Source organism: Ceratosolen solmsi, unplaced genomic scaffold (assembly GCF_000503995.2).
Source record: "Ceratosolen solmsi marchali unplaced genomic scaffold, CerSol_1.0 scaffold35, whole genome shotgun sequence".
In the NCBI taxonomy this organism is placed as follows: Eukaryota; Metazoa; Arthropoda; class Insecta; order Hymenoptera; family Agaonidae; genus Ceratosolen; species Ceratosolen solmsi.
Genome location: NW_011948423.1, coordinates 2,844,694 through 2,916,782, shown reverse-complemented (window position 1 = coordinate 2,916,782; position 72,089 = coordinate 2,844,694). Strand labels below are relative to the sequence as shown.

General features: G+C 33.3%; 8 protein-coding genes across 9 annotated transcripts in view; 4 read left to right on the top strand and 4 right to left on the bottom strand.

The window, feature by feature from the left end:
* Positions 1-14,915: 14,915 nt before the first annotated feature.
* On the bottom strand, positions 14,916-20,754 carry LOC105362149 (uncharacterized; the record flags this gene model as incomplete). The annotated part of the gene is made up of 3 exons (XM_011499502.1): positions 14,916-15,787; positions 20,162-20,324; positions 20,484-20,754. Coding segments are annotated over 3 exons (849 nt in total), but the record flags the coding sequence as incomplete, so codon positions are not given.
* A 6,315-nt stretch (positions 20,755-27,069) lies between these two features.
* Positions 27,070-31,374, top strand: fabp (fatty acid binding protein). Of its 2 annotated transcripts, none has more exons than XM_011499501.1 (3): positions 27,070-27,342; positions 30,247-30,518; positions 31,158-31,374. In XM_011499501.1, the coding sequence occupies exons 1-3, from the start codon at positions 27,270-27,272 to the stop codon at positions 31,209-31,211; spliced, it is 399 nt and encodes a 132-aa protein (XP_011497803.1). In that variant the 5' UTR covers positions 27,070-27,269; the 3' UTR covers positions 31,212-31,374. The 2 variants fall into 2 exon arrangements, with proteins under 2 accessions (XP_011497803.1, XP_011497802.1); XM_011499500.1 differs by lacking the exon at positions 27,070-27,342 and adding an exon at positions 29,640-29,806.
* Positions 31,375-31,952: 578 nt separating this feature from the next.
* Positions 31,953-35,084, top strand: emei (transmembrane protein 161-like emei). Its single transcript, XM_011499499.1, has 11 exons — positions 31,953-32,108; positions 32,332-32,435; positions 32,515-32,770; positions 33,120-33,199; positions 33,276-33,491; positions 33,564-33,680; positions 33,772-33,912; positions 33,989-34,163; positions 34,237-34,333; positions 34,412-34,566; positions 34,910-35,084. The coding sequence occupies exons 1-11, from the start codon at positions 32,106-32,108 to the stop codon at positions 35,027-35,029; spliced, it is 1,464 nt and encodes a 487-aa protein (XP_011497801.1). The 5' UTR covers positions 31,953-32,105; the 3' UTR covers positions 35,030-35,084.
* A 1,581-nt stretch (positions 35,085-36,665) lies between these two features.
* On the top strand, positions 36,666-37,445 carry LOC105362390 (heat shock 70 kDa protein cognate 1-like; the record flags this gene model as incomplete). The annotated part of the gene is given in 3 exon segments (XM_011499830.1): positions 36,666-36,719; positions 36,722-36,875; positions 37,402-37,445. Coding segments are annotated over 3 exon segments (252 nt in total), but the record flags the coding sequence as incomplete, so codon positions are not given.
* Position 37,446: 1 nt separating this feature from the next.
* Positions 37,447-38,983, top strand: LOC105362389 (heat shock 70 kDa protein cognate 4-like; the record flags this gene model as incomplete). The annotated part of the gene is given in 3 exon segments (XM_011499829.1): positions 37,447-37,881; positions 37,883-38,497; positions 38,499-38,983. Coding segments are annotated over 3 exon segments (1,461 nt in total), but the record flags the coding sequence as incomplete, so codon positions are not given.
* A 1,731-nt stretch (positions 38,984-40,714) lies between these two features.
* Positions 40,715-57,428, bottom strand: LOC105362146 (uncharacterized). The gene is made up of 7 exons (XM_011499498.1): positions 57,140-57,428; positions 52,454-52,597; positions 52,090-52,251; positions 49,577-49,756; positions 47,116-47,391; positions 43,452-43,774; positions 40,715-41,268 (listed from the first exon to the last, which is right to left on the bottom strand). The coding sequence occupies exons 1-7, from the start codon at positions 57,372-57,374 to the stop codon at positions 41,122-41,124; spliced, it is 1,467 nt and encodes a 488-aa protein (XP_011497800.1). The 5' UTR covers positions 57,375-57,428; the 3' UTR covers positions 40,715-41,121.
* A 3,087-nt stretch (positions 57,429-60,515) lies between these two features.
* Positions 60,516-68,634, bottom strand: LOC105362388 (multiple epidermal growth factor-like domains protein 10). Its single transcript, XM_011499828.1, has 10 exons — positions 68,490-68,634; positions 67,952-68,033; positions 67,380-67,816; positions 64,067-65,518; positions 62,455-62,571; positions 62,273-62,372; positions 61,542-62,189; positions 61,255-61,464; positions 60,893-61,141; positions 60,516-60,830 (listed from the first exon to the last, which is right to left on the bottom strand). The coding sequence occupies exons 1-10, from the start codon at positions 68,618-68,620 to the stop codon at positions 60,516-60,518; spliced, it is 3,741 nt and encodes a 1,246-aa protein (XP_011498130.1). The 5' UTR covers positions 68,621-68,634.
* Positions 68,635-70,414: 1,780 nt separating this feature from the next.
* The window catches only part of LOC105362145 (uncharacterized), a 4,342-nt gene continuing 2,667 nt past the window's right edge, over positions 70,415-72,089 (bottom strand). Inside the window, exons 2-4 of the mRNA XM_011499497.1 lie at positions 71,702-71,938; positions 71,353-71,490; positions 70,415-70,602 (exon numbers count right to left, since the gene is read on the bottom strand). Of these exons, the coding sequence (XP_011497799.1) occupies positions 70,469-70,602; positions 71,353-71,490; positions 71,702-71,938 (509 nt within the window). The 3' untranslated portion in view covers positions 70,415-70,468. The remainder of the gene's footprint in view (positions 70,603-71,352; positions 71,491-71,701; positions 71,939-72,089) is intronic.

The following is a 72,089-nucleotide window of genomic DNA, read 5'->3' as shown; positions in this document are numbered from 1 at the left end:
GCAGGGCTCATCAACCAGATTGACGAGAAAAATAATGTTCGTCGCTATCTTAAAATATTTCTTTTATTGTATAGTTAAAGAGCGTGTGTACGTTTTCTGCTTAAATATAGTCACAGCTTAGTTATAAAAATCTTTTATTCAGGTCGTAGTCGATGTTGTCCGCAACTGCACAGTTAGTGATTGAGGAAACAGCAAATAGCTAGCGGCGAGTACGTGTAACTAACTGTCTTACGAGAAATGAAAAAAGACAACCCAATCTTGACTAGTTACTAGTTCTGTAAATATGCTTTCAAAAGATTCTATAATAGAAAGACAGAGATCTTGGTGTAACACTTAACTAATAACAAGATAAAAATAGTTTATATACTAATAAAGAACTCGTGTTCTCTTCTGGCACATTGCCGAATCGACGTATTTTATATTTCTTATGCCGTGTAATATATTTGTAAAGTCAAATTCAGATATTCGAGAAATTATTTTATTTACTTTTTGAATGACTTTATTACTTCGTTAACAATAAAATATACCTTCGGTTATAAAGTCCTTAGTAGATATTGTTATTAATATGAAGTCATAGCTTATCCAAATATAAAATTATTACAAATTTATGGAAATTTTAATCAAAAGTCTAATGGTTAAGTAGACATTTTTTATTGTCTTTATATCTCTTAATTCATTATATTTCTTCAAACTCGGACAATTTAAATGTTAATAAATAAATAGTTATTTGTATTTAAAAAAAAAAAATAGAAACAAGTGGGAGCTATTAGATAATTTCAATTTTTGTTTTTAGAATAAAATAAAATAATAGTTCAAATAATTAATGTTAGTATAATGGAATAGAAATACATTTTGTCGCATAGTAAAATAATAATCCAATCGATTGGATTTCAAATTATTATCCAACCTATATATGTATATATATATATATATATATATATATATATATTTATTATTATTTTATTAAATGCTCTATCTCTTTACATTTATTCTTTATTTTTAATTTATATAATTAATATAAATTTTATTCAAATATAGATATATTTGAATAAAAAATGACAAATTTCATGAAAATATATGTATTAATATATAGTTCGATTATACTTTATTATGACTCTGTATTCTATTCTTTCAAATATTATTTCAGATGTCCTTTATAGTTATTTCCATATGACTTTGAAATAGCAACATAAAACGAGCCGATACATTGAATAATTCAACTGACACACGATGTATATTAAAAGTATTTTTAAACCTACTAAAAACTTTATTGCTAAAATTTTATTACAACTGTACAATTTTTAATTCTTAATATTAAAATATGTCTCACATCTGCATAAAAGCTAAAATTATTTCATTAAACTTCTATGAAATTATTTCATTAAACTAATGTGATTATGAGGCCGTATTCGTTATTATTAGACTTTTACTATCCACGTATTAAGACATGCTTGGACATTCGTCAAATAAGAGGCAAATTGAGACTGAAATCGCAACATAATTATTTATTTGATAAAAATTTAATATTTCATATTGATTAATTTTATTATAAGTCGAGATGCTTTGAAACTCAAGTGTACATACGTACGTAATACAAATACGAGTTTGTATATATGTATATATATATATATATATATATATAGAGCAGCACCCATACACGCATAAGCGCATGCACGCATACATATAGCAGTATAATAATTTCAACAAATAATAATCTAAATCCGTTCATAAGACTAACGATAAATATTTTAAATCGATATTTTTAATGAAATGAATGAATATAGAAAATATAAGTTTCGTTTTAAAAGTTATCGTGAATCGATACTTTCATTGTTAAAACTTTTCGAATGATTAAACCCGACCCAATATTGTACTTAAAGGTGTGAAGAATAATTTCACACCATATTTAAATATTATAGGAACTGCTATTTTTATAAGGATATTTAAACAAATTGTTTCGAGAGTGATGAAAAATTAAAAATTCAAACATCGTGTAATAAAGTTATGATTTTTTTCAACAAGTTCATTTGATAAATACGCTTATCCAAACATACACGCACGCACGCACGCACGCACGCACGCACATATATGCACACAACAACAACATTCGTCGTACTATTTGAAATAATATAAATTCAAAAGACAAATAGCAATTCGAAATTTCTTATCTCGCTCGAAATTTATGTAAGGCGCTTTAATTAAATAACTTTTCACGGATTATTAATCATCCAATTAACATTATCATCCCACAATGTTGCGCAACACCCCCCGCCCCCCCCCCCCCCCCCCCCCCCCCCCCCACAACCCGCCCGCCACTGCTCAAATCGAAAGCATTTGTTAATAATTACACTACGGCGATACTTAATAATGTAGAGACATTTCTTAATTGTATTATCCGGTTAAAAAAGGCGCATAATTGTAGGAAGTGGGAACGCGCTTTGGAGGGAAAAGAGATGATTGCGCTCGAGTTGCCGACGTCGGAAATGCCTCTCGCTTTAATTTGCGTTTATGGCTGTAACAATCGACGCGCATACCTCGCCTACTAACCCTTGCGAGGCCATAACACTGTACAAAAGTAAAATGCCCCGACGCATATTTCACTTCCCTCGCACTCGCACTCGGACGTAGGCACGGAAAATTTGAGCTGGCCAGTGGCGCGCCAAAATGTCCTTCCTGCTCTCTTCTTTATTCAAGCTTCCATATTCCTCATGGCGTCGCACCATTGAATGGAAGGGGATTAGATAGGTGCCGAGTCTTTCCCGTTACGTTATGATCCTCGTTCGTTATGCGCTTGTTATGGCGTTGCTTATCTCGCATGGAAAGATGAATATTGTTTAATGCTCGAGGAGGGAGTGTGACCGTAACGTAACGTATCATCCTGAAATCAATAAGAACGAGGAACTTGGTAGGTGAGTCGGAAGATGCGACATTATAAAAATATCCTCGTGGATGAAGCTATGGCATTGATCGAAGATCAAAGGTGCTCTATTATCTTGGATGATCACGTCCTTCCGACGAGTTTGTACTCTTGTCAAATTAACTCATGACTTTCACTATTCAAACGCGCACTTTGTACATTCAATTTTACAAGCATGAGCAGAATCAAGTAAAATATAAGTAACTACTGAATTGTTAAGTTGGCGCGGTATGACGATGAGCAGACGACCCGTTCGTTATACCTTACTCATCTGTCTTATACTAAGATGAGAACAATCGACTCTTTAGCCGATAGATCATAGTATTAGGAGTATTGCTCCTTCGCTATAACTTGTGATTTATTTCTATTTATTTGTAGATTTACAAAAGTTTGGCCATCGAGCATCGAGCCAATTTTGCAAAGTTTTGCACTTTGGATGGAAACAAAAAATATGTAAGTATGCATCATCGTTCGTAATAGTAGAATGAAAAGGAATAGAAATAAATGTAACTGACGGACTCTACGGAATACAAAGGTGAATTGTAATTTGAGCGCAAATTTGTAAAACGTGAATTTTTATTAATCAACCGAGACAAGTCCTGGCTACCATATATATTCCAGTGCGATTGCAGTGTGCGTCGGCTCTATATCAATTAAAATGTGATCGGTCGAGAGAATATGTCGATACTTCGTGCTTAAGACAAATTCAATGCCGCAAGTTCTGCTATCAGCTGAAGCAAATAAAATTCTGAATTCATTATGATAGTCACTTAAATGTACTTTTACTTACTTACATACACTTGCATACACGATTTCTCATTTTTATAAACTTAATCAATTTATTTCTGTTCATTTAAATAAGTTATTTGTCGAATTCTTATGAAATGAGCGATTAAAATGACAATTGACAATTTTGGCAAAGAGCACTTCACGCAGTGTTAAATAATCGGCATTGAAGTCATGAAAATATAATATTCAAACTGTCATAATCCTTACCATCACTTTTATTCAATTTAGAATTGAACTTTATAGCAAAAAGTCTATTTTGTTAAACGACTTTCGTATCGACTCAATTCTGTCTTGTCTACAGTTTATGTTTAAAATTGATTTATATAAAGTACGTAAGAATTAGCAGGTAATATGTTATGTGCCTATTTAGGGCAACGGGAACTTCATAAAGCGAAACTTGTATTGGAGATGCAGAAAGTTTCAGTAAGTTGGCATCCTACAGAAGAGACATGACGGACAAATGAAGGAGGACGATTTTAAAGTTGAATTAAAGACGTTGTGCTCGATATAGCTTCTCTCTCTCACACTCTCTCTCTCTCTCTCTCTCTCTCTCTCTCATACTTCATAAGATAAGTATCTAAAATGAAATTACAAGTTGCAAAAATAATCAACTAGCATTTCCGAATCTTTAAAACACTTTTAAGTATGTTTATATTAATATATATGTCTTAGGAACCAATATAATATAATATTTTTTTCCTGTAAATAATTTATCCTGTAAATAGTTGTGTTTTTATCATTAAAAACTATTTTAATACGGTTGAGTCATTTTTTCCTATATATAATTTTTATATATAAGATTAATAATTAATTCATTTAATAAATTATATGGTAATGATTTCATCCATAATTGTTCGTGTGAAAATTTATAAATGATTAATATTAACATATATTAAGAGATTTATATTGCCAATTTATCATTGAAATGTCAGTACAAATGCATTTCAATATAAATTTTTTAATCCGTAACATCTCAATGTATTACAATAATATTAAAATCAATTATCATTTAAAAATGAAGATATAAAAGTAAAACATATTTATCAAACAATTACAAAGGTATTCCTAGCCTTATGTGTAGTGAGTTTTTTGTATATTAATGCACTTATTAAAATCAAATTCGCATACAATATCATTATGAAATGAAAGGATAGGAAATGTCTGGGGAGAAATATTAGTGTGTAGATACACTCGTAGCAGATGAAATGATTATTTGATGCACGTATCAGTGCAGAAATTAATGAAATCAGAAATGAGTGATACGATACAAGATCCATTAGCCGAATTTCTAATTTCAAATACAACACAAATAGTCTCTTTGGTAAATTGTCAAGTTACATAAAAATTTGTTACATTTTATGTCGATAAATATTCATAATTTACAGATATTCAAATATAATAATGTTCTAATCAAATTATCATTATCAAACTAATCGAATTTAAAATTATAGAATATATGAAGGTATACGTAGAGTTATACATTCAAAATTATCGAATAAATTATCTCTTAATATATATATATATATATATATATATATATATATATATAGATATATATATATATATATAAGCAGATTAATCTTTATAAGATTTTAAAATATTATTAGTTATTAAAATTTACTTTAATCTATATACTTATTGTAATTTTTATTTATATAATAATATCACAAAATTTCCTAATTGAATTAATTATACAAAGTGATTGTTATAATATGAAAATGTTATGTTAAAACGAAAAATTTTATAAACAGAAATAACTTTTATTATGAAGTGAAATTTATTTTCATCATAACAAATATATATTCAATATTTAAAATTATTCATTTATGCTCAACCATAAATCCATGTATTTTGCATAAGCAAAAATTCATTAATATAAATACAAATATTGATCACGGCAATATTCTAATCAAACAAAATAATATTTAATAAGGATAAAAGTATAATTCGTCTTTTGAAACTATTATTTGTAATATTTGACAAGCGTTTGTATATCACAGTTCCGCGATATCGACTGAACATAAAGCTTTAAACGAAGTTTAAAGTGAACTCACTAGTAGCTTCCTGTTACATTTCATGCATGTTTTTCATTCTACCATCGTTTTATCTATGGCAATACAAATTCCTGACTTGCACAAAAGTCTTATTGTGTATGAAATAGTTAACAAACATATAATGTTCGCGGATCTGCACTTCGTTCGTATTCAACGGTTATTCATATTTTATTATCACTTTATCCAATATCAACAAACCATTTTTGTACAAAGAAATATCAATTTAGTTTTAATCGATATATCACCCATCATGCGTCATAAATAAAAATTTAAGGATATAAACGAAGGAAATAAAGAGCATCTATAATATCATTAATAATATTTACTGTATTCGAAAGAATAAATTATAAAAATCAATTAAGTACAATGGAAAATTTATTAATCACCATGGCGATAATTTTTAATAAATACAATGCACACATTGGTTTTAACGTTCTTTAACGTTCAATTAGGATTTAGTAAGTGATAAGTAATGGTAATAACAAAGTTAGTTAATAATTTTATTAATAATCTAAAAAATCAGTAGTGGCATAGAAGAAATATCGCAATATATAAAGCAGAAAAAGGATACTAATTTATGCATAGTATACTTAATAAATAATATTTTATTATAATTTTTACATATTTTACGTACACAAATACAATGATAATATCAATCATAATATTACTACTATTCATAACATTAATACAATACAATAATTAATTTATATGTCTATATAAATGTATATATAATTAATGTATATATTAATTTATAATTAATCATAATTAATACAATCAATTTTTTTTTAAATATTATATGCAATAAAAATATTTTACTGCAAAACTGTATTACAAAACAATCTACGTATGGAGCTGAAAGAATGAAAAAGGCCACATAAATAAGATTAGTTAAAGAAAAGTAACATATTTTTATCATCTTTTTTTTATCTTTCTTTTTTGTTTTTTTTTTCCGAAAAATTTTCCGATAAAAATATTTTAATATGAATTAGTATGAAATCAACGAACATAACAAATATTTTCATATAGCTTATATAACTTTCAATTAAAGCACTATAATATTAATAATAATTCCATTAATTTAATAAATATATAAAAGTAATTATTTTTAATTTGTCAAAAATGTTTCTAACGAGATATTCAAGACACCATTGTGTTAAAGACTTTCATTAAAAAGAATACGACGAATTGTAATTAAAACACTATTATGATTTAAAAATGTAAATAAAGCTTTCCTATTTAATCAATAAAAAATATTCAAAACACATTCTGAAATATAATATTATTCGATAACATATTTCACTGTAATTTCCTATGCTATTTTATATTTGATGGGAATGTGTTAATAAAATTTGTAAGTGCCAAGCAAATGTGCCATAGCGACATCTAGTGGAATTTCGTTCATACGTAGTCTCGAATAAAATGCTTTCCAACTGATAGTAACAGCAATGATAGTAAAAATTTTTTCAACAATTTGTACTTACATTATAAATATAAAATGTGAAAGTATAATATTACGTAAATATAATAAAAGACAGATAAAATAGTATCAACGTCTACGAAATAATTAAAAATTATTACGTTCATGTTGGAAATACACGTTATACTACGAGCCTCAAAGAAATTTCATTCAAAACTTAAGAGATAATTCAGAATATGTCATATTTTAAATACGCCAAAGGATTTCAACTAATTGCTAATCTCTCAAATTTATGATTAAAAACTTATTTTTTTAGAACTTAAAAGAATCGATTTATAAAATTTTATAAATTTAAATTGAAATTACTTTAAATACATATCAAAGGATTTTCGTTATATTAAATATTTAATTAATTAGAAAGATTAAATCTATCTATCTACATCTTAATTACATATTAGAGATATTATGCAAAAAACGTAAATTTCAATAATAAACAGTACTGTCCGTAGAAAAAAATCCATTATAAGATTTCAGCGAAATGAATTTAGAAAAATAACTGCAATCTTAAATTTATTAATTTCCTTTATTAGTTAGATTATTTTGTTGAAAATGCTTGAGATATATTCTATACTTGAGTTAATTAATTAGTCATCGTCAAGGAATGAAGAAAATTGAAATATTGTGTTAATAGTTGCTCAAGTTGATTTACATTAAAATTTTAGTCGAAAGTCCAACTTAAACGATCTAGAAATAATCTATTTAATAATCAATAATAAACTGTTTGAAGACTTATAAGTCTAATTTTTCATCTTATCGTTAAAAAATATTTTAAAAATTTTATATTATAAAAATTTATTTAATATTCTATGTAAATTGCAGTTGGTAAAAGTGTTAGATGCTACTGCAATTCTATCAATAAAAATCAATGATCAAGTTGACATTCATCAACATTTAATGATGAAAAAGAACGTATGTAATCCGCACACTGAATCAGAAATTACGAGCATGTCAGCTAAACGTAAACATCGGCAATAATATATTGAATCTAGGAAATACAAACCTTCGCGTAATCGAATCTATGTTAATGACAATTTGTATTCAAACTCTTAAATCCAACGAATACATCACTACTGATTACCTGAGCAAGCACACAAGTATTTGAACAAAGAACAAAAATTATCAGCCATTGCTAGAGAATATGATGCAACAAAAATATATCAACACGAGTATGTACGTGTTTATTCTCGATTCTTCCCTGCAAATTTCAAGTCGAAGCACGCGTTAATTAGCGATAAGCGCCAATACTTTCACCTTAATATTAACTTTACTATTTATATCTAATAAAATACATACCAAAATAAAATCAACTATATTTTGAAGAAGTCTTATCAAAACTGCTGAAAAGCTTTTTGTTCTAGATTAATTGAACGATTCTATTAATCATCTGAAATGTGAAAAGCAAGTGCCGAACACTCATAATTATATAACTTATATAATACGCAAAGAATTTAAAACAAGCATTTAATAACAATATCATGGACAATTATCCATTGTCATGGATATATCATCATGGACAATATCAGACCATATCCATAAAAATATGTTAACAAATTTCTATATTAATTAAATATTAAATCATATGAGATTCGGATTATTGAAATGATTGACTAAATGCTATTAACTGCTATTATTAATTAATTGCTATTGACAGATTCTTGATGCGACATCTCTCGATTCGCCAATAATAAAACCAACGAAAACGAACCCTCTGTTAAATGGAATGTCATCCACACATTTTTGAAGGATGTTTTCCGTGGACGAACAAAACAAGCCCTTGCGAAGGATCAAAAACTCTCTCGTGTACTTTATCTTACAACTTGCAACTTCCAAAAGTATCGCCAATCAACGAAGCTCTGATTCCGATATTTTTTAAACCAAGAAGTGGTGCGGATCGAGGACTGTGGCAGCTCCAAAATTCCAACAAGAATCTCGTTAAGACAAACATGCTCTACGATCTACGATTTCATTTCGTTTTTTGCCTTAGAACTACCAGTGGTATTACAAATAAACGATAGAAGACAAAGAAGAAGTTGTATCCTTCCAAATGCCAATTTCATCTTTACAATAGAGTTACGATAACTTCGCTTTCTTCAACGATTTATCCTTGCTGAGTACATGAAAATAAATCTCTTACTTACAACTCGAAATATACTTTAATTTATAATCATTTTTCGATATCCGTACATTCGCCATTTTACCAGAAAATATTTAATAACAAATAATAAATGTAATGGGCACAATGACTTGATAATTTGTTCATGAATATAAAACTTACATACATATATAAATCTTTATGATTTATTTTCATAAATAATATTGGAATGAAATTGTATTTATGAAATATAAATATTGACTCTCTTTACGACAAGTCAAATAAGATGTTTTATAAAAAAAAAGAATTCTAATTGACATTTTCTGACAAAATGCAATTGGTAAATGTGCAAGGAATTTTATTAATTATGATTGCTCAAAAAAAAGTTTCCATGTAGTTTCCACAATATTAAAAAAAAAAAAAAAAATATGTTCAAAAAAATATTTTCAATTTAGACAAAAAACTCTATTATTAAATGTAATTTATGGGTTATAATAAGAATAATGTCAACTATTTACTTATTCGCAATACAATAAAGTATGCAAAATATATAATAACAAATAATTAATAGATAAATAATTAATTTTAGCAAATTGAAGTTTACTTAATCGTATAATATCAGGAAAGTCGAACATTTCAAGAAAAATGATAACTACGTATATTTCATACTCTTTAAAACTTTTTATACACTTTATTTTATAATATTTATTATATAATTATTATTTTATAAATTCTTGATACACATGCTTAAATGGCAACTATAAATCAATTTTGCATATATTTATAATTCATAATTTAAATATGCTAATATACATATATAACTTAAAAATACATTGTTACTGCTCGTAGTAACTTTTATAGTATCGAATAAAGGTAAATTACAGAGGTAATAATGCTATTTCTAGTTTTTACATATCTAAAGGAACAGTGAGAGAATGAGAGAGAAGGGGACAGCGATAAATTGAGAAAAACGGAGCGTTGGAGTATCTGTCGTATACGTATCGCGTGTTCCTCATCGTGATACGTAATTTCTTTCTATTCCTCTGGAACTTTCGTCTACACAATTCCTTAAAATGGAGTGGAACTGCCTAGTCTTTCCAAATACTAAAGATAGCTATGTTCAAAATTTCATTTTCCATTGCTTTTCTGTAAAGATCTTTTGAGTAATGCTTTTTATTTAATTTGTACAGTAAAAGCTTTGGAAATACACTAGATAGACCAATTTCTCATATCGTTTTCTGTTTATTTATTAACAGTGTTTTTCATATTCGCATATTCTTGTTTAACTTTTCTTTTCACATGTTTGTGGCCGTTGCAAATTCAGAACAATTTGTTGTAATATTAAATATGATTAATACCATTTTTTTGTTCAACAATGCATCAAATTTGCAATCTTTTATCTAATACCTATAATGCATTTACTAATACCTTTTTTTAAGTTGTTACTAACGAATTTTTAATACATTGAATTTGTAAAGTATATAAGCTTTTATTTGAAACTTTTATAGTTACCACAATAAAAAATAAGTAGAAGATAAGAAAGATAAGTAGAAGTATAAGAAATAAGTAGCTGGTTTAATCATGATGAATACATCTCTCTCTCTCTCTCTCTCTCTCTCTCTCTCTCACTCACTCACTGTACACTTTCTTATTTCCATACCGTCTATTCATATTCGGCCACTAGTTCTATTCATTTTTTGTTTTTCATTACGCTAAGATTTTGAACACTTTTCCTAACTATTTAGACATCCTGATCGAAAGCACCTAAAAAATTCAATTTATAAAAGCCCTTTACATTTATATTGTGAGTAATATTGTGGAAACGTATTACTCTATATTCTGATGAATTGGCACATTCAAAATCTATTTACCTTATCTATTTATCTTATGACGAATATTATTGATTGTTTATAATATTTATATATTACATGTATTACGATATAATCATTTACAACCATACATTATCATTGTTGTAGATCTATTTATATATTCAACGTCTATTATAGATGTAAAAATTTGAAATAACGAAATACTTGAAAGTTTTTAAAACCATCAACTGCTATTGGCATATTTCTGCTATTTAATAATATACTAATAGATCCCAAAAGTTGTTAATACGATCAACTGCGATCACTCAATTCCTTTTTTTAGGTTATTCATTATATATGAAATATTTTATCGATACGAAATCTATGAAATCTATTTATCAACGATTCTGCTAATTATTAGCACAAAACATTTCTATAACTCAAAAGTCCGTCTATCTAAGAAGTTTCAGTGCTCTTTGTTTATGAACAAAGCCTTTATATTAATTCAAGTTAAAAATATTGGGTACATATATTTTCACACAGTATCTTAATTGATTATTTTTATATACTTGAAAATTTGATTATTTCAACTAGAATTACGTATAAAATATTACTCATATGCAGATATTATATAATACTGATAATTTAAATTTCTTTCTTGATAACTTCGATTAAATATTTTTATATATAAGTAAATATCAAAGAGTGATCTCATGCTGCCATCAATGACAATCATAAATGATGTAGTCAAAATACACAACTACAACAATATCTTAATATTTGTAAATTTTAATGTTGAATATCTGTATCAATGCCTATCAATGATTACAGCGAATGCTGATAAATTCAATTTATCCATGAATCTTCAAAAAAATTCCACTCTAAAATGTATATTTGTGTACATATACATATACATACATTAATTAAATACATAAACATTCATTATACTTAGAGTTTATTATTTAAGTTAGTTATGACTATATTCAGTATTTCTAATATTTAATATAATACTTGTTATTTAAATTATTCTAATTATATCATTTTTAGTCACTACAAACCGTAGTAATATTAATTATTTAAAAAATATTATATATTGATATAATCATTTATAAACCGTATTTGAAAATTTCAGATTAAGTTTATTTATCACTTTTTTCTAATTGTTCGTGTACACTTTGCAATATAATTTGTTTCTCTATTACTTCTAAAAAAAATTCCAATACAAATAAGTCCTAACAAAATTACATAATTTATTATCTTATTTGTGATGATGCATTTAAACTACGACTTTAGTTAATAAATTATTCCGTAAAATAACTACACATACATATAGTAACATCGAAGATTATTTAATTATTACATCATTAACTTTAGTATTATATTTCTGATTTTGCTTGATAGTAAATCACAATTATCTATTGACATTATTGACAATAGATAATTGACAATTATCACAATTATCTATTATATTGTAAATTTTTTTAATTAATAAAAAATAATTGTAATATTTTCTTTAACTGAAACGATTAAAAAAAATGTAAACATTAATTTAGCTGAAATATTTCAGAAAATATTATTTTAAATATTCAATTATATGTACTAATTCGTGTGGTAGTCCTATCAATTAATTGTGCATGAATACTATCAGAAGTGCATTAAGTCAACAATAATATCTATTTAATTATTATTGACTATTAAGGAATATCTATTACAAATTAATTTATTTAGAATTTATAAAATTTTAATAAGCAATAGCAAGAGCTATAGTTTCTCTAGAATAATTTATTTATAATCAACTGCTTTTTAAATGAGCGAATTCCTTTGTAACTAATATGGATATGGATGACATGGATATGGAAAATGTATGATAGAAACGTCGGTATCGGAGTAAATATTCAATATTTGTATATAAAATGTTGTTAATTAAAAATAAAAACTAAAAGTGTATTTCTCAATAAAATTCATTGAATAGTGAATAGCAAATTTTTAAAGTAATTGTAAAACGGTATATATTTAAAAACTTTTGACATTTATTACATTAAATATCTAAACATTATAAATGTGTTAATCATCTAAAAAGTCATTTTTTAAAGTTGTAAAATGTAGAATGTAACTTATAAAATAAATATAATTAAAGGTATGTCTTTAATGGCATTAAGAATGCTTTATGTTGATTATAATTAACTTAATTGTCGTTAAGAAATTTGTCAAAACTAAAAATATTTTAACTTTAAATAATAGAAATGAATTTAAAATCTATTCTGGATAATAACAAGATGATTAAATAATAAAAATGAATTATTTTATAAAAATTTAAATATTAACTTTTACGACGTACAAATTACAGTTAACATTACATATTACATTTCATTAACAATAACTAATAAAAAAAAAAAAATTTTTAAACTTTAGGCAATTATCTTAAAGTAACATATATATAAATTTCTAAAATGAAAAATATTTTTATTAATATTCTTATAAAATATACAATATAATAAATACACTTCTCTGTTTCTTTATCTGTTAAAAGTGTTTTAACTTTGTTTAAAATAAAATTTACAATATTTACAATGTGAAATAATTATGTCAAATTTTAGATCAAATCTGTGATAAAATATATATGTATTATTACGATTAATATCAACAAATTTATAGCTTATAGTAACAAATTAGTTATAAATTTTTTGATAATAATTTTTACTTCGTATAATACTTATAGAAATATAAATAGAACTTTATATATAATTTTTCCCTCTTATATTCGTAATAAATAAAAGAAAAAATGCACAATAACGTAAGAAATAATGTATTATGCACCATAAATATTAAAATTTTAATGTTTAGTCTATACAAATTTTCTTCATCTTACAAACCATACATACAAACATATATCTAACTGCTACATAATGTATGTTCCAATAAAATTTATTTATTATTTTGTTTATTAATCGAAAATAAAAGTATATATACAAATATATTAATTATGTAAAGTAAAAATACTTCAACATTTATAAAATATTAATAATAATATATTATATGAATGACTATATATACAAAATTTTAAGGTCATAATGAAGCTTAATAAAAATGGCTACACATAAACATAATGCATAATTTACATTCAACTTATGTACAACATTTAGCCAAAGTATAATTATAAAACAATGAAATAGAATCATTAAATAATTTAATGTTAAAAGGAAAAGTAAGGGGCAAACATAAGAGTACAAAAATAAATGCAATGTGCGTGCGTGCGTGTGTGTGTCTCTGTGTTATATTTTTAATAACAAACTTTTCAAGGGAAATAATAACAATAAATTGACATTATAATGAACATTAACATTATATTCCATATAATATTCAGTGAACACTTACCATCAAAAATATAAATATTTAATTAATTACATAAATTTTTAAACACAAATAACAAATCTTAAACTACTGTAGTTTACCTAAAGATATTATGCAACTTTGATTAAAATATTTATATTTTTAAATTAAAACTATTAATATAAATATTCCAAAAGATTATTGAAATAGTTTCTATAGATATTTTGTTGAAAAATCATGATATAATAGTCATTATTTCTCAATATGTAAATAGACCGATTGTTTTATCTTTTATGAAATTGAAGTTAAAGTACCTTAGTTTCATAATTCTTACAATTACATTTAATGATAAACTTAAAAGGAATACATTAGGTTAAGAACAAAGACAAAAATGACGTAAACTGTAATTATAATGTATTTATGTTAAAATTTAATACGAGATTTTCATCTTCATTAAATGCATTTTATCATTATTTTCATAAACATAAAATTGATTATCTATTTACATTGTTATCAACTTAATCGAGTAGTACTTGTACAAACAATTAGCGATATGGTAGCCGGCATAAAATGAACATTATATAAAAACTTGTTTTGTAAATTAAATTGATATTACATCAATTATAAGCAATGACAGCAGTATATAAAGAAAAATAACTGTTATATTTCTCTTAGATCTATTAGAGGAACAAAAACATATACATATATTCCCACATATATCGATATCTCTACAAGTCTATTTGTATGTGACTGTTTTATTAGACTCCCATTTCATCTTTTATAGGATTCTATGTTTCTATTTATATATCTATTTTTCTGTATAATTGGTTTTTTTTTCTCATTGGGCTTGTACAGTGTCATTTCTAAACGTAATAGTTCATAGTAAAATAATTTATCCAATAGAGCTATGTATTAGATGGCATAGAATGTATAGCTAATGCAAGAGCTTGTTGCATTTGTATTCTAACATCGACTTTTTTATCTTCAGGTATCCTTCGCATTATTGGGAGTAACGATAACAAAAACATCCTGTCGTAATCATCGTCCTCGAATTTAAATTTCTGACTGCTGCTGTTTGACGATATCACGTCCGGAAAATCATCGGCGCCGATGGCCATCGACGTCTCACACATCGATTTCGGAAATTGCGATACAGACATGTATTTGCATTGATCCTCATCATAGGAATTGTTAGTATAATCCTCGGAAACGTCTTCGTGAGTCAGTGGCATCTCATACTCCTGCATTATATGATAAGTATCCATCTCAACCTCGGATTTAACATTTTTACACTTTGTTGTGTAATTCGCGCGATAATTCCTATGCAATAAAAGACAATTATAAATAAATTGATTTGCTCCTTATTCATTTGGCATGAGAATTACGATAAAATCATGAAGGCAATATGAAGGAGTAAATTGTTGTAAAGGCAAAGGAACATTCAATGTTGAATGGATGCCTGACATAAAAAATAAAAAATAAAAAATAACAGAAATTTAAAAGGTAAAATTAGAAAAATAGTTATACAAATAAAAACATTTAATCAAAGTAATATAATACCCATAAAGTCAATAAGTAAGATCTATTTTCAATTAAAAATGTATATTTGTAATTTATATTTATTGAGATCGACGGATATGTCGATAATAAATTACATGCAATGTGATTCTATGAGAATATATGCCATAGTATTAAAATTCTTTAGTAAAATAAGTATAAAGAAATCAAAATTATTATAATTTTAATCCAATAATGCAAACAATTTGGGCTAAATTAATAAATAATATATTCAATAGAGTTTTTAATTTATAAATAATATCTACATAATACGAAATTATATACTATTAAATTATAATTGAACTTATTACACTTCTACTTATAAACACGATTCATTAGAAAAGTTTTAAATGTTAATTAATATGTAACTCAATTTTATTAAATAATAATAATTTTTCTAATATGATACCGTATGATTATAATTTTTCATAGAAAAGCAAAATAGTAATGATATATTCGCGTAACTAAATTCGTGATTAAAAATTTAAAAAGAGATATGTTGTTAATAACTTTTTTTTACGATAAAATCAAATATATCACAAGGCAATGAAAAGGTATAATTATAAAAAAGTTACTATTGTTGTTGAAACGAATTATGTCAAATAATGACATTTCACATTAATTATAGAGATTAAACGTGAATTTGGTAAAAAAAAAAATATGTAATTTTCATTGAATTAGGCACGAAATGACTAAGACGATGGAAATTAATAAAATTAATAAAATTATGAAAAACATAATAAAATTTCTGCAAGTATTCAATATATTTCAAATAAGTATTAAACAAATATAAAATTATGATGACCGATTAAAGATTGAAATATGTAAAAAAAAAAAAAAAGAAGAAAAAAGTTTAACCGTAAGTAAGGATAAAAAAACAATTTATATCATAATAACTTATGAAAATAAAAGTTCATATTAAAATGTTATATTGAATCATAAAGAATTCCAAGAAAGTTTTTTATATCACTCGTGTGATGGCATCTATACAAAGCCATTGGCAATGTAAAAGGACGTTTGAATTTCTTAAAGATTTCTTAAGCGAAAATATCGTGATAATGTTACATACACCATATCAATTAGACAATTGATGTTTAGAAACGAGTAAAATGGATTATAAATATAAAACTTTAGCAAAACAGCATTATTTGTTTAATACAGAATGAAGTATACATAATTCAATAATACGCTATTCGAGATTTTTAACTTAAAACTTTCAGCTTTGTTGCAATTACACTAGCTACTATTAAAATAAATTATTGTTTAATTTAAAATATTTACTTTAACAAATATATAATATTTGATTGACACTTTAAAACAATTTTATTAAGTGCTTGATTTAGGTATATAATGTTGTTGAATTATTTGAAAATTTTTATAAATAAAAAAATTACAAAAATAATATTATTTTACAAATAAATCGTGACACATTTAGACATATTTTGATTATCTACGTTTCTATATTGAAATGGAAAAGTTTCCCAATATTTTTAAAACGTTGTATTTAAAATATTTAAATATATATTTTTCACTTTCAGCCAAATATAATAAAACAATTATATCAAACATGCACTGTTAGAAAAATATTGAAATATGCAGAAACACGAATTGTTAAGCGCAACAGCTAATTAAAAAGTAACGACCAACTTGCTGATTGTACTGTATATAATTATAATACCTAATATATTTATTAGGTTTTATATTTATAATAGGAATGCCAAATTTACAGTTAACTGTACAGTTAGCATTATTTAATCTCATTAAAAATTTGTTATTACAATAATTATTATGTGTCGGATGATACAAACGGTTAACAATTAAGAATAAAGTATTCGATAAAAATCGTAATTTATAATATTAATTATAATATAATAGTAATTAATTGATATTATTAAATATCATATAGCATTATACATGATTATCCTCTATAACTCGTATAATTTATTTATGATCATTAATTCGTTGTATTATATTATTTCATTTAATTTTAATGTTTCCTATAAATTTTTTTTCTGTCTGATTTTATACAATACATTCTCAATAATGTTTTGAATTAATTAATTGCTTTGTAATTTACTAAATCAATTACCTAAACATACCTTTACAATGTTAATGTACAAACTTTACAATGTTACTCTAATATAAACTTTCGTTGTACTTAATTCATTCTTACAATATTATATGAACAATAATTGATTGTCATAAATGCTTTAATCCGTTAAATTTTGTATAATTACGTACAGCTCATTTGTCCTGTCTAGAATATATTTAACTAAAATTTAACTATAACTTTAAACTAAATTTTTTATCCAGTATTTTCTCTTTAAAGCCGAATGTATAATATGTAAATATTAAACGATGTTATTACGATTAATCTACACTAAACATATCCAGCCAAGAAATTGGAATTCAGTGTCATATTATATGAATGTCAATACTAACGTACTCTCCATATATTAAAAATATGCATGTATGTTTTTGTAACGCGTTACACCATCAGCTAAGCTTACGACATTACGATAACACATATATCTCTGTTGCTTATTTACCACTGCATCTAATATTTCATTCATTTAATATTGATTATCACAATTGAAAAAATAATGATATATCTACTGACATAATTTTTATAAGTTACACCATATAACACGATAATTATAATTGATAAAGATGAAGAAGAAAAAGATTAGGATTTTTTATTAACAAATCTAGGCAGATTTTATGTTAAGAAATGTTCTCTGCAAAAGTTATAAATATAACAGCGGTACGGATTGATTGAAAGAAGACTTGATAATTAATACTTATTATTACATAAGTTATGAAGACAATTATAAATCAAATTCTATTTTCATTTATTCAACTGATTTTAAAAGATAGTCTATTTAAATAAATAAAGTGGGCACGCAAGATTTATTCGTATAATGATGTATATTCATACGTGATATGCTACTAATCAAATAAAAATCGCTATTATCGCAATATTCTAAAGTACTTATGTATGTACAGTCGGCTCATACTCTCGTATGATGTAAAATGTTAAAAAGGTTTTTAACGTTAAAAAGATTCCCTTGAACTATTCGCAAATAATGCAAATGTAAAATATTTCAATATCATGGAAGCATATTTTAATTATAGAAATATTTCTTTTTCCGGGCGTTCTAATATTTTGAATTAGTCGGTAAAATTTTTATTGCCAAATTATATGTTATCTATAAAGATTTATATAGATCATCGTCATTTGTAAGGTAAAATTGTATAGACATGACAATGTCAATTTTTATATAAAATTATTTTATAGATTTAATATTTTTAGAAAAAGCATTTTAATAATTCATATCTGTGATTTTACAGCCTTGTCGTAATGGAGATTTATCTTTGCATTGCTCAAGTAATTTTAACTCGAATTAACAATATTGTGGTATTCATATGTTTCTGAATGAATTTAATTCAACTATTCAGAAACGATTTCTTGGAGGTCAATTAAAAGTTGATAAATGAATTTAAAAAAAAAATAAAACCACTAATGACTAATCTCGAATGAATATGAAATTATACATTCCTAGCGTATTTGAAAGGATTGTTTATTCTATTCTCTTCGAGATATTCGAGGTTATGTATTTAATAGACGAATTCAGTTGCTTTCAAAATTGATCCGCAAGACATATGGAAGACGATGTACTTAGTTCGGTGAAAAACTGACCAAACTGACATTAATATTGAGTTGAGCATGAACCCAAAGCAACAACATTCTTGCAATCTCGGGTGTTGTTTTGCATTTTCATATTAATACTTAATTAAAAGAACGTATAGATAGCTGACTCGCAGTGCTAGTTGAAGGAGTAGAAAATGCTAAGACTCTACGATAAAAATCTCTGACGAGATAATTAAACGTTGATCATGAGTCTTGTATAAAAAAAAAATAGAGAAAGAAAAAGGAAAAAACATCGTGGACATGTAAGAAAGCAGAACGAAGGTCGGTTGTCGGCACGGCTGTGTGTTAGAAGATCGTCGTGTGGGGCACGTGGGACGTGAGAGTTGTGCGTGGCGATGTGGTGGGGCGGGAGAGGTGGCGGTAGAGAGGGCGGGGGACACGTACGCACATACGCACACACATTATATCTTCGGTTTCTTCATTACCTTTGTTTACTTTCCACATTGGGCACGAGAAAGAGCAACTGATCAAAGTACATGTACTTTTTTCGCTTCCTTCCGGCTGCGCTCCCCTTCCTCATCCTCTGCAGCTTGAGTTCCTTCATGAAGTAGTCTCTGATGTTCCGCCACTTGCTCCTCAAACTCTTCTCTGTAAATAAAGAAAGAGAAAGGGCTGACAATAGGGGAGCGAGAAGGAAGAAAGTGCCGAGGTCGGGGCGTCGTTGGGTACCGCCGGTATGGGCGGGCGCCCCCACCTCGCCGACGAGCATCGACGTCGGGACCTAAAAATCGCCCTCGGACCGCGTACCTTCGGCGTTCTTCTCCTCGTCGGACATGGAGCGCCATTTGGCAACCATGAGCTCGCACACCTGCTCCCAGGCGCTGGTCTTGGCCGCCCTGTCGCTGTACTCCTCGGAGCGGAGATCGTATATCGCGGGCCGCCTCCCGATCTCCTCGATAAATCTCCCGGTGTCGAAGCTTGGGCTGCTCCGGCCGCCGTCGCCGTGACTCCGCCGCCTTCCGGGCGCAGCCCGGCGACGCGGACTACCCTGGCGGCCCGTCCTACCCAGCTCGCCGCTTTGAGGTTAGGAAGCCGAGGACGAAGCGACAACTGGCACGCGAGGGCGGCCCGCGCGCCACTGCCAGCCGCTCGAGCGGCTAATGTCCCCCGCCGGAGGCGGGACGCGGGGGACGTAAGCCGTTCGCCGGCGGCGCTGCTGCCGGCACACGCCGGCCGGGGACGTTGGTGAGACCGGCGACCCGAAGCTCCAGTGCCCCACGGCGTTGCCAAATCGCGGATCTCGTGGCGGCGAATCGCCGGATGTCTGCGCTTTTCGACGACTCCGTTGGAGATGGGCGGAGATGCGCGGATTTACCGGTCGATTCATGACCGTTTCATTGAAGGGATTTCGGTTTGTCACGGAGGCCGTTACGTAACGGCCCACTGTCTTCTCTCTTTCTTTCTCTCTCTCTCTCTCTCTCTCTCTCTCGCTCTCTCATACTCTCCACCCCCGTCCCTCCCAATTAACCTCCCGCCAAGCGTAAGATAGGATTCGCTCACAATTGCACGACGCCCTTGTATTACGTTTACCTCCTTATCTGCACGTTCACCTGTTATCTTAATTCGACTCTGTTTAATAAGATCTTGAATGCCCCCGTAGAATCGATTCCGGCACGAGCGACGAGCTTCGGGTCGCCGTTGGTGATAATATATATTTTTTTTTCGTTTTATTTAATGATAAGGCGCCTCGTCAAGATGGAGCTTTTAATTACGTAGATTAGAATTCTATGTTAATTGGATGTTATTAGTCGTCGATCGGACGAGAAGATCTCACATTGGCTTGCTTGGTGAAGAGTGCACGTTGTCACAAGGTCGTGCGATCGCCATTCAATGTTCACGATCCGATAAATTAGTACCAATTATTTCGATCGTTAGGCTATAAAGATGATTTTATCGTGGGGCGGTTTTCGTTTGAGAGGGAATGCGGATTTTTGCACAAATCTCTCGCATTGATATTCGGTGTACAGAGTTCCTTTCGATCGTTCGCCCATGCACCTGTCACTTCGCAATCGCATCAATTGAACTTTGAATACCCATTGATAATTGTACGATGATATGACAAGGTACTAATGATATAATGATCGCCGCTCGTGGAATTTGCCTTTACAATTACTTAAAGTTTTAAAGATGCCCTAAGGCTTTAATTATTCGTCCACTTCTTGTTCGATGGGAGGACTATTTGAATCGCCGTTCCCGTTGTCACTCGAGCGATGATATCTTTCGTTCGTCAGAGCGGCGTGAGCTTAAGCGTAAAGGCGCGCGAGGTAATTTAATCATTAAAACGTGATTACGGCTTAGAGTACGGAAGCCGGGAGACGTTACTGGACTACGACATCTTACGACATGGCCATTATCAATGTTAGCGACGATGCACGATATCTCGTTCTCGCTCGCTAAAACAATAGAAATATCGCTAGTGGGTCGAGGCATCATTGGCCCTACTCTCCCTCCCTCGCGCCCTAAATATATTACGACATTTAGACGTCGAGGAGTGACATTATTTTATTGGCTCGGTACGAGGGGGGGTGGGGGGGGGCAGACAGACTCATCCAGTCATTGAAGAATGTTCGAAGAAGGACAAGAAGCCCGATGAGACGAGTAGGGCATTGAGAGAGCGCGCGCGCGCGCGCTTGCTCCCTTCTTCATTGGCAACAATGTACATCGAGCGTACGAAACTTTCTTTTATAATTTCATTGAGGGTCAATCTAATTTCTGCCCCGTACACAGATATACGTGCACAGATACGGAGCAATGAGTTAATGTACGCCAGCGGCGACATCCACGTCGGCATCCACGTCGGCATCCACGTCGGCTTCTTCTAGCGCAAAGGCCAAAAAGCGTATCCCATTCTCTATGCGCTTAATAGCCATCGTTTAAAATTCAATTGCGCCTCCTCGCCCTATTATTTCGTTATTTAAAAGGGCATTGAGTGCATTCGTGAGAGCGATATTCCTTGTCTTATCGTATCTAAGCCGACGAATATGCCGAAATCATTTGCAATGGATAGTAGGACGCATGGGCAGCTGCAGAGACGCGTCGGGAGAGGTGAAATTATTTGGTGAAAATATTCGAAAATTTTATCGATGATATGATAGTTGTGGGACATGTTGCATCGGCGTATAGATAATGCAAATGAGCTATAAGCGCTTATCAGCCAGGCAGGCAGCAACGTGCAAATAACTGACAATATTGAATATTCAAATAGTAGACACTCTGGTGTGCTAATGAGTCACAATCTTTATTTAGCAGTTTTTTCGTTTGTTTGTTTTTTATTTTCCCTATTTTATTTCTTGTTTTGTTTTATTTTGTTTTGTTTTATTTTTTTTATTTTTTTTATTTTTTTTTTGTTTTTGTTTTATGTTTATTGTTTTTGTTTTTCTTTTCAAAAACCCAAGGGTAAGAGTATTTGGTTATTCGACAATGATTTTATTCATCAATCGCACATCAATTTAAATTGAACGACTGTTTTTCTCGAAACGTGTTTCATGAATTAGACCTTGTATCGTTTTTAAATCATCCTAAGGTTCAATTAAAAGTACTTAGCTCTACGATTCCTATTATTTTCAAAAATAAAATTTCTCGCGTACAATAAAATTAATAGTCCATTTGTCAAAAATACAAGAAATTCCTGCGTAATTTTATTAACTACGCGCAATATTTTCATTCTTATTTATTAAATTTTTCTTTTATTAATAATAGTATGGTTTGTTTGTTTGTTTTTTTTTTTCGACAAGTAGAATTATTTAAATAAATTATTATGCCACGCTATCGAGGAGATGGACATCAGGGAGCGAGTTTGCCATTGCTTTACTGACTGACATTTGCATAATCTCGGAAATTTGCAACGATTGTTTTTTGTCGAACGCGACACCATTTCAATTCAATAAAGTAATCTCAGCACCAAGAAAGCCTCATCTTATTCTCTTTGATTTATTATATTAAACATCGATAGATTTTATCGATATTTTTCTCGGAGTCATGCTGGCTGCATTTCTAATCCTACCAATGGCAATGGGTTTCCAGGTACGACACAATGTTTCAATTTGCCATTAATAAAGCAAAAGCATTGCATTTATTCGATTGTGGATACGACGAGTCGTTGTATGTATAGAAACTTGTTAAGTTAGCATCGTGAGTCGTAAGAATTTAAGAAAACTCGAATTATAAGGACTTCGAGCTAGAAATTTTCTTCGTCTCCTCTTCGAAAATATTTTTAGTTATTATCAATTTCAAGGTAAGCGCAGACGAGCAATTTTAAAGGATCGACAAACGACGTTATTCCCGCTATAATTTTAAATTGGTATTAAATTTAAACTCGTCTCTCGCTTATCTATTCGAAAAAAAGACCTATGCTGCTCTCTTCTTCTCTTTCTTTTCTCTTTCTCCGGCCGTCGTCTGGACTACCCAATAAAGTATTATTTGCCTAACTACGTTCTTAAAATTGACCTCCGTGCTTCATTTAATTGCGTTTCAAGTTAAATCTATCTATCCCTTTTTTATCCGCTTTATCCATTAAACTGCCTTCTCATATATGCATTAGTCAACTTTTGTTTTTTACGTCTTTGTTTAAATGTTTAAATGGTTACATATATATAATAAAAAACGAAAGTCGTGCCACGCAATAGACGAAATTTCTCTCCGGAAAATGAGGCGCATCATCGTCACATTGATACTCCTATCATGAAAAATCATGTATCGATAATGTCTCTCCTGCAAGCAACAATAAATGATTTAAAAGGACGAAATACTGCCGATGGTTATTACTGTAAATCCAATCCGACTTCCTTCTAGTTGGCCTTTCAAACAAGATTCAGTCAGTTTTCGCATCGCTAAAACAGTCATGTGGTAAATGCTATGCATTTTTTTTTTCTACGAGCGATGGTATTGAACTTGTTACTTGTTTAACAAGTCTAAGGTTCAAGAATTGTACATTTCTTTGTAATGCTTACTCATATCGCTACATCCGCCAAGCTTTTAACGAGAATTTCTATATTTTTTGTTCTATATTTCTATTTTCTAATTTCTATATTTTGTATTCTGTATTAATTAATTATTATAATATTAATTTAAGTATTAAAACCCTCCACTCTACTCGTTTTTCGTATTGTTATGTTCTCGAGGATTTATCGAGTCTAATTTTACGCGCGTTCGTTATTTCTTAAAATTAGAATGAACTTTTCTCAATAACGTCGTTTTTATCATATTTTAAGCAAACTACTTAATCAATTCGTTAATTCCAATAGTTATAAAGTAGAGCCTCTACGTTGCATCATTCACAAATGAGATGATTTTCAATTAAAACATCTTCAACTAATATTTCTTCAATCATTGCAGACTTTAATTATTTTATTAAGAAATTTACCTTAAACAACAACTGAGAAATTATGATTTTTTTTTTGTTTTTTTTTGTTTTTTTTTTTTGTTTTTTTGTTTTTTTGTTTTTTTGAATGCACATTTATCGCCCAAGACTACTATATCAAAACTTACGATACGAAACTAAAGTCTAATTTGCCTAATGTCCAAAATTTCATTAATTTATTCTCCACGTAAATACGTCCCTTTCACTCCTTTATTTCACCACACGCTGCTCGTCTCTTCATCTTGGTCTTGATATACTTTGATGGATATCCTGTTCTCAAAGCTAATCCTCTAACAATATCATTTATCATTGAATTTTAAGTTTTGCATAAAGTCTCTCTCCAAGCTATCATATCCTTTCTCCATGACTGTCTTTTTACACAACAACTCGGGCACGCGCAAATCATATTCATTTCCATGCCGTAAGCCATTCGACAAACTCTGCCCCGACGTAAATGTCAAGTTTCCTGCGACATATATACATTTGATATTTGCAGTTAATCCTAATAATGCTCTCTTCCTCGCACCGCCAATATCCTCACCCAATAAAGCCCCTCGTCCGAGCAATTTAGAATAGAAAGCTCGAAATAAAGGGCTCGCGAGGTTGAGAGATAGCGCTTTAAAGGTACGGGAAGCGGAGTGTCGTGTGCCTCGACGGAGCGGCCGGCCACATTCCATCGATGTAAAAAAAAAAAAATGCAAGGCCAGTTGAATCCCGGTCGTAAGAATCGGCAAGAGCGCAGAAGCTGTAGTGCCGGCCGGCGTTTTCGGATTGGCCGGTGAGGAGCGGCGCGGGAACGCGAGGACCAATCGTTCATGCGAGCGCCGTGTCATTCGATGTCCTCGAGCCAACCAATTGCGCCACCATCTCGCGAACCATCTTCCAGCAAGTATTTATTACGCGTATTTGTTCGTTGCAATAATTGCATGCGGTCTCGAGCGGCTGTGGAGGGGTGGGGACGCTGCGGGACAACCGAGAGCGCACCTACACGTTTAGAAAACATCTCGGTCTAGCCTTCGTTAACGGCAACGTTATCAATAATCTACTAAAGATGTTATTTCTCTCCCCCCCCCCACACACACACCCACATTCCCTCTCGGCCACCAATATCCCTTTATTGCCACGGGTTTGTAAGGGGCGCAGGAGCATTGCAAATAAATGCCAAGGGGAACATAACACGTGCAAGCGACTAGCGCAAGTAGGATGAATCGAACGATCCATTGTACGTAATAAAACAGTAAATGGAATGAAAACGTGTGCGTGCCTATGGGTTGCGACGTGGTCTGATCTCGAGGAGGGGGAACGGGAGACACACGCCCAGGGAGTCGCCCGCATATTTTGGAGTTTTGCAGGCTATGTTGCCGAGGCGAAAAACGACGACGGCGACGACGACGAGGATGAGGACGACCGGGCAGACTGTCGCTTTTAGCCGAAGTGTCAGCAGCTCGTCCCATCATGGCCTTCGCCACGGGATGCGATTTAACGGAGAGGCTGTGATAAAGAGCCGAGGGGAACAAAGATGCACGCGGTACGCGTAGGTGAAATCATAGACAATGCTAGCAGCCAGACGCGGTCGACGAACGGCATTGGCTGGTGGTATGCGCGTCGAGGCCTCACGCCACGTGTGCCGGCACACCGGCCACCCAATACCATTCGTCGCCTGGAATTTGTCGATTGGAATCGGCTTTCTTCCCTTATCGGAACTCGGATTTAGGTGGCGACGGCGGTGGCGGCGAAGGCGACGGTGGCAACCGATGGATTGGATGCCGCCCGCCCGGGCTTGACTCGCGGGCGTTAAGTGCTCCGGTCATTATTCATCCCGAGGACGCGACGACGACTCCGCGTTCCCACTCCCCGTACGCCCGTACGACCGAGGCTGCCATTGGCTCCCCGTTCCCCGTATGCGCGCACGAGCCTCCGCGCATACGGGGAACGGGGAATGGCAGGGCACGAACCCCGCGATCCGCACGGGGGAGAGAGTCCGAGAAGTCGGTCGTCGGGTTCAGTGAGCAGCGGCTTTCGTGAAACGTAGGATCATCGTGCGATCGATCGACCGATCGACCCTCCATCCGTCAGTCCGTCCGTTGCTTTAATAAAGCCGTTGCTCGTGCGTCCTCGTCCCGTCCCAGTGGCCAATCCCGACTGCCGTCAACGGCATCCACGTCCACGAAGCCATGCCTGAATTCTTCGGCAAGAAGTACAAGCTCTCCAGCAGCAAGAACTTTGACGAGTTCATGAAGGCACTCGGTACGCTATTATACTCCATACACGCACACTCGCACGCAAACGCGCGCGCGCCACACACACAGAGAGTCATAACGCTATTGCGCTTCTTATACGCGTTCTGGGTGCATAAGGGACCGGTGAGCGGAACGCGGGTGTTGGGGTAAATTGGGGTAAATCGCGAATTCCGTCGTTCGACGACGACCGGTTGACGCGTCTCTTGGTATTCCGAGCCGCCTACTCCCCTCAACGAAGCCGGCGATCGGCAATCCCGCCCGAAGAAGATCTCACACCCGCGATCCCACGCCCTAACGCCGATAGGTAGAGTGAAAGCGTCGCCCGTGCCGCGTTTATTATCGTAAATAGAAATGAACAGAGGAGCTGGCATTTGGGCGAGACTCAAATGGGAATAGGCAGCGACGATCGGAGGAGCAGTGGGAACGAGAGTGCGACACAGGACGTCGAGGAAGACCAGCAGCGTAATCCGTTCGAGGCTATATTGCCCGACGATTTTGTCACTCGATTAGGACGCGCGCCGGCGCCCGACTAACTGGTGCACCGGGATTTTCAGCCGCGTGCGAAATGAGCGCCGATGGAGATGTTCGCCGAGAGGAGGAACGAGGAATATGACGCGGAATATGATGTGTCGGGGAAACCAAACGAGGGGGAAAACGAAACGAGGCGGCTTCAGTTAGACGTACGAGTCGCCGTCCCCGAGTCTACCGAGACTACCGAGTCTACCGAGACTACCGAGTCTACCGAGTCTACCGAGTCTACCGAGTCTACCGAATCTACCGAGTCTACGATCGGGCAAAAAATACGTGACTTTGTAATGATTGTTAAATGTTTAGATAGATAGTGCGGCTCTTTTTTCCAACTGACGAATTTTTATCGCTCTTATCGACCTTTGCGCACGCCCGATAATACACGACGAATAGCGATAATCGCCGCTGACTTTGAACTTAAAGGCAGTGGAGTGTATGCATTGCCGTGTTATTAGTTTCCTTAAATTTTTGCAATCTTCGAATCTTCGATAAATTGCCATCCGCTTCGTTTGGCCTGCGTAGCGCATCGATCAAGCTTATGCAATGCTTTACATTTGAATTTTTCCTTCAAGATTGTTTTTTCTTTTGTCTCTCTTCTTCTTTCTTTCATCGCTTTCTCTCTCCCTCTCTCTTTAGAATAAACTTTATTTCAACCATTTGCCTCGTTCCTTTTTTTTTTATCTTTGACTTTATTATTTTTATTCATTTTTTTCCTCTTTTCCTTCGTTACTTTATTATTTCTTTTATTTTTTGTGTTAACAACGGAAAATATTGCTAAACGAATATTTTTAATTAATATATTCTTTCCAAGCGAATGATAAATTAAAACCGAATGTGTAGAGTAGAGCAAACATTTCTCAATAGTCAATATTATAAATTCGATAATATCGACTACATTTGTTTACATATAAATATAAATATAAATATACATATGTATATATATGTATATATGTGTGTGTACACACACACACACACACACAAACGCACACGCACACAGGCATATATATGTGCGCACGTGTGCATATTCATGTATATATGTGTATCAAGGTCATGAAGTTGATATTGAATTTTGAGGATAATTTAACGTAATTAATATTAGTTATTTAAACGTCACTCCTATATCTAATATGCCATTACATTGGAATGAAATATATCAATAATCTTGCAAGAGTGACTATGTATGAGGCACTTTTGCAGATTACAAACATTATAACATGACGATACGTATCGCGAGATAATGATTTCCGTCATTCGGCATTGTATAATCGAATTTGACAAAAGGGTAAAAATGCATTTATCAGACAACGAAATATGAGAAACATTAATTTATGAACCACCACATGTGAACATAATTATTTGACGTACATTGCTTGTTATATCATTCCACTGGTGATGTAGCATTTTTGCGATAAGCAACAAATTGCACTTTAATTTCTACTCGATACTTTTCCTTTCTGTGCGCACTACTACTGCTACTGCTACTACTACTACTACTACTACTACTACTACTACTACTACTACTATTATTATTGTTATTATTATTATTATTATTATTATTATTATTATTATTATTATTATTATTATTATTTTACTTGTATTTTATTTCTTTTTTATTTTTATTACATCATCTTATCGTATTCAAACTGCCTCTAACTGTCGCGATAGACATTTGTTCTTAAAATTTTTGTTGCGATGATTCGTCAGTTTCAGTGTCATTGACATAAAAGATCGAAGGAAATGATTACACACTCTTATAAATTGCTCCGTCGCTTACTAATATCTTTCAGTCTTGTTTAAAAGTCCGGGCTACCTACGTCGTTAAAATTTCGTCTCCTTAATCGTTAATCTGTGATTTTCTTGGAATACCAAAATGTCCAGCTTCTTAAGCAAAAAATACAAATTAACATCGAGTGATAAATTTGACGAGTACATGAAAGCCCTCGGTGAGATAATTAAAATATTTGATCAATTACTTACAACGTTTGCGTTTAACGAAAGTTTACAAATTGCTAGCAAAGTCCTCTCTAATCGATTAACTTCGTATCGAAAAATACTGATCTGACTTATACTTTTTCTACTTGTTCAGTTACGTATTCTTTATCGCCCGAGTATCCCTTTGCACTTGATTTCGTCAATTAATAACTCTTGTCTAATCGTAAATGAAAAATATATTAGAAAGAAAGAAAGAAAGAAAGAGGTTGATGTGATAGGCGTCTTACACGGTCTTACAATGCTTAGCTCACTGATTATTTAAAAAGCTTTCGAACGTTAGGGGAAGCATCGAGGTGTAGAGGATAATTATAAACAAATGCACTTTACAAGGCCTGGTGCAAGTGCTATTGTAATTAACAAAAAAAAAATTTTTTGATTGTTTTATATACAGGTGTCGGCATAATAGTCCGAAAAATGGGAGCTACCGTAAGTCCAGTTGTCCAAGTGACTAAGGATAATGACGAGTACACCTTGAAAACCGAGAGCACATTCAAGAACTCGGAAATCAAATTTAAACTTGGCGAGGAATTCGAAGAGGAGACGCCCGATGGCCGCAAAGTCAAGAGTATCGTCACGCTGGACGGGAACAAAATGACTCACATACAGAAGGGTGACAAGCAAACAGTTATTGAACGAGAATTCACCCCCACGGAAATGACAGCGGTGAGTAAAGATTATAGTTATAGGCATTTGTCCGAGTAATTTTCAATTAGTCGTCGAGTCTACACTCGATGTCTCTAACGCAATGATTATATAATTAGAAATATTTTGTTCTTTGATTGAGTATTATGCATTATCCTTGCTGCCGCTCCTATGTTAATTTCACGATAAACATTACAATTTTAAATTTTATTTGATAGAAGAGAGCTAATAAGTCATTATAACCAAGGCTGTAATTATCATTAATTAATTACCATATCATTGTGACGTATATAGCAATTTACATTAGGAGCGAAGTTTTAAAGAATGGCCGTGACTTGCAGTTATTCGGAATAAATAACGTGAAATAAACATAAGTCCGTATTGTTCGTTTCAAATTTAAAAATTTAAAATTTTATTATTATTATTGTTATTAACGATTTAAAGATATTTCTTTATAATATAATGTACTCTCTATATTCTTTAATTGCACAAGTTAATAATTATTTGATTATTTGAGAAAGAAAAAAAATTACAAATAATTAATTAATAAATAACAGTTAAAAATAACTGATAAATATTGAAATATTAAATTTATTTTTAATTCTTTTTATCTTTCATCTATTGTCTTGCCTTTTATTGATAATTCATTTTTTATTTTAGGTTATGAAGGTTGATGACATCGTTTGCACTAGGGTCTACAAGATTGAAAACTAATTCTATTAAGAAATTACTGTATGATTTTTATACAATATTAATTAAAAGATTTGAGAGAACAAATCCAACGCTATGGAGAATTTGATGACTTGAAGATACATCAAATTTAAATCGACCAATTATTTGTATAAATATCTTTTATTTTAAAACTATTTATCCCTTCGTTAATATAAAGAAATAACTTCATGTTTATATAAATTGCAAATTTTGCATAAATAAAAAATTTCTTAAATAAATTAGCTTTTAATATCAATGCTAGCCCTCGCTATCCTTATCACAGATTATTAATCGTATCCCTCCAATGTGGCTCGACACTCATTGGATGTAACGGATTACCTATTCATCCCATCTTATTAACAACTCTCTATCTCTCTGTTGTCTGTCTTGTCTCTCTCTCTCTCTCTCTCTCTCTCTCTCTCTCTCTCTCTCTCTCTGTGTCTCTCTGCCTATCTCTGTTTTCACTATACAACGGAAAGCCTAATTATAAATTTCAATTGCAATATCTTTGCTACACAAATTTTATTTGAACTCGTGCGCCTTAATGTTACGCCGTAATTCGTCAAGCGATAACTTCAGGCGGCACCAAACCACCAACCCGATCTCTGTACTCTGAAGTCTGAACGCCTCTGAGGAATCAGCTGGTGGCTAGTTTTGGACCATGAATTCTATTAATATAGTCTAGCGGCCTGGCGGCCTAGCGCTAGCAACGTATTAATTCTTAATTTGCCTTTGGCCTTTGAATCAGGTGCTTTCCCTTAAAAAAAGTTATGACTTAAAAAATCGCATTTGTGAGGAATTTCTAAATATTGTAAAAAAAGAGGATCATCGACATGAATGTATTGCCAACGTCTGTGATAAGTTTTACAGTATTTAAGAGTTAAATTAGTTATTAGCATGGTACGTTAAATATTATTTTTTATTTATCATGTGTCTATTGGTATTGTCTATTAGTGCGAAGTAATAAAATAATCGCTTATCTGCCTGCCAATGTGTGCTTTTCAAACATTCGAATAATTCAATTTAACGTACTATTTGAACTTGAATTTATTAATTAGTAGAATTGACCATAACCTTAATTAATATTAATTTAATTTGATTGGTATTTTTGGTTACTTTTCAGGCTCTATTAGGAGCGCAATTGGTTATTACATTGATAATGGTCAGTGTAATACAAAAATTAGGTTCTCATATATCAATAGCAAAATGGCTTTTATGCTCAACTGGGTAAATATTTTGTATACTGATATCGAGCGGTGGCTCTTGAATATTATATTGAAATATTATTATTGCTATTATTTGGCAGATTAACGCGATATCTTTATCCAACGGACCAAAAATTAAAAACATTAGTGGGTATACCCAAGGAGAAGCACAGGAAGGGGAAGCACATAGAAAATGGAAAAACCCTGGAAACATTTCAAATACCAAGAAATTTAGATATTACACTGGAGACTGCACCCGTAACGTCGCTCGATGTTATACATTTAAAATTCTATGCAGATTTTCAGTGGTTATTTGATTTCTCCATTTATGGCGCGATTGTATATATTATGACCGAGGTAGATCTTATAAAATTTATAATATTTAGTATGAGTATTGTATACTTAAGTATTGTTAAAAGCAATTGATATTTTTACTAAATTTTATAGAAAAATATTAACATTAATATAAATGTCAGATGTTATATTTTTCATATCTGGTGATAGTTAATGTTTGCTTAAGAAACCTTATTTACAAAATTATGCATTATGTATAGTTTATTAGTGAACATTGGTAATGGTAATACTGTATTATTATTCTGTAGATTTCAATTTTTTGCTTATATTAAGCTAGGATTTGAAGTACTTTGTTCATCGATACATCCTCATATAATGCGCCTTTTGTTATATTTATTTGTTATTTAAATAGGTGTATAATAATTGGTATCCAATTAAAGATGAAATTAACTTGAGTATGCTGTGGTGTTGTTTGATTATAGGATTTGCATTGTATCCTTTATTAAAAAAAATTATAATTGAATAATATAGCATTTAAATTAAACCAAAATTTCTTAACGCTTATTAGTAAAATTTTAATTGCCCTTTGGGTACAATATTTCAAAAGTGAAGAAAGTATCGGAGAAAGATCAACTTGTATTGTAACAGGTTTTTCTTACCTTTTAATAGCTATGATGGTTCTTATAGTAGATGAGAATACTCTTGAATTGGGTTTAGATACCGCTTACACGAGCTTTAATCACACCGCTTCTGTATTTCTGATTAATCAGGGCCTTCTATCTAGGTACTTTTGATACTTATATTTCAGGGATTTTTAACATATATAAAAAGTATAATTATTTATTTCAATTAACAGTGGACCAGCATCAAAAATTTTTATTAAATTCACTCTAGCTGTATTCTGTGGTTTTCTTGGCTCGCTATTCACATTTCCAGGACTGCGTGTATCTAAAATGCACTGGGATACATTAAGGTAGACTATTGAATTGACTAATGAATGTATTTCTAATTCTAATTATACTGTATATAATATTCTAATAATTTGCAACTCTTACTTTTAAAAGGTATCACAAGGATAATAAACTTCTTTTGATTCTTGCTAATCTTAGTTACGTTTTTCCTCTAATACTAGTAAGTTTGTGGATTAAGCCAATAAGTCGGGATTACCTTACTGTAAGAATTTTTTCTGGCATGACAAAACCTCTGTAAGCTCACTAAAATATCTGTAAATCAATTTTTAAATAGTAAAAATTAAAAAGTAATAATAATTCATTTTTATAGAATGACAGCCAGTGTTTTCGAAAGTTTGAGATTAATAGTCATTATTATTGCTGTTGTTTTAAAGATAATATTAATGCCCGTTTATTTACAATCTTATTTAAATTTGGCACATCAAAGGTTAGAAATACAAAAGAAGGAAGCAGGTAGAATTTCAAATATAGAATTTCAAAAGAAAGTATGTTTATTGGATATTTTTATAAATATACGTCAACTATTTTCCTGTTACATTTGTAATAATTATTTTTCAGATAGCAGCAGTATTTTATTATCTTTGCGTTGTAGCCTTACAATATATCGCTCCATTAATTATTTGCTTATATTGTACATTAATGTACAAGACTTTAGGTAATAAAAAAAGTTTTACAACAATTTCTAATAAATTAATATTCTACATATATAATTTCGAAATTTTTAAATTTTTAGGAGGTTATAGCTGGGAGGGAATATATAAAAATTTAGAATTAGAAGAATGTCAAGTACCACAACCGTTTTCAGGATCAAAAATGTTTACCGATGATGATAAAACAGTAACAGAAAGAGCTCAAGAATTTCAGTTGGCGTTAAGTTCAATGAAGCAGGTAAATTTTGTTAAAAAAAATATTCACCCTTAACGTATAATCATAGTAGAGTCTTTGATTTAAAGTAATATTATTCTTACATTTTATACAATTTTCGTATATTAAACTTATATATCATTTTCAATTAATAATTGTATTTTAATTTTTTTTTTTTTTTGTTCCTTTTTTTAATAAATAATCGACATTTATTTCACAATACCTTTAAATATGATTTTTTTTACTTTTCATTATTCCTTCGTTACTCTTTTAAAAGTTTAGAATCTATAGTATGAATAAATAAAAAAATTTTTCAAAATATTTAGGGAGTTTCCTCGTTTTTTACAAAGATGAATTTAATTTTCAGATATTTACCATTGAAGTATATAGAGGGATATTTGGCTTGGCAACATGGTGGACTTGTTTTACATTATTTGCCACTACAGCAATGGGAATGCTTTATCAAAGTTATTTCAACAATGTATAATTTATTTATGAGCTTGTAAAATTAGTTTTGAATATTTGTACAAAGTTTTGATAGTAACCGAATCATTAATTAATAAGACAAAAAAAAACAAAAAATTAGAAATATTAATACTTGACCTCAAATGACAAAAAAAGGGAAAATATTTCCTTAGATGTAACAATTGTGAAACAGGCTAAGCAGTGCGAAGAAACGTATTGCCAATTGTAGTAAAGTAACTTAAAGTACAAATCTTGATACAAGATAATAATTGCTTTCAAACAATTTTTTAGTTTAGAAATATTTAGATTTAAGATTTACTGTGAATAGTTATATTTCAAAAATTTAGAAAGATTTTGAAATATTTGAAAAGTATTCAGCATTATTTTAATGGTATATATATATATATATATATACATTGCTTGAAATGTAGACGAACAAACCTTTTCATCGAACAGACGTTTAAATCGAAATTATTAACTGTAAATAATGAAAACTTAAAACAATAAAGAGATCTGGAATTTAACTAGAGAACGAAAAAATGCAACATTCATTTAATTATTTATCACTTTATTCAAGCTTAAAATAAGTCAAAGATACTTTAAAATAACTGAAATTGTCTGGGACTGTCGACAAAAATGGTAGGATATATGTGAAAGGAAGGTGATAATTGGTGCTGAGCTAAAAATAGAGAATACAGGGCGTACGTATGTCCAGTATTTTTGACTTACGGATTTTCTTACTTCTCACCACCAGTGTAGTAGCGTTTCATTCGCCCATTACACGTCCAATGGCTTGACTTTCCGAGAGTCACCCGAACGTTTCGATTGTATTTAATCTGCGAAACTTCTCAAATCGACATTTACAATATTAAAAGACGGCGCGGGAAGTATGCAGCTCTCACAACTTGAACAGACTTTGTGAAGTTCGAATCTTATATAAACGTGCATCAGACAACTGCACTAAGGTAGAATTTCGTAGCTGGTAAAGGTAAAAAGGTGAGAAAGCTTATTATTTATAATTATCTTGAGCTGCGAAATATTATTTTACGATTTGAAAGACTTTTATTTTGTTTTTTGTTTTTTGTTTTAATTTTATCAATAGGAAAGTGCTTCAACGTTCATCCATTGAATCGAAAGCTCTTGTATTTCTAATTGAGAAATTATATTGCCTATAAGTGAAAAATAAAACGAATTAATAAAAAAAAAACCGGACTGCTGTGTAATATACGAAATAGATGAAAGTGAATATTGAAATAAAATAATAAACTAACGAAATTTTTAAATGTCTTTTTGTTGTTGTTTGTTTTTGTTTTTATTACAACGTTTATCATTATTAAGAATGCTAAGAGTGGCTCTCGCATTTATTTGCAAGAGTCAGAGAAAATGAAATTACACTATATTGCATATGGCTACTATGTGTTAATTCCAAAACTGCGTGGGCGTTTAATGCCGTGACTCAAGTACATATGACGCACTTAGCTTAATAAAAAAGACAACTTGAATTATTTATTTTTAACTAAATTAAAGGAATTTTTGTTTCGCGATAATTTGCTTGAAAATTTTTAATAAGTAACCAATTTCATTAAACAAGGTTAAAAAGTATATGAAATTGTATTTTCTATTAATGAAACTGACGACAGTTTTATTTTTAGACAAAGATGTCCAATGTTCCTGTAATTGGAATCGATCTTGGTACTACGTACTCTTGTTTACTGTCGGCGTTTTTCAAAATGGGAAGGTGGAGATTATTACGAATAATCAAGGGAATAGAACAACACCAAGTTATGTCGCTTTCACCGATACGGAAAGACTTGTGGGCGATGCTGCGAAAAATCAAGTTGCAATGAATCCCAGTAATACTATTTTTGGTATGTAATAAAAGTCATAATTAACATTTTAAGTTGAAAAGGTTCAAATTGATTTATAAATATTTAAAAATAATATTTATTTACATATAGATACATATATATATATATATATATATATATATATATATATATATATATATATATATATAACAAGCATAGGCAGTGTAAAAATAAATTAAGAATTATTGTCGTATTTATTGTTTTTATTGTTCAAGTTTGGTAGCAAAAATCGTCATTGCTTGGATATTAAGATGAAAAGAAAATTAGTTGCTATAATATCGTAGCACTATAATAAATTTATAGATACATTTATATATCATTTTAAATAAATGAAAGGAACAATAAAAGAAAGAGAAAAAAACTAGACAAATAGATGATCTTAACAGACAGTTGTAAAAGTATGAAATCGATTGATTAACAAGTTTTGTGAGACTCGTTAATGAAATAAAATCAAATATACAGAATATTATACCATGACCAATAATCCATAAAATTGATTTAACCACTAAATTCTTCAATCTTTTAGATGCGAAACGCTTAATCGGCCGTCGTTTCGACGATCAGACTGTTCAAAGCTGTTCAAACTGTTCAAGCGACGAAAGACGCTGGAACGATGTCTGGTTTGAATGTATTGCCCATCATTAATGAATCGACGGCGGCTGCCATTGCCTATGGCCTTGACAAAAAGACATCTGGCGAAAAGAACATATTGATTTTCGATCTTGGCGGCGGCACCTTCGACGTATCCGTCCTAACGATCGACAACGGAATTTTCGAGGTCAAGTCCATTGCCGGGGACACGCACTTGGGCGGTGAAGATTTCGACAATCGCATGGTGAATCACTTTATCCAAGAGTTCACTCGCAAATATAAGAAGGACATGTCCGGCAATAAGCGAGCAGTGAGACGTCTCCGAACATCATGCGAGCGAGCCAAGCGAACTCTCAGCTCGTCGACGCAAGCGAGCATCGAGATCGAATCGCTTTTCGAAGGAATTGACTTTTACATCGTCGATAACGCGAGCTAGATTCGAGGAGCTTTGCTCCGACCTCTTTAGGAGCACGCTCGATCCCGTTGAGAAGTCATTGCGCGATGCCAAGATGGACAAAGGCCAAATTAACAGTATCGTTCTCGTTGGCGGATCGACGCGAATCCCGAAAATCCAGAAGCTGCTACAAGACTTCTTTAACGGCAAGGAATTGAACAAGTCCATTAATCCAGATGAGGCCGTTGCTTATGGAGCAGCCGTGCAGGCAGCGATTTTGCACGGAGATAAATCAGACGAGGTTCAAGATTTGCTTCTCCTCGATGTCACACCATTGTCATTGGGTATCGAAACCGCTGGCGGAGTCATGACTACCCTCATCAAGAGAAATACTACCATTCCAACGAAGCAAACGCAGATTTTTACTACGTACGCGGATAATCAGCCTAGAGTGTTGATCCAAGTCTACGAGGGTGAAAGAGCCATGACGAAAGATAACAATCTCTTAGGTAAATTCGAGTTGACGGGAATCTCTTCAGCTCCACGTGGTGTGCCCCAGATCGAGGTGACGTTCGACATCGACACCAATGGCATCTTAAATGTATCAGCGGCTGATAAGTCTACGGGCAAAGAGAACAAAAATAACAATTAGAAATGACAAAGGCCGTCTATCCAAGGAGGACATTGAACGAGTGGTAAACGAGGCGGAGACGTACAAAAATAAAGACAATCAGCAGCGGGAGAAGATAAGTGCTAACGATGCCTTGGAAGCTTATTGCTTCAATATGTAGAGTATTGTCGAGGACGAGAAATTTAAGGACAAAATGAACGATACTGATCGCACAGCCGTGATAAAGAAGCGCAATGAAGTTATTGCTTGGCTGGATGCCAATCAACTGGCTGAGAAGGATGAGTTTACTGGCAAGGAAAAGGAACTGCAAGCGGTCTGTAATCCAATAATTACGAAACTTTACCAGGGCGGTAATGTACCAGAGGGGAAGCCATCTGGCGATGGAACTGGAGAACCAACCATTGAAGAAGTCGACTGAATCAATTAATGAGATTTCATATCGTGAACAAAATATTTTCGTACCATACACCCTTTCTTTCATTAAAAAAAAAAAAAAAAAAGAAAAAAAAAAGGATTCTTTCCCAATTAGGTGGTTTAACTCGTATCGTTATACATTATAATAAGTGCTTGTAGTCGACATTGAAATTCTTAACAAACACCATTACACCATACAACTACCATTGTATTAAAAGAAAAAAAAAGAAAACAACAACAACACGAAAAAAGCAAAACAAAACAAAACAAAACAGAACAAAACAAAAAGCCTATTGAAGTTATTTATTTTATTTACACTGTAAACAAATAACAATAAATTATCATTTTCAAATCAAATGCTCTCCATAAAATGTATTTTTTGTGGTTTTTTTTCTCACGTCATATAGTCGACATAGTCATGTCTATCTAAATATCATTTCCCACTATGAAAAATTTCATTATAACATAATAAAAAGGTTAAAACTGCGTAATTACCGATCACGTAGGAAAATGAGCTTTATTGGCTCAACGCTTATATTACAATTTATCGTACAGTAAACATTCAAAACTGGCTAAACGATAACGCTGTTTACATTGATTTATTTATTATTTTTTTTTTTTATAAACATTATGCACATCAATCTTCCATCTTGTAGTTCAATCGATCTTTATCATATTAATTTTATATCTTAAATCTTACAGAACTTCAATTCGACAAGTTTGCATTCAGACAATTGAATGACCGCTATTAACAATTTTTTTTTTTTTACCAATTATTTTCAATAGAATTTTCTTCCCATATCATTGTGTATATAATAATAATAATAATAAGCTGAATAACGTAATTTTCTAGAATTAACCGATGTCTTATTACATCGTCATGTCAGCTCAAAATCCAATCGCTTAATGGCTTTTTTATCTCATATATTTTACAATAATTTAAAGCAAACAAATGCTACAGAGATTTTATCCTTTGAAAAAGGCAGCATACGCTTGCTTTATTTGAAAGATATCGTCTATCGGTATATTATGGGTAATTCGGTTTCCATTTATTATTTTTATTACATTAACAAATGCACGTCTCTTATCATTTTAGAATTGCAAGTGCGAAACTGTTTTTCCTACTTAATCGATATGTAAACATTTAATCATCCACATAAAGCGTATATAAACTTAATACCAATAAAATATGTATAACAAATAGATTTTAATTACTTGTCCGGCTAATTTGAATTTATACAAATAATCAGTAATAAATTAAGTTTGTATCTAGAAAGATAAATTCATATCTTCTTTCATTCTAACACTTTCTTAAATACAAATCTAAAGTATATTGTTTTGTTTCTTTTTCTTAGGCACACTTGTTAGCAACGACTGTTTTGCTACGGTATTTGTTCAGGAGTAGATATTTTTAGATGTGTTTGTCACTCACGAAAATAAATCTAAATCAATTTCTTTTCCCATTTACGATCGGTATTTCGTTAATAAAAAAATTAATTCGCACTTGCAGTCTCATTAGATACTTATGTGTACGTATATATTTTGTCGTTAAAAATGCTCCGTAAAATCGATTCACTAAATTACCAACGATAAAATAGCAGAAACGAATATATTATTGATCATCATGGACAAGAAGCAAGCTTAATTGTACGGTCGAGGTATTCGAAACCACTCAAATCAAATTAATAAAAGAAAAAAGACTATTTTTATAGAAATTATTTTTAAACCAAAGATTAATAATAAGTATTGACGTATAAAAATCCGAGGACTAGTATATTTGATTATATTATGTTATGAAATTAGGCTGTCGCATGTCACAAAGACACGTGACGACTTGACTTTAAAGCCAATTCCGCATATGATATACATTATGACATTATATAGAGTGAATTTTAATTGAACTTCGATACAAAAGATCCTAACGTAAATACTTAAACGTCAAACGTTTCTTCTCTCCCTCCTCTATACAGACGTATAAATGCAATATTTGAACAATCGCCTGAATTATCGCGATAGCCACGATGTAGCTACCCTTTTTATGAGAAAAATACCAGATTTCTAGCAACAATTGGTAAAACGCCAATCCCTTTATTATCCGATGAATTGAGCGAGAATATATGTATGCACGTATATAGATGCATTTGTATGTACATGTGCACGCGAATGCACGCACACAGTGTGCATTTGTGGCAGATGATGCGTTATGTATGCGTGGGTTATAAGCGATACATATCGGAGGATGTACAAGGTTTCGCGTCATTTTCGAAGAGCGGACTCGACGGTTCGTTATTGGTCGTTGTCGTGCTTCTGGTTTTGTTGTCATCGGCTGCATTGCTCATGGCACCCGATGTCGTCGGTATTTGCTGAAATGGAAATGGATGAACATTTGTTAGATATTCGTGATAAAGTGTGTGAAGTATGTGTCGTAAAATTGGCGAGGGTTGAAATGTGTGCGATAAGCGTGAAAATAATTGCATTAACCTGCCGTTATGTAAATGAGTAAATGAGACGTATGAAAATGTTTTAAATAAAGTCGCTTAGACGCGGGGCGATGTAAATTATAGGGTATGACAGCTCCTTACTGCAATATTTTCATAAATAACTATCGCTTTAAGGATATAATGTTAATTTCAAAATGTCTATGCATAACGATGAAATTGCAGTTTTCTATAAATAAGCTCGTAAGCTTAACTCATTCTCTAGGTCATAGTAATTTGGAATTACAAATTTATCTCGTCGAAATTATAACGTAAAAACAGATAAATTGATTTAAATTTTTTTTTTATTTTTTTTATTTTTTAATGCAGCGAAGATTATTATATAAATCATCACGAATGTATTTCATAAAATACAATAACACTTTTAATATTTAAAAAAGTTTATGTTTATTTATATAGCCTGTAAATATGTTATGCAAACTCTGCTGTTTCTCGTATTTTCATCAACAGCGTAATTATTTATTTTCAAAGCAATTCGTTATTTTGTTTTTAGATACAACTATTTTCTTACAAAATCAGTGTAATTTATAACGAACTGCGAAAAATATCCAATGAATACAAAACTGACGTTCAAGATCATCCGTATATATTTATGGTTTTAAAAAGTTTTACGAGCATTAAAAAATATTCAAAATATCGTGAAAAAAAATATATATATATATATATAAATATATATATATATATATATATATATATATATATATATAGAGAGAGAGAGAGAGAGAGAGGCGTAGAGTAAAATGAAATCTCAGTGTCTACGATGTTTGTTTATAAAATTTCTGGGATATAAAGCAACCATTTATCTTTAATTTCCAATCTATTATCGTATTATATATTATAATCGTATAATCTTATATATATATATATAAAATTTTATTACGTCTTATTTTTATTTTCAAATAAATATTCATATTTTTTAAAATCAACACGGAGATTTTACTTAATAACTTTTATCGTTTGACAAATACTTTTGATATTGTAAAAATAGCCGAGATGCTATTGTATTTCTCTGTTCCTCTTGTCTTTTTCAATGTTTGCACAATGCTTCAGCCACATATTCTGGAACACGATAAATTTCATTCATCTGTCAAGAGCACAGATTAAGGAATAAAAGTGGATATATTAAAGCACTTAAGTCATTTTCAAGTTACGTCGGCTACAAAATCTTTGCCAGCCGTGTAGTTGCGTAGCTATGTATTGACTAAATCATTTCTATACCGGATATTATGTTTCGAGATGTAATCTTACAAAGTTTCTACTACACGCATCACAATTGACAGTTTCATGTCGCAAGTGAAATAAGAGACGAAAAAATTCTTTCTATTTCATTACTTCGACTTTAAATCAACACTTTTTAAAGCTTCAAAATTCAATCATTTAGAGTGAGTCTAAAAACTCCACTAAAGCACAATGTCATTCATTGTATCATAATATTTTATCATACTCAGCCCTAATATGAATTTACTTTTATTACGGACCTCGATAAATCCGAGGATTTGCAAGTAAATTTTTAGACGTACAAATTGTATCAACAATATTCTAATGTGTGTCGTATGAAAGAGAATTTGTCGTTGTTCGCTGAAAAACTTATCGAATTCTATTTAAAATAGTCTTATTTATGACAATATTAATACGATCTTTATTTCATAAAAATAAATGTCATGCCATCGTGACGTAATTGAGACAGTAGGTATGTAAAACTGTGTCGCCGGGTGTCAAAAATTTAATAGATGTCAAGAAAAACCGGGATACCACCTAAACGAATGAAACCATAACGTTAAAAGTACAGATTTAGCAAGTAATAATAAATTGACCCGACTTTTTATATTAATTATCTTATTTTAACGGCGTGTGCCGAATACTTGAAAATTAATTTAATTTGATAGTTAAAGGGCCCGAGTGGGTGAAGGAAAAAAGTGAAGTTTCGTTTTATCATCTTAGGATATATTAATTGATGGGGCTAGAGATTTTTGGATAAAAAAAAGCTTCGGCTCCCAAAGGAGTTTCGAGATGAAAAAACATAATTTTAGCGACGATGGGTGAGTCACCTCGTTATAGAAGATTTCGGTAGCTTCCTCCACGGAGGGCAGGAGCTCGTCGGTGGAGTGAGGCGTCCTGGGACTGGGGATTGGCGCGACCGATTGTTGCTGTTCTTGTTGTTGATATTGCTGCTGCTGCTGCTGCTGCTGCTGTTGGTGCTGCTGCTGGTGGTGGTGCTGTTGCTGTTGTTGCTCCCGATGCTTGAGCTTGAGCTCAACGAGAGCGTGGCGCTGCTCCTTTTCGTTTCTCTCGCGTTCGAGGCGACGTGCGCTGTAGCTTTTGGCCGAGGAGGTCGAGCTATGGATCGAGGCCAAACTCGGTCGACGCGATCCTGTCGAATTTAATGAGATAGTAAGCTCGGTATTTATGTTCCCAACCACATGCTCGCCTGTACTTTATTTTACTAATGTTATTTAATTTAATTGTTCTATTTCATTTAGCGCTAGCCTCCTGGTATTGTCTTTATTTTTGTTTTACAATACTTTTCACTTTTCATGTTCGCCGCTTCTGGTGTAATTTAAGCATATTTGGTGAGACGAAGCACCGATTGAATCTCAGAGAGTCGTATAAAATAAGTTTAACTTAATGTATTTTTCTATGTAATAGAGGCTGGTGATTTTAATCCGAATTTTTAATAAATTTTCAAAACTGGTTATTAGATGATTTGTCAGTGTATATAAAAATATTTAAGCCGTCGGTAATGAAATATTTTATTTTTTATCTAGAAAGAAAATTGTTTTTTAATTTTTTTATTTAAATAATTTTAATCATTTTTTAAGCAAATAATCAAATAATTCATTTGTCAAAGAGACTTAAAAGGTAAAGATTTTTAAACCATTAATTGAGTTCGACGCATTTTCGAGGCCTAAGTATGAAACTTGTAAGGCACATAGCTTGAGAAAACCTTTCGTTCTATAAAGAAACAAAAACAAAAAAAAACAAAAACAAAAAAAACACTATAAAACTAAGAATATTTATATAAATAGCGAATGAAATTCTGCTCTGTTTTAAACATTTTGATAAGTAAAATTAATTTTTATGCAAAATTAGTGCTCATTTTGCTAGAGTTATAGATTAATTAAACTTCATTTTATCGATCAATAAAATAGTCAATTTTACGTGGTTTAAAATCTCATATTGTTAAACATGTTTTACAATATCTCCCTTACATTTTGTATTTATAGTTGCGCGAAATACATATTTCAAGTATATAATATACGAATTAAAACTTTTTCTACGATCGAAAACTTATGATTGAATTTTACTTTTATAAATATTTCTATTTATTATTAAATATATTATTATTATTATTATTATTATTACTATTATTTGCTTATGCCAATAATAGCATTAAAATACAAGAAAGCTAGGCGTATAATATTCTATGATGTAAACATTCCAAAAAATATATTAATATCATGCGATTGTTAAGATTAATGATCTAATGTTTGAACAAATCCTCTATTTGAGTAGTTAAAGTAATTATTCTAATACATTCCATAAAAGTATTCATGTTAAAACTTTAAATGATTTGTTTAATCGATCGATTTTTTTGGGAATAAAATGTAGAAATTGAAAGTTACCTAATAAGGAATTCAGTACAATTTTGTTTTTGAACGTAACTAAACCAAAGCGATGAAAACAAAAATTATTCATAGTATTATTATAATAATAATTGATTATTCGTTATTGAAAAAGAGTTATTCCTTTTAAAACACTATTTGATAATTGATACTTCTAATTATATGTTATTATAGTACAATGGCAAGATTATAAAATTGTGATGATATATGCAAAATTGCATTGATGGATCACAGACTTCTTTGCAAATCTAATTTTTTGTTGAATATTGGTAGACAAAGTCACGTATATGATTCAAGAAAGTAGCGAATGCTTTCTTGCCTATGGATTTCAATTATTCGAACATCAGATCCTTTATCTTGAACATTTAAGAAAAAGGTGACTCAGCAAAATATGATTATACTTTTAAATAAATTAATATCAAACCAACTATTCTAAGTTCAATGGGCACTTATTACTGCATAGTAAAAATAGCTATTTACTTTCTCATTATTCATTTTCCATAAATGATTGTAATAATGGCAATACAGTAAAGCAGTAAAAATATAAATCGCATGCATTTCATTTAATAATTTTTGAATGTGAGTGCAGCGAGTTTGCTAGTGTTATTGTAAAGTACATAATGTGATTAAATTGTTTATAATATAATTAACACGCGTGGTTGTATCTTACCACAAAATCGGTGAATTCACAATACGTGTGTTTGTGTAGTTAAACTAAAATAGTACAATAGTATACCGCTGCCATCTTGCTGTCTCGTAATAGCAGCCTTTTAACAATTTGTATTAAAATTTTATTGTCAATCAATGTGTCAATCAAAACATCTTGGTGACTTCACATTAATTCTACAGACTTTTATATATCAAACATATTGTTTCTTGATAAACAATGACTCTCGAGCTTTATAATAATTTTTATTTTTATTTAATCAATATCCCGGGATTAAGAATTACAGTCAGGTGTATGTAATTATACACGATAAATAAATATATAATTCACATTGACGATGTTGTAGTGCATTTAATAATATAAAAACAGTACAAAAGTGTGGACTTCAGGCTACGGAAAATCCATTAATGTGCCCGAACTTTTTAAAATGCGGTTATATAAATTCAAAGAAGAGATCTCGCAGAGTTTTATTCTTTCTTAATAAACAAAACTTGACAATACTTTCACACGATAGTAGAAAATAATAATGAATGAACATGAACGAGGAGGCAAATGTAATTGATCATTAAGTGATGTTATAAACTAAACAAAAATAAAGTCATCGTAATTTTAGAAGTCGTTAATCGTAGTTAAAAAGTTAGAATAAGTTTTGGAATTTATTAAATAATTTGTGAATAATTAGTTATATGGCATTTTTATCGGGATGTACACGAATAATCGAGAAGAGAGTTTTAATATCTTCGGACGAACAAATATTTCATTGGCATTGGTCTATAAAATTACTTAATCAACATCATTTCGATCTCTCATTTCACATTGCAATTACAAACTGAAAAAATAAATTGATCGTATCTTCAATAAATGTCTATCCGACACAAATACTCGTAAATACATATTCCATGGGGAACAGGTAAGGATACGTTATTGAACATTGCGTATTACAAAGTACGTATTTTAAGAGCACAATCGACATAAACATTTATTCGAAAGTAGTCCATTAATTTTTTTCAGTCCACATAACTCCATTTCCTTCCCGGGATATGTATGCGTGACGCCTTGATATAAGAAAGAAAGAGACGGGTTGAAAACAAGAAATCAATGCAGAGTAAAATCTTGAATACATGAATGAAGAATGTGTGTATGGATACCCATATAGAAGGGGCGGAGGGCGGATGCATCCACAAGACGAGACTGTGACATCGACGTGGGGGTTTTTGGGAGATGAAGGTATCGAGAAAGAGTGCGGTAGATTGAGTGTGATAGAGGTATAGGGGTAGATAGATAGATAGATACATAGCGAGAGAGAGAGAGAGAGAGAGAGAGAGAGAGAGAGAGAGAGGGATCGCGCTTGTATGTATGAGATAGATAGATAAAGATAGAGATAAGGCATGTACAGCTTAAGGTCGTGATTGTCGGGTGTACCGAGGCCGTCGGATGATCCCTCAGCGACGTCGCTGAGGGCCCGCCGGTGCTTGCCGCCGTTGCCCGGTGTTGGCTGGGCCTCCCGATGGCACGAGATCAGCAAGATGGCCGCGGCGCGTGCCGCACCTGCGCGCGAGGCCGGCACCAGGGGCCCCCGGGTGGACGCGCCCAGGGCGTCGCTCTGCTTGCGCGCCAGCGCGCAGCTTAGGGTCCCGCCGCTGCTGCGCTGGGAGGAGCGCGAGGACGGACGTCCCCCATGGAGCGCCAAAGGAATACCTAAGCAATTACGAACCAAGTCACCTGATGGACTACGCGGGCCTTGCGGAGCTTTCGGACAGCTGGGGCTGGGGTCGGCCCCGGCTCGGCGTTGTCGGGAATGCGGTGGATCTGGCTTGGCGAGGTGGAGACCTCGACACGCGCGACCTCAATTTTCTCGCTTTTTGGGTTTGCGCTTGAACGAGGCGGTTACGTATGCCGCTCGACCGCTATTGTCCATGACACGGAGATTTAGGCTAATGCGTCTGGTGGACGGTTATGGTCGCTGGGTCATTTTATCGAGTGCGCAATTCCATTACGTTGGACTTGCGTCGTATTGCAATGACTGTTGCGCGTATGAAATGCGAGGGACTAATTTGTCGTGGGAATCACTTTTTCCGGGAGATCACCGTTTTAATAAGTGGCCAACTGATAATCTATTTAAATAATTAAAGTACGGCCGTATATTTTAATTTGAAATTTAATTTGAAATTCCGTGGTCAATGCATCAGGTAGGCGTAATTAATGTTTCCGAGTTCTCCGATTGATTGCTCAAACTGTTTATTTTGTTGCAAATGTTTTCTCGCGAACCGTTGAAGAACATTGCTCGACGATTTTCAATAATTTTTCTTTTACTGACTCCTATATTTGTGAAATTCAACGTACATATTTGACTGATATAATTAATTTGACGCATTGTAATTTATTTATATCGTATTGTAAATTCTTAAAGCTTATTCTCATGTTAATATTCTTACAACACTTTATCGCCTAAAAAAAGTTTTTCTTTTGTCCTTGTTTAGGGAAATAAATGTCGCTAAGCATAATTTCTTACTTGTAATTCTTCCACCCTAGTGACAATGCACTTTTCCAAGACTTTGCAATTTAAATTTTTTGATGCCTTTCAGGATTAATTTCCAAAATCTTAATCATTATTCCCATGTTTTGACACACACACACACACACGCACGCACGCGCGCGCGCGCGCGCACACACAGAGAGAGAGAGAGAGAGAGAGAGTCAAATTTCATTATATTAAGATGAGCAATTGAAACTGTTTATTTCCTAATATCAAGTACTCTAGCATCTAAATATTTATTGCTGAATAATTTAAAACAATAGTATTACTTTCAAAGGAATTAAGTACTTTTCTACCGAATCATATTATTTAACGAACGAACGCAACGAACGAACATTTCAAAATTCTCCTGTGTTAAAAATATCTTCAATTTGTTTATCACAATAATCAAGTGATTAAGTTGTATTTGAAAAATATTATGCCCACTGGTGATAAAAAGTAATTGAATGAAGAATGTTTCAATTTAATTTAAACGTGCAAATTCAATGGAAATTATGAATTGAAATTTTCCTTATTTTCTTGCGATTAAAACTTTTAACATTCATTTTTATTTAATTCAATTATTACGATAGAATTAGTTTCTCAATGCTAGATTTACTGAATATTATCTTAAAATTTCATTAAAGCTATAAGTAATTAGTGTTAATAATTATAAATAAAATGAATCGTCGTAATATTCTCATATACTATCGATTGTTAATTTTTTAATCACAAAGTTTACATAACGAAGGTTACTAAATATAAGTTGCTAATACAATGCCGAATGTTTATTTATAGGGAGAATACAATTTCCCCCAGCATTGAACTTTATATTTAATCATTTATATTTTATCATCTAATCAACTTATTTAATCGTCAGCTTGAACGAAATCTTAATTAAAAAGTTAAAATTGCCCGTACATGTGCCGCGACGTGCAAAAAATTTCTGTTAACGTTGACGAAAGAAGATCCGATAACGCGCATCAGAAAACAGTCGTACTTATGTGAATCGATACAAAAAAAAAAAAAAAAACCAGGCGAGCTCATAAATAATTCAGAATCGCTACAATCACGCAGTATTCAACCGCAATTGTGCAATTAAAAAAAATCCGTTCATCCTTTCTTCCTTCTTTTCATTCAAACTACCCCCGTAAATTTCACGAGCGAGCGATAAATCAATTGGCCTTTAAAAGCCAAAATTAAGATAATCTTAAGGATAGCAGTCGACAAAGTGACGACGAGCGATAAGTCGCGCGTTCCTTAAATCTCATTGGTGCCAGGATACATCGACCGAAATAACAAAAGCCTCCGCGGATAAACGCACTACTTCACGACCCAAATCATACACATTATCAACGGTATTATTACCTGTGTCGCTGGAGAAGAGCATGGGAGGGGGGGCCTGGCCGGCATTGGCGTAGTGTCTTGGCCTCGTGTATCGCGCCCTGCTGAAGAGCTTCAGGACGAAGCAGATCAAGCCCGTGAGCACAGCTATGCCCGAGGCGACGCCGAGCAGAGTCGGCAGGTCGGTTGCTATCAGCACCAAATCTAAAACCGAACTTGGCTATTAGAGTCGCCCTGGCACTGGCGTCCTTACGTGTTTATGCGATTAGTTTTAAGGACAATGGGAGGATAACACAATACTATAAAGTGGCATTATAAGCAATTTTCAGCCCTCGTTTAACGATACAACGATACTACAAGAGAGCGTTGAGCTATAATGTCACGTGGTACTCGACTATATATTATTTCGTGTATGTGTCAATTATTGTTGCCTCGATTTGATCGAATGTACAATTGATACTTCGTGGATTGCGAGCCTATGATATTTTGAAAATTTACACCAATCGCACTTCCAAGTGGACATCTTAAGAATTAAACATTCCCCTATCGTAAATGAACTTTACGATACTAAAAAGTCTCGCGGGAAATGCTGTTCGCACTTGTCATGTTTTTTGCATTCATAGATTACTACTACTACCTTACTTTCTTAATGTACCTATAAATTGAGTTTCGTACTTGCTTTTGTAATTTAACATTAGCATAATTATACGTATAATGATTAATTGAATTTCTTGTTGTTTTGTTTTATTTTCTTTTCTTTTTCTTTTTAAAGAATTTATATTATGCATCATTGGTGCACGATTGAGATTTACATACTGATGGACTTGTTTATAGTATTTATTGATTTTTTGGATAAATTATACAATTCTATTGTAAAATCTCATGGATACCTTAAATACATTATAAATTTGTTATTTTCTTAATAATGCTGGGGGGTGTTGATTTTTGTTTTTTTTGTTTTGTTTTTTTTTTTTTTAATCATCCAATTTCGTATAACGCCTTAACGCTTTGTACTTGGGAATTATTACCAAACAATCGCTAATTACATAAAAAGAATTTTTCATTAGAAGTTGCCTTTTAAAACATCTATTTGTCAATGAAATTTATGCTTTTTCATTTTTAGGTCCAGTGCTCACGCCTAGATGAATGCAGAGTAGTAAAGCACAAGAGCGAGAAGCCAGCGCGATATTCCGATCGACTTAATAAACGCGATTTTCATTTAATATTAAACAGCCAATATAACAACAATTAATATAAAATGTCTACTAATGCGGATATAAGGGACGAGGTCGAATAAAAGAAACGTCGTGCTCGCTGAAGATTGGTGGACGCGGGATTATCTCGTCAGTAGAATCGGTCATTTTTCATCAGCCGCGGCATAGAGCGAACAATAGACGAGTCGTGGCAGGTACCTCGACGGTAGCGTAAACGCGTAAACTTGTCAATGGCAGCATGCAATTGTACTCGACCGTACGCTGATGTATCAATTGTACGTACATTTTTTTATGCAAGAGTTGCTTTGGATGGAGGTCGATGCAACAATCGTTCATTGGCAATATCAGCTTGATTCGCTACACGAAAAGATTCCTCTCGCATTGTATACACGAGGCTTCGCCAACTCCATTATCTCACACACACAGGCGCGCGCACGTGTGGCATACGTATATTATATATATTCCGTTATTTAGAAATTTGTGCAAAACACACCAAGTGACAAATTTTGGTCCAAAAGGTTTTTTCCAAGTCTGTCTTTGTTTCTCGTATATTCTCCTATATATCAAATATATATATATATATATATATATATATATATATATTTGCATAAGCATATTAAACTATTTTTAAAAGCTCAAGATTTTAATTAACGCACGTAAATAAAAAAGTATCCACCCGGAGAGGAAATAAATTCTTATTTAATTATACTGTGAAAATTAAATGGCTGAAAATCGGTATTCCGAGCGAAATAGGAATATCATGAAAAGCTACTATTGTACGAATGTTTAAAAACGAAAAAGAAAAAAAAAATTCAAACGAACATGTAGGAGTATTAAAATTTGAATTTTAATTATCAAGCGATTATTAAAGTTTGAAAATTGACATTGTAAATTTAGTGGCAAATAGTCGTTGGCGATAATCGTAACATCCATAGACGTTTTTCTTTATCCTTTATTTTCAATGAACTTGCCAATTATTAACCGCGACAATTTATTAATTATAAAAATCCCCCTCTTGAATTTAAAGTTCGCAATAATAATGTCGTATGCCTGCAGTTGAAATGTATTCATAATATGGCACACAATCTTCACAAAGGCTTGTGAAATTTAATTGCGGTGTGCCCAACATACGGTTAAGCGAGGCTTTCAATAAGGCGCGTGGAAAAGCTCTCGCTTAATTACCAAAAGCGTGTATCGCTCGTTAATTCCTTTTGGTCTAATTGTCCGTTTCTTGCGCTCGAGGGGCGGGCCGGGGCGAGGAGACGTTCTCTGTGAAAGCTCTCCACATTTTTTAACGCACGCGTAGCGACCGCGAGTTCGTACCTGCGGCGCAAAAGAGCTTCTTATTTGGCCTGGACAGTGCCACACGATGGTAGCCGGCTTCGCACTCGCAGACGGCGTTGTGCTGCACTTGCGTACACGTCGAGTGCTGATCCGTGTAAACGCAGGTCGCTCGGTACAAGCACTGCTCGCCCAGCTTCTTCGCTGCAAATTATTAAAACAAGTTTTGAGCCGTATATGTTTCAAGGGCAGCACGGGGACGGGGAGATGGATGCAAACTGTATGTTGAAGAGGAGTGTGATGGAGGGAGGGGGGTGACGGCGTGGAGAAGAGGGGAGGAGTATAAGGGGTTAAAGGAAAGTTAAAGGATTGAAAGAATAGGCATAATTCTACGCTTAGCACGTACGTTTGGCACATCCTTTGGTGGGCCCAAGTTGAACAGGATATGGCTTTTCGCAGCCGCAGAACTTTGTCTCGGGATCGCAGAATACGTGTTGTAACGTAGGATTGCACGTGAGATCGCATGGGGAGCCCAAGTATTTTGACTTCTCTGAAAATATAGTGAAAGAGTCTTCGATCGATTTGTGATCTTGTTTTAAGATTTATTGCTCGATTGCCAATGTTTCACGTCCGACTTATTATAAATATAATGTCAAGTGGACAATCCGCCAATTCATTCGCAATATTCACTTGTGCTGAGTACAAATTATTTATAGTACCTAAACATTGTATGCCGAAATTTTTTAAATGCGTTCATTGGCCTTCCATGGTAAATCAGACGCGTTGAAAAATAATATTTTTAAGATTATTATTTATTTATTTATTTTTGAAACGAAATGTAGAATTATAGTTAATGTATTGCAAATAAAAATATAATATATTTATTTTATCGAAAAGATGTTTATTTACGTTGGGAATTAAAATTTCTTTTCCAAAATCACACAAGATTTATTTCTGAAAATAAAATCTCGAAAGATTAGTTCATAAAAAGTTGAGCCCTTTATCATAAATGTTAATGCTCTTTAGCCACGTGAAATTTTTATAATACTTAAACCTTGGCTAATCGTATAATATTATAATAAGCTAAATTTTTCAAGCGTTCTTTTATTTTATTCTTACGTATTGATTACAATATTATTTTTTCAAAATGCTTTCCAAACACTTGTACATCATCGAAGATTATATAATATATATATTTTTTTTTATTAAAATGCTGCAATATCTATCATTTATACTTTACATAATAATTTTGTGCATATAGCTTCAATATAAGAAATGGACAGATAGATTTTTAAATAATCGATTAAATTAGTTGCAAATTGATATGCTGTTCGGTTGGAAAATTAAACAAACCAATTATCTGTATATAAAACAGAATATTACAATTATTATAATTGGCAAAATTCTTTTAATGTTGGCAATTTTTTCTTTATATCGATAAAATAAAAGGAAAATAGTATGAAAAAGGCTAATTAGTTTTAATACGAATATGAGCTTTCATTCTTATTCCTTTACTCTTATTGGTATAATTAATAATTTAGAATTAAAGGAAAATGTGATATAATATCAAGTACGATTATTTATATATAACTTATTATTAATACATTTTAATTTATTTTAAAATTGTATCAGTTTCTTTATTTAGTTTAGTAATATATTTGTTAATTTTTTTTTTTACTGCATTTTTTTCACAATTTACGAGCTGATTGCTAGATGAAACGTTAAGTATCTTTTACAAATGTCGGTCGTTATTGTGTCAAACTAGTTAATCAATAACTTTCACAATTTTCAATTCGCAACTTTAATTATTTATTAAATCATGCGATTTTTTTACTATACATTATTATGCTTTTGTACGAGCATTAGAAGTTATAAATTAATACATAGAATGTCCGAATATATATATATATATATATATATATATTAAATATCATACTAATTAATAGTGTTTAATACGTCGATAGATTATATATATTTTTTATTAAATATGAACATATAAATATATAAACAAAATGTATGAATCGTGTAAGGTATAATGACATAATTAATAAGCTTGTTTTGGCAAATTGAAGTAATTTATTTCATAATGAAATATACTAGATTGTTACGTATCCTCTTGTGTATCAATGTAATGTGTAAAATTTTCAACTAGTTTTATTTAATTTCAAGTAGAAAAAATAAAAACAAATTGCGCTTGATTAATTTGGCTATTTTACGCCGTTAGTACGTAATAACAATAAACTATTTGTTTTATTAAATAATGGTGAAGATTTGAAACGATATACACAGGAAACTTTATACAAACTGTATGCATGCATTTAGAAAAGCTTTTAGCTTGATTATTTGAAATTCTGAAAGCGAAGAAGCATTTCTGCTGAAAAAATAAGTTTTAAGATAGGACATTTAAAAAATATAATATTCAATATGTCACCTGTAGAAGGTGAGAGACCTGTGAAAGCTCTTATTAAATTACGACAAAATGATGTTCATCTTAGCGACGAGTTCCTCTCCCTCTCCTCTCCTCAATCATTTATGTTTGCCTTTTCAAATAAATTATTTTCTGATGCACAAATAATTGATTGCATATATCATTACATAATGCATGTATTGAATCGATAATTCATTGTATGAATTTATGAAAAATGTTGCGGTGACAGGATCGCGAGGATGAACCGAAATTCCATCAATTATAGACAATTGATAATATTTCAATTACATGTCAGCTGTCAACATATTCTACCAGCTTTGTTACATCCATTTTCCCTCATGACAATTATAAATACCAGTGATAATGATTTGATAAATAACATTATTATCGCCTTATATAAAAAAAGCAGCTTACACGGACTTTTTATAATCGACATGCTTATCAGTTGGTTCGAAAATCCCCTTTCGTATGACGTTAAATGCAAAATAATACTGCCATTATACGAAAGTTCCCTTCCATTACATAACACTCTAACCAAGTACATCATTGACATCATTCACATGAAAGTTGCTAAAATTGACACGTGCAATACACGATGCAATGCCCTCGTTTGAAAACTTAAAACGTTCGAGGAATGATAAAAGGCCTCGTAGAGGAAACGCTACTACGTGCCCTACATCCACCATTGTCCATATTTTCCATACCATGGAGAATCGCTCTTTCAAATGGAGAAAGCTATGTTTTTATCGACGACGACAAGCTAATTAGCATTATCACTCTGAGAGATACACGGTGAGCCAAGTGCTTCCTCTTGAAAACGAAAACCCTCGTACCCTCGTGTAATATCGATTCGTAAGGTCGCACCCTGTGTTTGCGAGAGCTTCCGGCTTAAGGAGAGGACAGCAGTAGTTCAACGTTACTCGCTAGTGGAAAGTGCCGTTATCCCCCTCATTCATCTAGTCTCAGCTACGCGAGCTCCTCGTTCATTCACCCTTCTCCTGCTCGTCTTCTGTCTTGGTAAATACTCTTGGAAAGATCCGAGACTCCCCTGTCGGGGATGTGTCTTAAGGAAGACGAAACTTTACGAATGCGCTAACGCGTTTGGTTCACGGTCTCGCGGCATCCCCCATCCAATCACTCACGCACGCATTCACGCACGCACGTACGCACGCACGCACCTCACACGAGTACATTCATTAAAATCAATACTCCGGGGCTGCTGCTCGCCAGAGGAGTCTCACGCCTTCTCTAACCAATGGCCATCGTCAACAACCCAACAACACACGTGCTCGTATGCCAGTGCGCGCTTCTACATTCGTCGACCCGTTGCACTTTCCACGTGAACACTTCGGCTCCATATGAGCGTACGGGGCCATGGCGGATGATGAAGGGAGGGAGGATGGGAATAATGGGAGGAGCGGAGACGAACGGCGGGTGTAAAAATGCGAGTCTCGTCGATGACGCGATTTGACGTATTGCCGTGCTTACGGGACTGCGCCGATATTTTCTAATACAACGGAGAAAAGTGCACGTGCACGCAATGCATCGCTTTCAAACTACTCGCCGATTACGAATTATGGACTTTCACATGGATTAAATTCACCTTATTCAATTGTCGTCACCATGAATGTCTTAATATTACGGGGACTTTGCGGACTCCATTGGCTTCAATGCAGTTGATGGGCCGATGGGGTGAGTTACGTTAAATGGATAGTTGAGAGAAAGGAATTATCAACTCGACGAGCGTATGAGCGAATCGATATGGAATTGCATTCGAGCTAGAAAAAGGGGGCTCATCCGAGAGAGAACGGAACGCGAGAAAGCGGGATGGAGATGGCCGGATAAATAGATAGATGGTGAGGCAATGAGCGCCAGCGGAGGGAGGTGGGGCAGAGAGCGGCAAACAGTCGTACACGAAAACTGGGAATAAGAATAAAAGTCTTTTTTTAAAGTGCTTCTTGACTGTTGACGTACAGCCAGGTCATTGCCTTACGATGCCATCCGACAATGATGTAGCGAAACAAGCCGGAGACACAGCGCGTCTAACTATGCTGGATGTAATAATGAATTATTATGTAAAAATAAGCTAAGATTCTATGACCAAGTTCCCTTTATCGATTGGCCCGCTGCCTCTCTCTCTCTCTCTCTCTCTCTCTCTCTCTCTCTCTCTCTCTCTCTCTCTGTCTCTCTCGGTTACGCTAAGATGATAAATATGACGCCACGGTGACATAAACGAGCGTTGCGCGCGGGAAGAAAGTCATTCCCTCTCATTACCCTCCCCCTCGCCCGGCCTAATTCCGCCCAAAGGAGCGTTTGACCGCTGCAGAAATCCACTGGCAATTATTAATGAAAATTGAGCTTGGAGGTCGCTCGAAAGGACGTTTGCCCGGGAAGTGCGAAAGATCGCGAGGAAGGAAGTAGCCTCCGTATCGCGAGTGCTACGTAGCTTTCGCGGCCTTCGACGTTTCGACCACACTACGACCCTGAAGTCGCGCGGAGCCGTGGACGCGGATAACTGGATCGAACGAGGAGTTCGCGTGCGAATCCGAGACCCGGAGAGGAGGGCCAACAATGCTCGCGACGTCGCACGGGCATGAACGAGCCGGCTTACGGCTTACGGGCCCGGAGGCAGGAGCACAAGACCGCGGGATAGGATAATCGTACCTGCGGTGACGTTGAGCTCGGCGTAATCGTCCGCGAGGTCCTCGTCGGCCAGCTCGTCGTAAGCGTCGAGCTCGAGGCCCGTGCGCTGGGAGGCAGGCCGCTCATCGTCCCCGGAAAGCGCGCGACTAGGCCGATCGCTGGGACCTACCGCCCGGAGAGGCCCGACAATCAAACAGCCGGACAGGATCAGCCAGCAGAGGCGGTTCAGTCCCAGGGCGAAGGGAAGTGCGCTCATCGCCCCCACGGCGCGAGTCAACCCCCGAAACCGGCCACCGCCGGAGCATCGACATTTTCCGCCACCGAGGTGGGAATACTCCCCCTTCCGACGCCAACGCCGACGAGCGAAGCCATTCCCCCACCACATAGCCGTCGCTCACCACCGCCGACGCGCACGTCTGCGCGGTGAACTCTGCGCCCCCGCGTTCGTTCCTTCGAGGGTCGGGGAGCTTGGGAGGAGACGACTCTTGACTCCTCCGAGGCTTCGACACCTGTTCGATCGGCCTCGATCGGATTTTACGTCCATCCGGGAATGGCCTCAGGAGGCGACGGCACCTGTTTTTCTCAACTCAGCGGGGACTCGACCCTCGTTGCTTTGGCTCGATGGACCGGGACTGATAGCCGAGCTTATCGTCAATTTTCGCGGCAAGACGCAAACACCCGCGAACTGCGGTCGTGGTAGGCTTGAGCGATTGACGCTGATTAGCGCCGGTTAGCGCTGATTGATCGCCTGATCATTGTCTTATCGTTCCTTCTCCTCAACTTTTCACTCCTTACGGGCCTCCCGTAATTTGCTACGAGTCTACCTTGGGACGGTCTTTCCGACTCGATGCACTCGAATCATTTATTTACCATCTTATTGTAACGACAGAGCATATTTATGAAAATGTCGCTATCGTTTCATGTGGTAAAAGGTAGTACGTGTAATTTGTAAAATTCGCGTAAAACCATATGAATTCATTAGTATTTTCGTTTCTTCGGGAAAGAGACGGTTTTTCATTGAATATTAATTGAAAAATTAGCGAATTGCTCGGTGAATAGGTGCCTAGATCATCAATGACATAAATAAATTGTAAGCCATAAGCCATAATGAATTAATTTGTTATTCTTTTCATGTTAGAAAGTGAGACTTTTGAAAGTCTTGGAGCATTCAAGTCATTCCATACCTGTTATTTTCAGCTCAAAGGACAAATTATCCAACATTTTATTGTAAGTTATATTCCCAAGATTTACTATTATTACCATAAATATTCACATATTTCTTGCTTATTTTCGCTTTAATATTAAGAATTTCTTTATCGCATGGTATTACTTTCCTTTTTAAAAATTACTTCGTAAATTCAACACTACACTTTACTCTGTATGAAATACACTGATGTATACCGGGTTGCAGTAAATTTGTAATACTCATTTTAAGATGTTCTATCATAATATCGTTGAGATAAAAGTACAGGCGCACATTTTTGAAAATTTCTTTGATTTAATAAATGTTTTCAGACATACTAACTATGAAAATCATAATACTATAATATTATGATATTACTATAATATTATAATATTGGGAATTAATATTCATTGAAATTTTTGGTATTTCTCCTCCAACACTTTAGGTATTCTTCCGAACGTTTTAACGTATTTGTTCTAAAATGAACGTTTTTTAATTTATTGATTACTTATACAATACTGTTTAAATCTTGTTCATTTAAGAATTTTTTTGGAATGCAAAATATTCGGTTTTATTAAATACTTGACGAAATATAGAACAAATAGGAATAAAATTTTTTAATTCATATATGTCGAATGTTATTATTAATTCATATTTTATTACTTGGTGTATTGAAAAGTATTAAAAATTGTATTTATAACAGTAATAATAAGAAATAAATAAATATATATATATATATATATTACATATTGAATAAAAATATTTGAATTTTTAAATAAGAGCAGTGTGGTTTACAAGCATAGTGTTGTTTGAGTGTATAATTAATAGAAAGTTTAGATAATGAATAACAATCAATGAATTTAAAAGTATAACATAAAATGTATAATTGAAATAAAAAATTATTATTATTTGTCTGAATTGTATTCTAAAGGATTTATGATGAAAGAGTAGATCGAATTACTTTTAAGAAACTTTTTATTTGCATCAATCAAAAAGGCATATAAATTTTATATCAAAAATATAAATAGCAATAATTTTTATCCATAATAAAAATAAATATTTCCATACATCATCGATAAAAATGAACAATCTTATCTCTAGATGAATATCAAATTCGTATATTAACAAATATTTTACATAGATAGTGTTTTACATTATGATAGTGTTTCGGCGAATAAGTTAAAAAAAAAAAAACATAATGCAGAAATAAATAAAATTATTACTTAATTTTAACAATTATTCTATGATTTCATAAAAAAATAAAATTATTTAAAAAAAACATGTTTAAAAAAATCAATATTTTCACGCACTTTTTCACGCAATATTGCGCACGCACGCGCGCACCCACACACACACCCACACACACACCCACACACACACAAGCACGCAAACACATATTTATATTAAAAGAGTAAGTAAATATTAATATTAAATTATATATTTATAATATATATATTATATTATATATTATATACGTTAAAATTTATATTGAACAATAATTATTGTCCTGATAATATTGAATAGCGTGAAACAATTCTATATGAAAGTAGCATTATCTTAAAGCTGTAAATCTTAAAGCTTATAAATTAATAATAAAATTTTAATTATTTTATTAAAGAAACGATAATTCTTCATTATTGTCCATGTCTTCTTGAAGGGATTCCTTTATATCTAAAATAAAAAGAAAAAATTCGTTTCAATTTCAACCGAATAATCGCACAGTTTTATTTATTTTACGATTAATCATCATTAATTCAATTATCTTACCAGTGGATAAGCTTTTACTTTTTTTCATAAAAAATACTACTGAAATTGCCATTACCAAAACAAACAATATTATTATACAGGAAATTACAACTAAAGTAACATTCACTTCACTCTTAATGGTTTGAAATTTAAAATGGCTCCGAATTCTGCACTGTTCGTCTAAAATTTTCATGAACGGATTTAGTCAGTTGAAGTTGAATTTATATAGTAACTTACCCATTTCAATTAAGCAAAGAAATTTATCAGAATCGTCGTTTAGCTGATTAGCACACTTTGTTAAATTATCTATTTTATTTAAGCAGACGTTATTACAAATGGGCCATAATGCTTCAGTGATGGTGATATTTGCTTCCTCGATAAATCTAATAATTTTTATATAAAAATATGTTAATTTTCATGACAATACAGATACAATTCTCTTGGAATTTTGACGAATTATGGTTTTGCTCACTCGTTCAGTTGCGCATAAACTGGATCACTTTTTACAATATCAATTAAACATAATAGCGGCTCGTCACAATATACTCCCGACCATCCCTCTAAACAATCGCAAATGCCCTTTTCTCGTAAACAAGCACCGTGTAAACATTCCTTACTACATAGAGGAATGCAAATAGTATTTCCTTGAGTATCGTTACTAAGAATATAAGATTCGTCACAAATACATAATTCCGGCTCGATGCACCGTCCATTAATGCAATCACCCTCGCAATGCGGTCGACACGTTGTTGAATAATTTGTGGAAAATAAGCTGTAACCTTCCTAGAAACAATCGCACATTTAACAACATAGAAACATCATTGAATCACTTAGTTGTCACTTACTAAGCAACTCTGGCAATGAGACTCTACGTCACTACAATGTCCATTATCGCATTCGCAATTAATAACGCACTTTGAATTATTGTCTGTAATATTTTTTTTTGCGTATCCATCATCGCATAAGCATTCATTCGGGGCCACACAATGGCCGTGCGTGCACTCGTCCTTGCAAATTGGCTCGCATTCAAATTTACTGCCTTTCTTTAAGCGATAGTTATCCACACACGTACACGTGTCTGGAGATGTACAATTCTATAATTCAAGTCAGTAATATGTTTAGATTTTATATTAAGTGGCGAGAGAGAGAGAGAGAGAGAGAGAGAGAGAGAGAGAGAGAGAGAGAGAGAGATATCCTGAATACCAACCCCCATTATGCATGCTTCAGTACATGTTGGCTCGCATAAGTTTTTGTCGATTTTGAACTCGTAACCGGGATCGCAAGTACAGTTTTCTGGATCAGAACATCGTCCATGCACGCAGGGGGCACTACAGTAGGGTTCACACGTATTACTATTCTCATCTCCAAGGGTGACATAGCCATCGTTACAGGAACAAATTTCTGGCATAATGCACTCCTATAATATTAAAATTTTCCATACATAAAATAGAAGTGATGGCGTTTATGAGTAGATTATGAGTAGGAATTACTGACTGCATTAATACAGTTCTTAGTGCAAACAGGTTCACAAATATGAGAACTATTGGCTTTTAGTTTATATCCCGAGAGGCAAGTACAGACATTTGGATTGGTACATTCACCATTTACGCAATAATACGTACATGTTGGCTCGCAATTAAAGTCGTCATTATTTAACTTTTCATAACCTTCGTGACATTTACAAATATTTGGCTCTACGCAATCGGCATTAATACACTCGATATCGCAAACAGCTTTGCATTCGGCCCCCTCGTCCAAGTCCGATCGTTCAATGGGAAATCTGGTATAACCGTTATTGCATTGGCAGACATGTGGCTCAGCACAATGCTCAACATTAGAACAATTGTTACAAAATGGCACGCACGTTGTCTCGGAATTCCAATCGTGCGAAAAGCCTTCGTTACATAGGCAGCTATTTGGCGATGCACAATATCCGTTGAGACACTCATATTCGCACACGGGCATGCATTGCTTTAAGACATTATCCATTACATAACCGTATGAGCATTGGCATGTTTCTGGTTTTGAGCAAACTTCGCGCGGACCACAATTTGCACAGATCGGCAAGCACTGATCTTCCATCTCAGCATCTTCCTCGTATCCGCTGCAGCAGACTGCTCTTTCGTGATAATTCGTACGATTCTGAAAAATAATATATAATTTCGTTTCCAAAATTAAAAATGCTACCTCGGTACTTTAAGAACACTAATCGATGATATTTCTACCTCGTATTTATAATTTAAACGAGTCTTCCATTTCTTTGTACCATACCACGTTCTTGTCTCATAGACTTCCGTATAAGGAAGGTATACCTGTGTTACCGTACTAATGGGAACAAATAAGTAGATAAGATAATATACAACTATAGTTGTAAAGGAAGTAAGTGTAAATAGATATTTATGCATACCTATAAGTCTCGGTGCAATTTCGTGAAACTGCATATTCATAATGATCTGATTTGCCTTCTAGTTTAGTCAATAGGATTAAAAATGTTGCAATACTTACGCAAAACTTCATATTTATACTTTAACTGTACAATGGATGAAACTCGAGAGAAAACTAAATGACAAGATCAAGGAAATTCTTTTAACTCCAGTGAATAGCTCTTTATCAACTCAAGCGTTTATCACTTATCAGCAGGATGTCGAATATCATTGGTTCTAAACATCATAGTCAATTATATTTAAAACTATTGTAATTCAATACATCACGTACCTTATTATTAGTTAACAATTTACTTTTCACTATTTCTGATATTATGATAATTGAACTCTAATTATTTAAATTTCTTGTTTAAATTTTAGTCAAATTGTACAATGACAATCGATGATATTTCACGTATATGTGCGCGTGAGTGCGCGCGAGTGCGCGCGCGTGTGTATGTATTTCCAATATCAAGGCATCGAACAATAGTAAGTAATTTAGTTTTTATACAAAATTTATTTATAGAGAAATGAGACAAGTATTATAATATAAAATACATTTCCATATTATATATTCAATTTATAAAATTTTTTGTATTTATAGATTATTTTTATATTCGTTTGTGGCCTGCGATAAAGTTTAGGTCCTTATTTGGTTATTATTATATCTTAATTAATTATTTATATTTCACAAAGTATGACCATATGATATCTAAAAATACATTCGTTATACGGACCTACTTTTTATAACAGTTTGTACGTTTAGATTTGTATATCTTATAATGATAAATTTGTAATGTGTGTGTATATATATATATATATGCATATAATAATAAATATTCTTTGTAATTTAGTAACTTTTCATGGCAGCATTCCTCTAAAATAATAGATTTTTTTATTTCACGACTTTAATTATTTTATGGTTTACCTCAAAATCTATCTTATTTATTAATATTATGAATTTGATTGACTTATTATTGGTCGATAATTATGTACTCTTTTCATTTCTTTTTCTTTTTTCACTTCTTTTTCCCTCCTTTTTAATAAATAGAAATAAGGGCTGAAATTTCTTTATTCGAAGGAATTTAGTCAGGTCACGTGGAGCTTATAACGAAACGTATCAATATCAATTAAGCACATAAAGTTTGTTAGACTCTTGGTTCAGCTGACTTATACGTCATGTTCATTTTGAAGATGAAAAATCTAAAAGTTGTCGAGTAACATAGAATTCAGAAATACACGAATTTTTACGATCGATCGATATAATACTTTTTAAGTATTAAATACTCGATTATATCGTGGAAAATCATTTGCCAATGATTCACGATTTACTAAATATCCATGCATTATTAATTAATAAAAAACTCAGTCGGCATTATTATCTTTATTATCATTATCAAATATGAAAAATTGTAATTCACTTGTTTGATGTTGGAATTGCGATTTAAATACACACTGTCTGTGCTTATTAATTATATTTTATTTACAATATTTTTCATACAAATACCATCAATTTAGCATAATAAATTACATAAAATAACAGAAGATCGATTAAATTCTAATCCCTTGCGGCCCATCTCATTTTTTATAAGACATTAATCAGTCGCAACGCATCTTTGAGATTCTGCTTGACCGTTTTCCTTAACAAAACCTGCATTACAGATGCACAAATTTGGCGCGGTGCAAACACCATTTAAACAACCACCGGTACATACGGGTACGCACACATTACCATTTGGATTTCTGGGGTCCGTTCTGTATCCAAATTTACATCTACATTGGTTTATGCCTACGCAGGCCCCATTTATACACGGAATTTTACAGGCTGGATGATGCTTGATCGAAGCTGATATATCAATTGGATCGACATAGTGTTGCCTGTCTTGGGGAATAATAGTTTTATCATACCATTGCAATTCCGGATTCTCACGATTATTATTACACGGTTGGTATATATTATCACTTATGCTCGGATGTTTGATCGCTGCAGTAGCTTCGGCAATATTTTGTCGGGCCGTTTCAACACTTATGCCCTCTCTCTCCGATGGCTTAGGAAACAGCAAGTAAGTTGGACGACTCGACGGTCGTGCATTATCTCTGGGAACACTATGGGGAGTGATAATGATATGTGCTTCTGGTATCATGCTTACTTCTTCGATAATAACATTCGTTTGTGGTCTGTGCGTTTCACTGCTATCAGAATTCCAGTGGCGATCTCGCTCTGCACTAATATTTCGCTCGCGCGAAGAATGAGAATTCACAGTGAGGATACGCTCGTGCTCTTGTGCATAGCTGTTCTCATAAGATCTATAAGAGCCTCTGGTTTCATGAACATTTGATAATTGATTTGATGCTTGATTACGGTAAGGCGAATAAGTGTATCTAATGGAAGTATCGGGCCTTTGGGCGTTGTGCTCTTGATTAGGTCTCTCTTGCACTTGGTGTGTCGTTTCCGCAGGCACGCGCCTCTGTGAAGTATAAATTCCTTGGGATTCGTGTTCCTGATTGCGCGAATTGTACAATTGGCCCGATCTATCCGAGTCATAAATTGTTCGCACGGGAATATGTTGTTGCGTATTGGTTCTTTGTGACTCGTACGTCCGATCAATACTGGACATCTCATGTCGATCAACAGTTTCGGGTCTTTCCGTCACTCTCGAATCATTCAAACCAATTACTCGATCTGGAACGGTGTATGACTCCGTGGGTCTGTATCCTTCGCGTTGACCATATTGTCCGTGTACGTTTTGTCGATTGTTGCTCTTATTATAGGATGTGAAGTTTTGGTGTAACACTCTGTTCACGTACTCCACGCACTCCTTCGACTGATGATTCATTATGTATCCCGAATTACAACGGCATTGTTCGGGTGCCACACATTCGCCATTGGTGCATCCATTTTCACATTGAGGCACGCACGAATCATTGCTGTCGCGAGTGTAACCTTCGTTGCAAGTGCATACACCTGGAGAATGGCATATTCCGTTTTTGCACGTGTCAGGACAGTAAGCCACACAGTTTTCTCGACTATCCGATGGATGAATGAATCTGAATTTCCAAAAAAAAAAAAAAAAAAAAAAAGAGAAGGAGAAGAATTTTTATAGAAATTATATTGCAATCGACAATTACATGTGTACAAATTTTCGTTGAATTATTGGATAATTTCAAGATAATAATATAATGGTAAATTAAACAAGCATGCAATGTACAATGCATACGTACATTACAGTTATATAGAATTTAACAAAAATATTCTCTCTCATCTTATTAACTTTTAAAATTTACAGTTTTTAAAATGTCTCTTTAATCATATACGTTATTACCATTAACATTATTCATAAAAGACTCTCAATGCTATTCATAGAATAATAATTTGCATAATAAGTTTTTACTTAAAGTTGCAATAAACATTTATGTATTCGTTGAATTTATGATTTTATATTTTATCATTGATCACGTGTCATAACAATATAATACTAAAATATTTTTATAATATAACTGAAAGGTTTCAATTTTTTTTCTTCAAAATAATATACATATATGTCGGTCGATAAGTATTGGTAATTTTATTAAACTAATGTTAATGAAAATGAGAAGAATATTAATAGAAATTATCATTATTTTGTTTATTTTTCATAATTCGAAGAGAATATAAATACTATTGTTGATCGAAAACAGAATTTTTTCTCTCCCGTATAATAATATAAAATCTATCTTTTAAATTTCAAATTATTTTAACAAATTTCAATAATTTTAAGCGGAATTAGTTTATGCTTGTTAAAGGAAAAAAAAAACGATTGCATTTTTCTTGGTAATTTCGCAGATAAAAAATTATGCTTTACACAAAAATATATTTTATCTAGCTTAGATGCAAAAATTGATTTTCACTGTTTATTAAATGCACGAAGTATATTACGATTTAAGCATTGAAAGCATTGAAATTTAAAATAGAAATGAGATCTCGTAATAATTATTGACAAATAAAATTTCTATTTACTTGAAAATCTGAAAATTTTATATAATCTACTTCATATAGTTTTGAGGTTTGTGCTTATATATCTCTTTATGAAGCGCAAACTTGTAATGAATAAAATAAAATGCTATATAAAAGCTGTGAAGCGCGATAGATATATGTGTTTTCTTTTATATGTATTGAAAAAATGTTACAAATTCCTCCGCCGATTACAAAACATTAATAAAGAAATCAGTAATGAAATGCTGTTTTTCATGCGATGATTTAACTCAAATCATGACTAAATACTATTAATACTTATGAAAAAGATGTATGAAAAACAAAAACCAAAAAAAAAAAAAAAAAAAAAAGAAATTAAAATAAAGTTGGTTACGTGTAGGTGAGGAGTACCAAGTCGTTGCGATTAATTTTGTTTTTTTGTTCTGTTTAATAATAACAGTATCTGTCTCTATTATGTGCTAATCTTTAATCGAGTCTTTAATGAAATCTACATTAAGGCTTTGATATCTTGTAATTATGTTAAAGATGTTGTAAAATATTAACGAATATGTATTAGAAAAAAAAAGAAAAAAAAAGAAAAAAAAAGAAAAAAAAGAAGAAAAAAAAGGAAAAAAAAACCACGTAATTCCCACATATGAATATTACATTATTTTTATTTAATTTTTCTCTCCAAGATTAGTTAATCATCGAGCATTGCTGTAATATTCTGAAATAAAGAAAGAAATTTGGCCATGTAGGTCTCCCATCGACCATTAAGTATCCTTCTTCTTCGTTTCCAAAATTCATCGAAATGTAAAAGGCCAAGTGCACGTAGACCGTAACCGTAACCGTAACCGACCAATACCGCAATATTCGCAGGATCATCACATTGACGGCGCGATAAATCGTATCGATTGTCGAACGGGATTGTCGCGCATCTCGAGAAAGGCCACGTACCCGTGGTCGCAGGCGCAGATTCCGGGCCTCTGGCAGTATCCGTGGGGGCAGCCACCCTCGCAGAGAGGCTCGCACATCTTGGTCTCGTTGAGATAGTAGCCCGGGTGGCAGCGACAGAGCCTGGGGGCGAGACAGTCACCGTTGAGGCAGTCGTGGAGGCAGACTGGCCGACAGAGACCGTTCACATCCTGGTAGCCGAATTCGCAACTGCAGACCTCGGGTGCGAAACAGTAGGCGTTCTCCTCGCAGCCGTTCCTGCAGATGGGCTTGCACTCGCCGGCTTCGAGGCGCCAGCCGTCCTCGCAGGTGCAGATGTTGGGGCCGGTGCAGTTGCCGGCGGCGCAACCCCCGTCGCAGTGGACCTCGCACTCGAGGGTCTCGTTGTTCTTCTTGAAGCCGTCGCAGCAGTCGATGATGGTCAGCCAGCCGCTGTTGCTCTGCGACAACAAAGTTCCGTGAGGATGCGTTGTTCGATGTACTTACATTGGGAGTTGGGCTCGGGCCGATGTCCTTGCTTAGCCCAGCGACGGCTTATATTTATGGACTAATGATTGGACAAAGGGGATAAATACCGTTTTTACGCTGGCTATTTCGGAGCCTGGCAATATGTTGACGAGGCCCTTGGCGATCGCCGCTTTTAATGCATCGTCGTACCTGAAAATGTAGATGGCGTTTCAAGTGTCACGAATAATTGGCGATGAGGCATCGATGTTGGGCGCGTTACGGATGATTCAGTCGTAGCGATTTGAGAGCGACGTCGAGGTGCGAAGGTTTTTGTAAAATTTGATGGCCGATTGAAAACGTTGCTGGGGACTAGTCGAAAGATGTTGAAAAAATAAAGTTGAGTGGGTTGAGCGTGGGGTGTGAGCTCGCGATCAATCGGCTGAATAAAACACGGTGTTAAGCGTTACGTCGAAGGGGGTCTTGATTTTCGTCACGCGATCAAAATAACTAGCGTATTTTTTTGGTAAAATAAAGAGGCGAGAACAATTGAAAAATATCGATATAAATATATAGATGAAAATGGTGATATTACTTATTAATGTTGTAAGGTGTCGATTGGCGGCCTACATTGCAGTGCATGAATATATTTCATGTTTCTGTACTTACGGGACCCTCCTGTAACACGTGCCGTTTTCCCGACCAGGGAAACTCGGATAAATCGAATAAGCCGCCGAATTCAGTATAAATCCCGCTAAAATTAGCCAGCGAAATAGCGAAAGTAATTTATTCTCCGTCATCTTGACTCGCCTAATGTTTTCCAAAGACTAGAGATTCTAGTAGGAATTTTGAATCGCGTCGAAAAGGCGATAGCTAGTAGCGAGGTTAAAAAGGTCGATACAATTGCAATTCTATAAATTATACTGAAGCGAGATAGTAAATAAACTTGATTATTAAATATTGTTATTGCTTGCATCTTTAATATATTATGTTGTCTTAGCAATCGATAAGCTGTGATTTGTGATAATTTTAGATATATTGGCACGAATTTATTTACTTATTTAATATCCGTATAAACGTAAATATCTATGAGTAATAATCTCAATAATCACAATCTCAGTTACAACAACGACGACAACAACAATAATAATAAAAACAAAAACAACAACAAAAACAATAGTAATAATAATAATTAGAATAATAATGAAAATACTTGTTTGTCTGGTATAAAATTTTTTATTTATGTACTTATAAATATTAACAAGGATATTTTTACACGATATCATTAAATATCAATAGTGTTGTTATAGTTTCTTATAAATTTAACAATTAAATGCATCATAATCACAATATATGTTTCATAGCGATTAAAGAAATTGGTTTACCTTAGCAAGTGTTATAAATAATTGTTACAAATTAAATGGTAACCACAACTTATTCTACGCTAGTCTGATATATATATATATATATATATATATATATATATGTTAAAAAAAAAAAAGAAAAAAAAAGAAGAATAATACGTATAATAAAAGTAAATCGTTGATTGAGTAAATGGCATCGTTCAAATACGATACACTACTAAGCTTTCGAAATTTTCCTTTTGAAAAAGTCGCTATTACGACCTACATTGTAACGTACCTTCACCTACTTTACTCTTTACAAATGAAAGAAAAAGAAAAAATGGATGTTCATTATATGCATATAAAATGTATAAAGTATTATTGTAAAGTAGATAGTACCGCGTGTTGCATTACATTTCTATCGAATTCTAACTTATGTTTCTAATGGATTCCCAATGGAATCCAAAGTAATTTTTCACTATGCGTGCATGTATATATTTATTTATTTATTTATACAGGCGCGCATGGGCGTGTATGCGCGAGCGTGCTTCTGTGTCTTTACACGCGAGTATGTAATGTAATGCTTTGGCAAGAGGCAATTTTCTCCTCAAAGATCATACCTCGAGCCACTATACCCTACTTTAATAAATAATGGATCTCGAATTCTCCAAGTTAGCTAGGAGGCGCGACAGCTACGAGCCTCCACATAAAGAATAATTCACCGAAAAGTTTCTCACGATCGCGCGTACGTAAACACGCGCGTTCGATCGTCCTCACACATACATAATCGTCACCAATATGTCCACCCACCGAATGGAGACACACGGAGGCGCCCACACAGACGCGCATTAGCCAAGCCAAATGGAAAACACGCGCATGCATGCAGCGCGTGTGCATCGGGGGAGTAGACGATTGACGTATGATGCAATCCTGCAGGCGAGCGGCACGAGTGAGATACGAGATAGATGGAGGCTTTTTCTGGTGCGCCGCCTTAACTTCGCTGCATCAACTCGGCTCTATTTGAGGCTGTTTGGAGTGGCTCGAAAGCGACTCGATAGCGACTCGAAAACGACTCGAAAACGACTCGAAAGCGACTCGAGAGCGGCTCTTTCGCTGACCTGGAACGAGCCGAAAAAAGGAGCCCCCTTCGGCGACTCCCATACCCTCCTTCCACGCCCGAGTCTCCCGAAAACTTCGTTTCCTCGTTTCCTCGTCCGTCACTCACTTGTACAATGATTACGAGTCGCTCGTTATTATCGGAGGAAGAATGCGCGATAAGCGATGGTAGTCTCTTCGCTTCGACCATTACGTATCTTTCTCAAAGTGAAAAGGTGGCGAGAAGGGGATCTCGTCGTAAACGTGCTCCACGTCCATCTCGCCTGCTGCTGCGCTCCTGTGGGAACAGGAGGCCGGTCTGTCATACTGGCTTTCCAATAAATCTGCAGAAATTAAAAAGTCATGGGTTATGTATGGGATGGGATCCGTCCCGTAGTAGCTAGGGAATACAGACGTAAAGCGAGTGCCGCGACTCATTTGCAATAAGCTTAAGGCTGCAATTGATATTTGAATATTTTTTTATTTTTTATTTTTTAGCGTCGCGTTTGAAAATTTTGACTCCTGGCTGGATTATATTACGCGGCGAGCTCGATTAAGGTGAGGAAAAATCGACTTGTTACGCTGATGGCGTTGAGCGATTATCAGCGACGATTGCCGAATCGAGGGACAAAGTTTAATTGTTTAACGAATTTATGGATGACAGTCGTTTAAGGCGAGAACTAGAGAAATGGATGCCGTGAGGAATGGATATTGGAGATAAGGGAGAAACGAAGTAAAGTAATTAATTATATCCCTGGCCCGCATATATATTTTATAACGCCAAGTTTTCATCGGTTAAACAGTGCACGTCGCAGTATGGAGCGCATTGAAGCCAGTCGGCTTAACTTAATAACTATTGCGCAAACAGTTATTGGGTTAAGAGAGTTGAAATTATTTTCACTCGCAGCTGCTTGGCGTTTAAGTATTTTCTCGTTGATCTTTTGCTCATCGGCCGTGCGTAAGGGGCATTTTTCAACGACTTTTCAACTATCGTTCCATACGATCGACACCGGCTTTTTCGGACCTCTATATTTATGATCGAGAGATAGTCATTGGGCATTATTAGAGTAATTCGATATTAAAATGTAACTTACCACGAAGATTGCTGGATAGTCGAACACCGATTGTCACAGTACTGTTAGCATACTCGGCCGGGCTTTCGTTAAACCTCAAAATAGCCGAACTCGCATCCGAGCTCGCATTATACACTGGATTAATTCTGGTTAAAGTGCCTGAAAGTGAAGTAGCGAAGCTGTTTGAATTAATATAATCTCAGCACAATTGCTTGCGCAATCGTTTGCTTTCTACGAGATAATACCGGGAGCTCGATATTGCGGTAATTCACAGTGCTTTCGACTCGGCTTATTTCGTTTCCTATTAGCGGGCTAAAGCGAACGCTCCCAGTAGCCTCAAAGTCAATATCTGCGCTATGAAGTTACTTACGGGGAAAAGTCCCAATTGTCACAGCCAAGTCCTTGCCGCAGGTGTTATCCTTTTCCGTAAGCTGCCTCTCGACATTCTCGTGATTGTAGATCGATAGCGCGGTCTTGAGTAATCGCGAGCGCATGTGAAATATCATGAGAGCGGCAACGGAAGTCAGGCCAATGGAAACTATCGCACCGACGACTATCATTGCCGCAACGTCAATTGGGATCGCAGACATCGATTCGCTCGATCCACCTGAGGAATAGTCGTGTGGAAAAAATTAGCCGCGCTCTTTACTCGCGTATAGGGTAGACGAACCGATGGAATTTTTTTAATCGTTTCATTATTACTTCGAAGAAAATTATTTCCTTGAAAGTTTATAGAATACAGTATAATTACACAGCAA

Coding starts and splice junctions, on each gene's coding strand:
- emei (XM_011499499.1), top strand. Junction 32,436..32,514: donor TGGCTTTTATGCTCAACTGG/GTAAATATTTTG, acceptor ATTATTTGGCAG/ATTAACGCGATATCTTTATC. Junction 34,334..34,411: donor ATTAATGTACAAGACTTTAG/GTAATAAAAAAA, acceptor TTAAATTTTTAG/GAGGTTATAGCTGGGAGGGA.
- LOC105362388 (XM_011499828.1), bottom strand. CDS start 68,620: ATGACGGAGAATAAATTACTTTCGCTATTTCGCTGGCTAATTTTAGCG. Junction 65,519..67,379: donor ATCTGCGCCTGCGACCACGG/GTACGTGGCCTT, acceptor TTGGAAATTCAG/ATTCATTCATCCATCGGATA. Junction 62,373..62,454: donor AATTGCACCGAGACTTATAG/GTATGCATAAAT, acceptor TGTTCCCATTAG/TACGGTAACACAGGTATACC.
- LOC105362146 (XM_011499498.1), bottom strand. CDS start 57,374: ATGAGCGCACTTCCCTTCGCCCTGGGACTGAACCGCCTCTGCTGGCTG. Junction 52,598..57,139: donor CGAGCTCAACGTCACCGCAG/GTACGATTATCC, acceptor CTATATTTTCAG/AGAAGTCAAAATACTTGGGC. Junction 52,252..52,453: donor CACCAAAGGATGTGCCAAAC/GTACGTGCTAAG, acceptor AATAATTTGCAG/CGAAGAAGCTGGGCGAGCAG.
- fabp (XM_011499501.1), top strand. CDS start 27,270: ATGCCTGAATTCTTCGGCAAGAAGTACAAGCTCTCCAGCAGCAAGAAC. Junction 27,343..30,246: donor CGAGTTCATGAAGGCACTCG/GTACGCTATTAT, acceptor TTTTATATACAG/GTGTCGGCATAATAGTCCGA. Junction 30,519..31,157: donor CCCCCACGGAAATGACAGCG/GTGAGTAAAGAT, acceptor TTTTTATTTTAG/GTTATGAAGGTTGATGACAT.